The sequence below is a fragment of the Panicum virgatum genome, chromosome 1K (genome assembly GCF_016808335.1).
Source record: "Panicum virgatum strain AP13 chromosome 1K, P.virgatum_v5, whole genome shotgun sequence".
Classification (NCBI taxonomy): domain Eukaryota; kingdom Viridiplantae; phylum Streptophyta; class Magnoliopsida; order Poales; family Poaceae; genus Panicum; species Panicum virgatum.
Window position 1 is genome coordinate 25,555,507 of NC_053136.1, and position 71,307 is coordinate 25,626,813.

At 45.4% G+C, this 71,307-nt stretch overlaps 4 protein-coding genes across 5 annotated transcripts; 2 read left to right on the plus strand and 2 right to left on the minus strand.

Moving 5' to 3' along the window:
- The first annotated feature begins 13,473 nt into the window (after positions 1–13,473).
- LOC120651840 (protein FAR1-RELATED SEQUENCE 5-like) lies at positions 13,474–15,229 on the plus strand. Its single transcript, XM_039929481.1, has 2 exons — positions 13,474–14,160; positions 14,269–15,229. Exons 1-2 carry the CDS (start codon positions 13,900–13,902, stop codon positions 14,773–14,775), a joined length of 768 nt encoding a protein of 255 aa, XP_039785415.1. The 5' UTR covers positions 13,474–13,899; the 3' UTR covers positions 14,776–15,229.
- Positions 15,230–18,073: 2,844 nt separating this feature from the next.
- Positions 18,074–19,802, minus strand: LOC120700097. 2 transcript variants are annotated; one of them, XM_039984277.1, is made up of 5 exons: positions 19,607–19,802; positions 19,347–19,530; positions 19,134–19,259; positions 18,519–18,896; positions 18,074–18,399 (listed from the first exon to the last, which is right to left on the minus strand). In XM_039984277.1, the coding sequence occupies exons 2-5, from the start codon at positions 19,518–19,520 to the stop codon at positions 18,280–18,282; spliced, it is 798 nt and encodes a 265-aa protein (XP_039840211.1). In that variant the 5' UTR covers positions 19,521–19,530; positions 19,607–19,802; the 3' UTR covers positions 18,074–18,279. The 2 variants fall into 2 exon arrangements, with proteins under 2 accessions (XP_039840211.1, XP_039840219.1); XM_039984285.1 differs by lacking the exon at positions 19,607–19,802 and having other exon boundaries at positions 19,347–19,592.
- Positions 19,803–19,860: 58 nt separating this feature from the next.
- Positions 19,861–22,430, minus strand: LOC120654042. The gene is made up of 8 exons (XM_039931647.1): positions 21,905–22,430; positions 21,583–21,738; positions 21,063–21,489; positions 20,582–20,722; positions 20,373–20,449; positions 20,145–20,276; positions 19,975–20,049; positions 19,861–19,914 (listed from the first exon to the last, which is right to left on the minus strand). Exons 1-8 carry the CDS (start codon positions 22,421–22,423, stop codon positions 19,861–19,863), a joined length of 1,581 nt encoding a protein of 526 aa, XP_039787581.1. The 5' UTR covers positions 22,424–22,430.
- Positions 22,431–52,227: 29,797 nt separating this feature from the next.
- Positions 52,228–55,848, plus strand: LOC120700110. Its single transcript, XM_039984298.1, has one exon. It carries the CDS (start codon positions 53,117–53,119, stop codon positions 55,544–55,546), a length of 2,430 nt encoding a protein of 809 aa, XP_039840232.1. The 5' UTR covers positions 52,228–53,116; the 3' UTR covers positions 55,547–55,848.
- Positions 55,849–71,307: the final 15,459 nt, after the last annotated feature.

Sequence of the window (71,307 nt, forward strand, 5' to 3'; positions counted from 1 at the left end):
TGAATTTGCCTATGAAGCAATTGACCCAAGTCTTGAGAACTTTGTCAATGAAACTATTGAAAAGGTCAATGTTTCTACTTCATGTGATGGCCTACTCATTGATGCAAGTGCTACTAATATTGTGCCCGAGCTTGCTCCTTCTATGGAAAAGGAATTGATGGATCAATTGGCAAGCCTCAAGAGTAGTGTGGAGAAGCTCTCAAGAGGAGAATACATCCACAAGGAAATTCTCTTCAACAATGCTCGTGACTATGGCAAAAGAGGTCTTGGATCATTTCTGGAGCCAAATCAAGGCACCACTCCTTCTCCGGAGATCAAGACTAGCTTCATCAAGGAAGTTGGTTCATATTGCCAACATTGCCAAGTCACCGGGCACCACACTAGGGAGTGCACCTTACCATCACGCCCTCTTCCCACTTTACCAAAAAATTACTCATCAATATTTTAAAATAACCATTTTATTTTGAGTAAAGTGAAGGGCAAGGTGAAGGCCAAATTCATTGGCAAAATCACTAAGGAGTCAAAGAAGAAGCTCCCCAAGCAATTTTGGGTCCCAAAAGCTCTTGTCACACATGTGCAAGGTCCAAAGCTTGTTTGGGTTCCAAAAACTCAAAATTGATTCTCATGTGTGTAGGTAAACTACAAAGCCGGTGGAAAACATTGGGTACTTGATAGCGGTTGCTCTCAACACATGACCGGCAATGATAGCATGTTCACCTCTCTTGAAGACCCCGGCGATCATGAACATGTCACCTATGGTGATAACTCAAGGGGGAAAGTCTTAGGTTTGGGTAGAATAGCAATTTTTAAAGATTTATCTATTTCTAATGTCTTGTTTGTAGAAGCACTTAGTTTTAATCTTATTTCTATTGCTCAATTATGTAATCTTGGACTAACGTGTACCTTTGACAAGAATGGTGTTGTAGTAACTCTTGAAGAAGCCAAGTCATTGGTATTCACGGGGTTTAGGCATGGCAAAATTTACTTGGTGGATTTCTCTTCAAAGCAAACAAGCTCCATGACATGCCTCTTCGCCAAGTCGTCTCTTGGGTGGCTTTAGCATAGAAGAATTACTCATATTAGCATGAGCAACCTCAAGAAATTCCACAAGAGAGGGATGATCACCGGCTTGAGGGACGTCACATTTGACAAGAACAAATTATGTAAAACATGTCAAGCCGGAAAGCAAGTTGCAACACATCATCCCATCAAGACGATATTGTCTACCTCCAAGCCACTCGAGCTACTACACATGGATCTTTTTGGTCCATCTACATATAAGAGCATTGGTGGTAACCTCTATTGCCTAGTAATAGTTGATGAATTTTCACGTTATACTTGGGTCATGTTTCTAGGCGATAAGGGTGAAACTCCGGAAGTCTTCAAGACATTTGCAAGAAGAGCTCAAAGGGAGTACAACTCCCCAATTGTGAAGATCCGGAGTGACAACGGCACCGAGTTCAAGAATATGAAGATTGAAGAATGGTTCGATGAAGAAGGCATCAAGCATGAGTTCTCCGCCACCTACACGCCTCAACAAAATGGAGTGGTGGAAAGAAAGAACAAGACACTAATCACTCTAGCAAGAGCAATGTTGGATGATTATGGCACGTCCGAGAAGTTTTGGGCGGAAGCAATCAATACGGCTTGCCATGCATCCAACCGAGTGTATCCCCACCGACTCCTCAAGAAAACGCCATATGAGCTCATCACCGGGAAGAAACCAAATATATCCTACTTTTGAGTCTTTGGTTGCAAATGTTTCATTTACAAGAAGAAAAGGCTCGGTAAGTTTGAGAGTAGATGTGATGAAGGATTCTTTCTTGGTTATGCATCAAACTCCAAAGCATATAGAGTATTCAATCAAACCTCCGGGTTAGTTGAAGAAACATGTGATGTGGAGTTTGATGAATCTAATGTCTCCCAAGAAGAGGTTGTTGGCTATGACAATATAGGTGATGATGAGATTGATGAAGTTTTGAAGAACATGTCCATTGGGGATATCAAGCCGGAAGATGTGCATGAAGGCAATGAACAAGGGGGAGGACCTTCCTCGTCTACACCAAGCACCTCTATGGCACCCCAAGTGGATGAAGATCAAGAAAAAGATGATCCACAATCTTAAGAAAATGTGCCAACGCCAACACCCCAAGTTCAAGAACAAGAAGAGCAAAATATTTCACCACAAGCACAAGTCACCCATGATCCACCCAACAAACATCCACGCATGTACCGCTAGTGAAGCATGGTCGTATCTCCAAGGATCATCCAATTGGTCAAATCATTGGTAGTCCTTCCATGGGAGTAAGAACTCGCTCTATGCATGCTTCATTTTGCGAACATTACTCGTTTGTTTCTTATATTGAACCCACTAGCATAGAGGAAGCGCTTGAGGACTCGAATTGGGTGATGGCCATGCAAGAAGAATTGAACGACTTCACCCGCAATGAATTTTGGGTCCTCGAAGCTCCTCCGAAAGACAAGAACATCATCGGCACTAAGTGGGTCTTCCGAAACAAGCAAGATGAACATGGGGTGGTGGTACGCAATAAAGCAAGACTTGTGGCAAAAGGGTTCTCTCAAGTCGAAGGTTTGGATTTTGGTGAAACTTTTGCTCCGGTCGCAAGGCTTGAAGCTATCCGCATCCTTCTTGCTTACTCTTCACATCATAATATCAAGTAATATCAAATGGATGTGAAAAGTGCATTCTTAAATGGCGTTATTAACGAACTTGTTTATGTTGAGCAACCTCCCGGGTTTGAAGATCCGAGGAATCCTAACCATGTTTATAGGTTGCACAAGGCACTCTATGGGCTCAAACAAGCTCCAAGGCCTTGGTATGAGAGGCTTTGTGACTTCCTAATCATGCAATGCTTCAAGATCGGGAGGGTGGACACCACATTGTTAACAAAAGACGTCAACGGGGATCTTTTCATTTGTCAAATTTATGTTGACGATATTATCTTTGGCTCAACAAATGACTTACTAAGCCATGAGTTTGCTACCATGATGTCTAGGGAATTCGAGATGTCCATGATCGGCGAATTGACCTTCTTCCTTGGTTTTCAAGTCAAACAATTGAAGGAAGGGACATTCATCCATCAAGAAAAGTATACTAAAGATATCTTGAAGAAGTTCAAGATGGATGAATGCAAGCTGATCAAGACACCCATGGCAACCAATGGGCATCTCGACTTGGATGTGGACGGTAAACCGGTTGATCAATCCCTCTATCGTTCTATGATAGGGTCTTTGCTTTATCTTACCGCATCTAGGCCCGATATAATGTTTAGTGTGTGCTTGTGTGCCCGCTTTCAAGCAAACCCAAAGGAATCACACCTCTTGGCTGTGAATAGGATCCTTCGGTATATCAAGCACACCCCAACCATAGGCTTGTGGTACCCCAAAGGCGCTATCCTAGATCTCTTGGGATACTCGGATTCGGATTTTGCCGGAAGCCGTGTGGATCGCAAGAGTACCTCCGGGGGTTGCCACTTGCTTGGGCGTTCTCTAGTTTCTTGGTCAAGTAAGAAGCAAAATTCCGTGGCTTTGTCCACCGCGGAAGCAGAATATATAGCGGCTGGTGCATGTTGTGCCCAAATTCTATATATGAAGCAAACCCTTTTGGACTTTGGTGTGAAACTAGATAGGATACCACTCCTTTGTGACAATGAAAGTGCCGTAAAAATTGCCAAAAATCCAGTTCAACACTCTCGCACAAAGCACATTGATATTCGCCATCACTTCTTGCGTGATCACGAAGCTAAAGAAGATATATCTCTTCAAGGTGTGAGATCCGAGGAGCAATTGGCGGATATCTTCACAAAACCATTAGACGAGAGTACTTTTGTTAGGCTAAGGAATGAGCTTAATGTATTAGATGCGGCAAACGTCATGTAAGTTGTCATGTCATATAGAAAAATGCATACATATAGGACACTTATCTAACCATGGTAAGATAGTGATGAGCATGGGTTTAGCTAGAGGTGGTGGTCCACTTGTTTTCCTCTAGGCTTGTAGAAAGGCTCATCATGAAGAAGCTTCCCGTGGGTTCAAACTTGACAAGTAGAACTTAAATTCTTGTTATGTATTTTCTTGTCATATAGATATGCACTTCATATTTACTCTTCTTTTGCATGTGGTTTTAGCTTGCACCATCATTGCATGCGTAAGGGTCACAAAGGAGATCACTTGATGAAAATGAGACTTGTTTCATATGTAAGATCTTAATTCATGAAAAGTGAAAAGAGCAAAGTGTTAGGTGCGTTATTGCCTAGTGAGTCATGTCATGATGAGTTTGAAGCTCTCTATCTTCAATATTCCTATGACATGGCTCATACATTTGATTTGGCGCTTTGTCTCGCTTTGCGGCTTTTCCTTGTATTCGAAAAGAAAAAATTACTAAGCTCTATGCTATCCTAATTATTTTGAGGGGTAAAGTCGCCTATGCAAGTCCATTAACTTGTGTTTAGTTGAATTTTATAAGTTTATTGGACTTAGCATAGAAGAGTGAGCTGAGTGAAGGTTTTTCGGGTTCACCGGTTAAACCGACGCTTAAAGGTTTTAAACAATCGGTTTAACCGGCGTTACTAAGTTTCTGTCTCAGCTCAGTCAAATCCAGGCGTTCAACCGGCGTATGCAAATGTCACAGCATCGGATCAACAGGTGAACACAACTCAGTTCTGACCAAGCAATCAACCGGTGAAAGCAGTGTTCAACCGGTGTGTTCAAATTGCATATCGTCGGATCAACCGGCGTTCAGATGAATTTCTGCTGGGGTCTCAGGTGAACTGAACTGATGCAATCAACCGGCGTTCTAAACCTAGGCATCGGTTTAACCGGCGTTAAGGAAAATCGCGGGGCCCACATGTCATATATGTCTCTTGCGCACGTCGCCGGTTTCTCTTCCTCCTCTGTTTCACCCATTTCCTCCCATCTCGAGTCGCCGCCGCTCGCCCACGCAGACGCCGCCGTCGCCGTTCCACACCACCTGCACGTGCTCGCTCCACGCGCCGTCGCGCCTCGCAGCACCACGCTGTGCCGCCATCCGCTTCTCGCGTCGCCCGCGCACAGCCTCTCCACCGCCACCGCCCGCGCGCCACGCCCACTGCTTGCACGCCGTCGCCCACGCATCACTGCCACTCGTGTTGCCTGTGCTCCTCTCGCGCATTCACACCGCGCACGCCTTCTGCTCGACGTTTTGCCCGAGCCGCTTTTTGCACTACTTTCGCACTGCGTTCGCGTTCCCGCACTCCCGCACCACGACCTAGCCACCGCCAGTCGAGATGGGTAGCGAGAAGAGAAAGGGGAAGGAGGTTGTTGTCGAGAAGCCCGTCCGCAAGCGGACTCGCGTAGAGAGAGAGGCCAAGAGGGCCGAGATGGTGGCCAAGGCCGCCGAGGAGCAGGCGTCAGGCCGTGCTTGTCCGTTCGCGATTTGGGAGCAGCCGGCCAGGGGCAGAGGCAGAGGCCGAGGTATGGGCAGAGTCCGAGGTGCCAGGGCCACCAGGGCCACGACTGAGGTAGCAGCAGAGTCAGATCACTCAGATTCAAATGCAGTTTTAAATGCAGCGCAGTCAGAGCAGTCTCAGGGCAGAGTAGTCAGGGGTCACCGACTCCACGACGTTCTGGCCGCACTCGGCAGACGTCCCCAGTAGCAGAGACTTCGCCAGCGACCGAGCGTCGCACTAGACCGAGGACACGAGGAGGTCACCAGCCACAGGAGCCTCGCAGGTCCACAGCAGCAGCAGCAGTAGCTCGCAGAGCCGAGGCCCTAGAGGCCGAGCACGCAGTGTTCCGTATGGACACTGTTGTGCGTCTGGAGCCAGGTGTACTGCTCCAGAACTTGACCAAGGCCAATGCGGCGAAGGTCAAGAGGCTCAGGTGGAGTGTAGCAGAGGAGGACTGGTTCCCCGTGACCCGTGACAGCAGGGTCGACCGTAGATTCTGGACACTTCTTCAGGCCAGCTTCTACGAGACCTACCAGAGGCGAGGGCACAGGATCTTCCCACATAGAGTGCTAGACTGGGTCTCTCTGAGGACAGCAGCAGGGGGAGCAGACGTCAGAGAGCACTTTGCACACTTCAGAGGTCTGCCCAGGCAACTTCAGATGGAGCAGAACAGGTATATCGAGGACTGGGTCAGAGTGTTCTATGCCACAGCCTGGATCGCTCCCGAGCGCAGAGCCGTACACCTCGTGTTTGGAGGCCAGGTTTTTGGTCTGTCGAGGGCGACCATTGCAGGGATTCTCGGAGTCGACTTAGTCAATGTCTCCCTGCACGAGATGGTATACGGAGATGCAGATCCACCGCGCAGAGCGATGATTGGCTGGATTGCACCTTCTCACGAGGCAATCTCTCGGTGCTTCCGCCAGCCGTTTCCAGCCTCGTATGCCAGAGTCCCCAGCCTGCTGACCCAGAGGCATACGCAGTTCACATGGCCCTCCGGAGGACTTTGTTACCGAGGAGTGGCTACCCAGAGGGGTTCACAGGCCTGCAAGATTTTGCTACTACTTCACATCCTCACTCACGAGCCGTTTGATATAGTTGACTTTATTCTAGCTAAGATCGAGGATGTGATCACTAATGGGATGGGTGTTGTACGTCAGTTTCCTTATGCTCACTAGATCAGTTACATCTGTTCTATGATCGTGCCAGCTGAGTCACCCATCAGTGCAGTATATCGTCAGGATGAGGCTCCCCGGTTCCCAGTTTACCGTCCGACAGCTCCCCAGGACCGGAGGAGGGGCAGACAGGCCGAGAGAGCTGCTATGGCACAGCTATCACCTGAGGCGCAGGGCCGAGTAGCACAGGAGGACGAGGCACTACTAGCTGCCGAGGCACAGCTTCCCGGAGGAGATGATGAGATTCACTGGTCTGAACTTGAGTCAAACTCCTCCGAGGATGATGAGTACTTTCCTGCAGCGCCAATCAGTCACGACCACGAGGCAGGAGGGTCCAAAGAGCCAGCTCCCTCGTCACCCGCAGCTGCTACAGTCACAGTCCCAGGTGACTCAGCCGTCGGAGCTTACCTCTCTCCTTCAGCAGCTTGTCACTCAGCAGAGAGAGGATCGGATCGCACAGGAGTCCAGGAGAGCCCATGAGGCTCAGCTTGTAGCCATTCAGAGGGAGGCTGCCCGAGAGCATGCTGCAGTCGAGGAGCGTTTTGTCGGGCTCATTGACCAAGTTTCACAGAGGACAGATGCTCATTTTCAGCAGATGCAGCAGGGCATAATGGCGATGTTCGGGATGATCACACAGCTTTACACTCACACCGGACTCGCCCAACAGCAGCCAGGACTTCAGGGTGTTGGAGCACCTCAGCTTGCAGTCACTCCAGCTCCAGCCCCTACTGCAGCCCCAGCTACTTCAGCGACACCGGAGACCACGTTCTCGATGTCCGCACTCCTTGGGTCTACCGGTCGTCTGCTCTTCTCGCCACTGCCAGCGACTACGCTCTTTCAGGACTCACCATCAGCGGTTCAGTCAATCGCTCTCCCCGTCGTATCACAGGCACCACTTTCAGGGGGAGGAGGAGAGGAGTCTATAGTTCCTCAGTCGACGCAGCTGGCAGCTTCAGCATTCACGACTTCAGATGTCGACACGTCTTCTGCTGACCCGGTTACCACTTCTACGGACCCTCTTCTAGGCAGTGCCAGCACGAGAGCCTCCACAACAGCTACACCTCCAGTCAGCTCAGACCCTCAGCTCCCGTCCATCACCGAGGGCTCTCCGTCCGACGACGACGACGACGACGACCCGGACCGTTTCCTCGCAGTACCACGATAGCCGGACTCGTAGCTCGCCTTTTTGGTGCGTTGATGCCAAAGGGGGAGAGAGTTAGGGGGAGTTGGAGTCAGGGGGAGGGTAGAGCTAGAGAGAGCTCGTAGTTACAGGACTTGATGTTTTATATCTCATTTGATGTTAGTTCATGGATATGTACATTTGACTCTTGAGTATGATGTGTTTTGAGACATATCTATGAACTCCGTTTGAGCCGTCGAGCTCATTGGTTCTCTTTCGAGTTTCCTTGAGTTTCTATTGTATTATCTTTGTCGCTCTCTCGTTATTATTTATGTTTGTGTTGTCATCAATCACCAAAAAGAAGGAGATTGTAAGCATCTAGGCCCTCTAGGTATGTTTCAGTGATTAATGACAACCATTATTATGACTAATGAGTTTGTGCAGCTTAATGAACATTATTGCTCATTTGGTCATATATTAAAGAGGCCCCTCAATTTCATTACTCAAAAAGGCGATCACGGTATTCAACTCAAATATATATCATGACTAAGGATCTTTCTAGTCCTAAGTGTTGTAAGGTTGAGAAGGACACTTAGGTTAGTATAGGTTTTATAGTTTTGTAGAGGTCGCACTATTAAGAGGGGTTAAGGCTAAGTAACTTGAGCATGGACATGGTCAATCAAAAATGGATGCACACTATGGTCACTTAGGTTCTAAAGAAGTTCAAATAAGTGGTTTTCAACTTATATCTCAAGAATATTTGGATTTCATTCAAGACTCAAATCAGAAAAGGCAAAATCAGAAAAAGTCTATACACCGGTTTAACCGACGACTCCATTTTTCTATACGTTGGTTAAACGTAGTTAGCAGAGTCTGGACAAGTACTTACACCGGTTAAACCGACGATATGAAAATTAACATCGGTGCAGTTGTCCAGAACGTTGTTTTTTCAGGGTGTTTCAAGTTACTTTCATCGGTTAAACCGACGATGTTTGAAATTAACGTCGGTGCAATTGTCCAGTGAGTTGGTTTTTCCAAGGATTTCAGAAGTTATACTCACCGGTTAAACCGACGATGGATTTGAGCTAACATCGGTGCAGTTGTCTAGAGAGTTGGTTTTTCAGTTGATCAGTGGACAACTACACTCACCGGTTAAACCGATGATACGTCAGTTAATCTGCCCAAGTTGTAACGGCTAGTTTTCCAAATGGGCAGTTTACATTCATCGGTTAAACCGACGCTGGCTATTGGAGGTTCGTCGGATTAACCGGCGTTAAGTACTTTTCTGGCAGCTTTTCTCCAACGGCTCTATTCGTGTGAGCTGCCTATATATACCCCTCCAATGGGTCATTTTACTTTCTCTTGACACCAGGCAACATTCATACACTCATACTATTGTTGAGAGCCACCTTGAGCTTCATCTTCCACACATTTGTTCATTCAATTATTCAAGAAGCAAGACTAAGGACTTGAGTAGAGAGAAGCTTGTGTGCATCCGTTCTTGGTGATCGGTTCTTGCTCAAGTGAAGGCACTAGCTTGTTACTCTTGGTGATTGGCAGCACCTAGGCGATCTTGGTGATTCAAGGTGTTTCTTCCGGAGCTTGCCAAGGATTGTGGGAGCCCGAAGAAGTTTGTACGTGGTTTGAGCTCCACCACGCCGGGATGGTGAACGGAGACTCTTAGTGAGCGCCCACGTGTCGGTGACATGGGAGGTGACAAGACTCTTAGTGAGTGTCACAACGTAGATTAGGGGTGTGTGCCAACACATCGACACCACGGAAAAAAATCCGGTTGTCTCTTGTCATCTCTTTACTTTCAAGCACTTAGTTTCATGCAATTATTCATGTGCTTGACCTTAGAGATCATAACTTAGCTCTACCTTACTTAGTTCCATATCTTGTTGTTTCTTTGATAGCTTGTGTAGTTTGCTTAGTTAGCCTTTTGGTGAATTGAGCCTTACTAGTTTTGCATAGGTTAAGGTTGCTTTAATTTATTTTAGAAATTTGAAAAAAGGCCCAATTCACCCCCCTCTTGGTCCATCGATCCTTACACACATTATGAGCCACACGTACGTTATCCGAGTGCTGTTAGAATCTTAAAAATTGTAGAGTGGCCAAGTATTCCAAGTTAATATTCTGAAGACAGGAACTCTACCTTCTGTACAAAGAATTTTCACCTATATTCAGTAAGCTTTTTTTCCCTAATTTGTGTCCGACATATGTCTACTAGCTAATTTAATTTCTGACTGCAAGCGTTGTTGCATTGATATATGATACCTTTGGGTGGTGACAGATATAGCTCGATGCCTGAATCCCTGTAGACCTGTAGGGCAGCTGGAATCAGATGACAGGCCATATATATACCATGCATTGGGCAACAATCCGCTTGCTATTTTTGCCACGTATATTCTCCTGACATCAGCCTCTTCGCACAGTTCGATCAGCGATGCAATTTATCCACCATGATAAGCCAAGTAAAATGAAATACCATATCAACTGTTTCATGTTAATTTATTCCCACGCCCAGCTCAACTATTCTCTAACTGAATGCCTAAAAAGATTATTTGCTCAGCTGAAAATCAAATTCTAACGGCGTATATACATGTGTTTTAAGCGTGCCCCTGTGGTGATGCATGTCTCTTGCGTGTAATACATGTGTGTCGAGCTGATAGCCTGTCATCTTTTCAAGATCATGTCCGTCTTTCTAGAGTGTGGAAACCACAAAACCTAATTGAGCAATAAGAGAAACATAATGGAGGTCATCATGGACTATCTGCTGGTGTAGTACAATTTTATCCATTGATAGAGAAAGTGTTTGGATTAGTTCTGTACGTATACTTATCTATATTCAAAGGCCCTGTTTGGAGAAATAGCTATGAGTTATTTTGAGAGCTAATTTTTTAGCTCATACAAATAGCTCTCTAATAAAATAGCTCTTGAGTTGTTTGATCCAAGAGTTATTTGGTCTTTAATGCACTTTTTCCCAATGATTGGAGCCCCATTACCTCTCTTGAGGGGGATAGATTTTTGTGGTGGGTTATTTCTAAATAACTCTAAGATAACCCACATGTTTGTCTTTTATAGAGTTATTTGGGCTATTTGAGGAGTGAGATAAAATATAACTCTGGCATCCAAACAGACCCTTTGGGCTATGCCTGTGCGCAACTATATATAGCTACATACGTACTGTTGTGGGAATCCCGTTGCGTCGGGGAGACTACCAAAACAAGCCAAAGACTCCCATAGAAATGGGCTGATTAGAGAGGTCAAGGTTCTTTCAGACAGGAAAAGGAGGCAAATAAATTTCAAGAACCCGTAAAAAGATGTCACGTCTAATCCGAACTTTTGTTCGTAGCTTCATAAATAAGTTATAGCCAGATTCTTAACAGATAACGGCAGCGAGATGCCTTTTACATAGCTGTCCCTGCCTCGCATTGGGATAACTCGGTTGGTCTAGGGCAGTTGTGAATGTGATTATTCAATCAAATTAATTAACTTTTGCGTGGTTTACTTTAGGATCAAAATTAGTATACTGGGAAATCGATCTCTTCCTTGTTATTTATTACGAGGAGACGAGGCCGCTGCTAGTTCGGCTGGTAGCAGATTTTTTTCCATTAATGATGAATTGTTCCGACCTCAATTTCAAAGAGTGAATAGCTGTAGCCTAGTACTAGTACTGTTAGACCTTGTTTAGATGCAAAATTTAAAATTTCAAAACTATCTGTATGGAGTATTAAATCTAGACGACAAATCTAATGAACCTAATTATGTCATAATTAGACAATAAATTGCTACAGTAAATATACAGTAAACATGTGCTAATGACAGATTGATTAGTCTTAATAAATTCATCTCGTATTTTCAGATGAGTTCTGTAATTAGTCTATGTTTAATACTTCAAATGTACAAAAATTCTTTTTCAAAAACTTTACATAGCACATCTAAACGAAACCTTAGTACTCTCTCCATTCCAAAAAATAAGTCATCCTAGAAATTTTAGGACAGATTAACAAGAATGTAAAATGATCATGTTTGCTCCTATTTATTTTTCATATTCGGCACTAATTAATTCTTATATACACATGCACTTTTCAAATAGTGTATAGGATGATTTGTTTTTTGGACAAAATTGGAATTCAGAATGACTTTTTTTTTGACGGAGGGAGTACGTTTTTGCACCATTATTTTCCAATTAAATGCTGATCGAATGGAGTGGAGCAATAAAAAAAAACTTTGCCGATTCCTCACTTTGTGTCGGCGATTACGCTGACCGTGGCTACTATTCCCAACAGGCTATTTATTTTGAAAGAAAGCACGAGCACTGCTAATGCGTTCCCAATAGACTCGATCAGTGCTACTCCTGATAAGGTAGTAAAAATGTAAAATGGAATGGAATGCAAGGAGAAAAAAGCACACACACACAGAAAGAGAGAGAGGTGAAGTTACATTTCTCACCCACTGACCACTGTTATTGTTTCCTTGTTCGTTTCGGGCCATGTGGGTCGGTCGTCGACAGCAAAACCATTAATTATTTATTCCTAGAACATACCCAGACGCAGCATGCAGAGTTAGAGAGAGAGACGGACCCGAGGGGGCGGGCCATCAGGCCAAGCCATAGACATAGATGTAGCCCACCGTCAGTCCGCTAGACCACTACACGTACCATTAATGGCGACCCCGTAATCGTGTTTTAGGTCGTTATTCGCCTTTTCTCCCGGCCGCCCTCCTCGGGGAGAGGGGAGAGTGTGTGCTGTGGTATGTGGCAGATGATACGCGGACGTATGCCACGCATTAAAATATTCCCCCGCGGATTGCACGAATCATTCGATGTAAAAAAAGGTGATTGAAATGACCAAAAGGGATCATAATCACCATCCCCCCTGCCCGGCGATCAAATAATACTATATCTCGATCATCGCCTCCAAAATCGCTATGCCTACCGGCGCCAACACTTGCACTGCATGCACCACTCTCAAGAAACTAGCAGTACTGATCTTTCAAAAAAAAAAAACTAGCAGTCTCTCTCTCTCTCTATCTCTCTCTCTCTGGAAAGATAAAAAATCCGAAAAGGCATGCACCAGCGATTATCATATACTAAACATCAGCAAAATAAAGCGGGGTTTGTTAATCGTTAGATCAGACTCGTACTGTACTATTCTATTCTGTATCAACTAGTATATAGAAATAGCAGTGGTTGCTTATGCTGATTAATACGTACTAGTACTGACAGAGGAGACTCCTGTACGTTTTGTCTAGGGGCTTGCCTTTCCTTTCAGCACAGGCTGCTGCTGTTGCTGCCATCATCCGTGGCAATCAGTCTTTTCATCTTTTTTCCCTCCAGGAAAGGGGCAGGTCATGTCAAAATTGGAAGTTCTTCAGGGTGTAGCGAATTCAAGCTACATGCCGTGTACATAAAAAGGATAGCACCCAGCGAGCACAAAGCTACTTTCTTTTGTTCCTTAGGCAAATCTACTACTCCTATAGAGGGGTAGATCAGATGTGAGAGCCATACAATCTACCAGGATATTACCATGTTGGAAAATCATATCTGCACACACACACACACACATATATATATATATATATATATATATATATATATATATATATATATATATATATATATAGGACAGGCTTATTTGAAGCCCAGGGCTTCATTGAAGCCTGGACCGAGCGGGAGAACCGAGTAGAGCCAGGAGGACGGGCAGGGGGTCCGGCGATTGGCGGTCGGGCGCGCACGGGACGTTGCATGCCGAGCGGTTACTAAGGCGACGTGATCCGCTGCATCGATGACGAAAACGGAAGGAAGTCGTCCGTCTATCCCACAAAAATAGGATCTTGTATCCATAGACGCCGATTGCCTTTTACGACGTCACCGTCGTCCATCCGGCGTAGAAAGCTTTCACGGTCGTTCTTGCGGCCTGGAAGCTTGTTCCATTATAGATCCTTGGAGCCACTGGCGTTCGTCCGGCGTAGAAGCTTCCCCGGTCCTTCCTCTGGCGTAAAAGCTTGGAGCAACCGTGAATCCACGAAGCCAGGGAGAGGAGCCTCAGGATATGCAACCTCGGCGGCAGTACAAGGAGTAGGAGGAACGGCAGCAGGGGCCGGCTACAGAGAAGCCGCGTGCACCGTGCTTCTTGGAGCAGCGGCGGCGACGGTCATGGAGCCGACGGCGGGTATAGAATCTGGTGTACAGACACCAGCGGCGAGGTTAGGCAGTGTCGATTCATCGGTACATGAGACAAGGGCTACGTCGACGCCGACAGCCGGCCGTGGAGAAGTGACAGAAACCATGGTTACTCCACCGGCCGAACTACGAGCACCAGGAAACCAGCCTGCGTGCGCTGGTGTGGTTGGGGATGCAGCAACCAGGACAGTGTCAGAGGAGGAGATGGACACGCCTGAAATTTTCCAGAGACACGTAAGTTATACATTTTTTTCCGTGTGTTTTTATACAAGCGTGCAACTAGGCAGACTATAGGGTGTGGGGTATATATAGAAGCTGAAGTAGTGTTCTTTATGTATGCAGGCAGACAGCATAGAACCATCCTTGGTCCCACGTGTTGGGATGGAGTTTCGGTGCCTAGATGATTTCTATCTCGAGTACGCGAGGGTGGTTGGATTCAGTATCAAAAGGTACAGGTCCGATGGGAATATCAAGTGGCTTAATTGCAGAAGCGAGGGAACTAATCCAGGGAAGGCTAAAAAGGAAGATGCTAAGGGCAGGAAGACGGGGACTGTTATGACAGGCTGTAAAGCCGGTCTCAAATTACGTCAGATTGTTAATGAGAAAAAAGAGGTAGTTGCTGTTCATATAGTGCTTGCAAATCTTGATCATAACCACAAATTTTTGACGGAAAAAGAGGCTGCAAAACACTTCTATTCTCATAAGCAAGTAGAATCGCCATTGTTAGATTTTGTTGGTGCAATGCAAGATAGTAGGGTGCCTGAGCATTGCATAATTGACATTGTGTCAGACATGAATGGAGGCCCTGAAAACAATCCAATGACCAGACAAGATTTGAAAAACATGTAAGTGTATAATTGTTGAATTATATGCAGCAATGCGATGAAAATGTGTTCAGATTTTATGACTGTGACATACTATTGCAGGAGGGCGGCGAGGAGGCGTGAGGAGCAGGCAGATGACGTGGCTAAGCTGCTAGCTTTCTTCGCAAAGTGTAAAAAAGAAAATCCCCAATTTTACTCAGAAATTCAGATAGATAAGCAGGGTAAAATTAAGAGCATATTTTGGTCTCATGCAAGCATGCAAGGCGAATACGCTGATTTTGGGGATGCGGTAACATTTGACACGACGCACAAGACTAATATGTATCATAAACCTCTTGCAATGTTTGTCGGTGCTAATAACCATCTGCAATGCACCATATTCGGATTTGCTCTACTAGGAGATGAGACCGTAGAAACTTTTGAGTGGGTGTTCGGAGCATTTAAGAGATGCATGGGGGGAGAAGGGCCACGTTGCATACTTACAGGTAACTATAATATTTATTGCGGTGCTTCTTTCTAAATACATTTGTAGTAGTACAAATACCTAGCCGAAGTCAGTGAAGTAATGGGTGATAATTTTTTGCAGATCAAGACCCGGCGATGCCAGTTGCACTAAGGAGGGTCTTCCCAAAGACAATACAAAGGTTATGTCTGTGGCATATGCAAGACAGGTATATGACATACCTGAATGAGTTGTATACACGGTTCAAGAAGAGGAATTTCAAGGAAAAATTCCAGTCCGTCTTACATCATCCGCTCACACCCATAGAGTTTGAAAGAGCGTGGTCGATGATGCTAGACGAATTTGAGATAAACGAGAATCCAACACTACAGGCCATGTATGATCTGAGAAGCTCTTGGGTGCCATCCTTTTTTAAGAAGGACTATTGTGGTGTAATGCTCTCTACGCAGAGAAGTGAGAGCATGAACAATATTGTGAAGAGCTGCCATGTAGATGCGAACACACCACTGCATCGGTTTGCGAAGCAGATGGTAAAGTTTTTACATCGAAGACGGATGGCTGAAGCAGCTGAGAAATACGGTGAACAGGTAAGAAGTGATTAATTAAATTTTATGTTCGGTTGTGTTGGAATATACACAATTTCAGCACATGGATGTGTATACTACTGTACTGAACTGAAGGTCTTGGTTGTTTTCTGAAAATGATTGATATTAACTTGCAGAAACATATTCAGCCGGACACAAACTGGGAGTTTGTCGCCAGGGTTGCTCGTGGATATACGAAGACAGTTTTTAGAAGGTTTGAGGAATCAATGAAGCATGCGACAGCATATCGTATAGTGCAAGATGCTGAAGGAGGGAGTAATGATTGGCTTGTCCAGCATTCTAAACGTTCTAACCAAATAGTATGGGGACAACATCAATTCAAGGTGCATGCTGATAGCGAAAGAGGACATTACACCTGTGAGTGTAAGGAATGGGAACACACCGGTATGCGAACGCATTTGTAAAATATATACTTCGATTAAGTTTACATGCTTACACTGAGATTTTACGACCTTTTATACAAACTGTAGGTTTGTTGTGCGTGCATCTGCTAAGAACATTTATGCACATTCAAGTTGAAAGGATACCGGCGGAGTATATATTGGAGAGATACTCAAAAGATGCACATCAGGATGTCGTGTTTGAGAGGGCAGATTTTAAAATGAGGGGGAAGGATGGAGCCACCAAGGATATGAGACAAAGGTTGTTGTTATCAAGGGCGATGACATTGATCCGACATGCATGTATGTCAAATGCAGGATACGAAAGGGCAATGGAGTTAATGAAAGAGCTAATAGAGGTGTCGGTGCGCTTGGAGCCGGATATTGGTGTAGATGATGGCACTGTAGATATTGATGGGGAGGAAGAAGAGGTAATAATTATGTTGGATTCATATGTTAATTGTTCATTTGGATGGCACTTATATTAATTGAGTTTATTTGACACTGACAGGCTGTAAAAGATACAACAGAACCACAGGGGGGTGATAGAGGCAGATGTGGAGAAGGAGGCCCCGAGGATAACAATGAAGGACGCCGAGAAGAAGGGGAAGGGTTACAGTTGGTGGCTGCAGATGCAACGGACGCACGATGCAAAGCAGCAACATCCATCAGTAATAAAGTCATCATGGAAAACATATATGGGAGGGATGAAATAAGAACGTCAACCATGGCAGTGAGTAATGAGGTATAAAGGAAATATGTAAGGTATTTTGATGTAGAAAATATGCATTACTGAAGTATGATGTACATGACAGTAAGTATGTGTGATTCCAGCAGGTGCCGGTGGTGGGTGCAGCAACAAGGTGTATTGCAGCTGCAAGTGCAGAAATCAGCAGGGAAACGACAGACTGTGGAGATAAGAATGCAAAGAAGGTATGTGTAAATGCAGAAAAAGAGTTAAATCATTTTTTTGAAGATAAAAATTTGGTGTAAATACTAACAATGCAAAAAATTGTGTGAACCTGCAGAGGTTGGAGTTTGATTTTTCTAGAGTAAATCTGGAGAGGCCAGATCGTGCCAGGCCAAAGGGAAGGACGATCCCAGAGTCAGAGAAATATGTGTTGAAGCTTGGTGCCAAGGGAGAAAAGAAAATGACAAGGAAGTGTACAATCTGTGGCATTAAAGATGGTCACAACAGTAGGACATGTCTGTCAAAGGAAGAGAACAGAGAGCGCTTGGCAAGCCTTAGCAGACGTAAAAGAGGTCGTCCACCAGGGTCAAGGAATAGGTTTCAACATACAGCTCCGGAGTGGAAGGAGTCATCATCAAGGAAGCGACATGAGATTATTTCAGATGAAGAATCTGTAGGTGAAGAAAGTGACACTCAATCAGGTGAAGACGGATCCTCAGGAGAGCGCAAGGGGAGTCCACGGACGCTACGATCGAGGGTGAAATAGATGGTTCTACTTTTATATGAATTGTGAAATGAAACTTAATTTATTTTAGTGTACAAACCACATGGATGTAGCACGGATAAAGAACGGGCCATACGTAAAGGTGGTGATTTTTGGTGTTGATTATATGCATAGAACTGCTTAGAGAGATGGATCCAACATAATTTGTTGGAAGTGCAATGGATATGATAGATTTGGGTCTGTCTTGGGTAGAAACATTGTTGAGGGTGTGTGTAACATATGAACTATTGGAGTCTTAACGTTTACACTTAATATGGTGTAGAATCCTGCATTAAGTGGTGTAGGCCCTGTTCGGCTGTCCATTTATGGCTGGGCTGGAGCTGGGCTGTCCATTTAACAGTTGGGTGAATAAGTGGGGTGACATATTGGGGGGAGACATATGTGGGAGAGTAAAAGCATATGTGGGTTATTTTAAAAACTGAGCACAGTAAGTATATATAACATGGTACATGAGGATTATTTCAGTAGAAATTGACAAAGATTAATAGAAAGATTGTGCCAATTCTTGCAGTTACTCAATAAGGGTGCAGAGGCCCCATAAATCAGTCATGTTGAACGTGTACAAACCAAAGATACAAAACATTGCAGCACAGTTAATGCACTAAACTAAAGTCCTAGATTGCGACAGTTCATCTTGGCAACTTCAGGATGCAGGTTCTTCACTTCATTTGATTTGTGAAAGAGGAGGTGGTGGAGAAGTTCCGAATGTAGATGAGCTGACTGGGTCTGTGCAGGAAAATGCAGTAAGTGAGAATACATATAGTGCAATAGGAAAGTGAAGATGGTATTCTATGGAATTAGTGGAAATGTATATTGACAATGGATGAGTTGCATAGAAATCTTACAGGGTCCAGACGTAGAGTGACAGTACCATCGCTCGCATCGTATGATCTGAGAAAGATCATTGCGTAAAACCCGCTATCATTGGACCCGGGTGCCATGGTGGGGCAGTTGGTTTGGTAGTGGAACGGAAAGTTGGCAAAGTTTCGCAGCAATGCCTTTGGCCGCAGCTTTTGAATGGCGGTGGCTAGTCTAATGGCTGCAAGTTTACAAAAAGCGTATTTGCCACAGTCATTTTGAACCGTGTCTTTGTGGAAGTCCTGCCAAAGAGTGTGGGGGAGATCCGGCCCGTAGGGGTTTGGGTCCAAGATGTCGATACGTAGGAGAGCGAGGTTGATGGCGTAAACAGACCAATGGCGTTTGTGGAACATTGGGAGGAAAATCTGAAAAAGGGAATATGAATAAGTGAGTTTACAGTGTGCATGGGAATCTGAAATGCAAATGTAGTAGTTAGTAAACGGTGAAAGATTGAGGGTGACAGTTTGTTCTAGATACATATTAGTGTGTAAATGTGAAAGTTAGCTTTGTGTACATTTACTTAAGGTTAACCGTACGAACTTTTCAAAATGACGGTAAATAATCATGGGTGGAGTGGAAAAGGAAGTGATACGTCTACATACCGTGTTGCATGCTAGGAGTGCTTCCTCTGAAGGAAGCAGGCAGTCCAGGGCGCACAGAAGAGCGACATCATCAAAAGGTATATGCGTGCTGTCCCTGCGGTGTGTAGCTTCCCAGTCGAGAATGGCCTGGTTGAAATGAAGTGTGTAAAACATCATAAACAACAGTATAATAAGAGAAGATGGAACCAGGGTACGGTTGGCCTGAAAGTGTACCGATATGGTGGGAGTTAGAAAGATAGATCTCCGAGATTCAGTTGATCCCATGGATGCAACATCATCACGGAGGCATCTCATGTAAAATTCCATCAAGAAAGGCTGTAGCGGCTTCCCATCCATAAAAGAGTCGGCAACATCTGACCCATTTACAAATGTATCCCCGTGTTGCATAAGTTTGGTGCTGCAGTGTTAGGCAGTGGATTAAAATGATAGTTATGCAAGAAATATAAGATGGTGTAAATTGAGAAGTAAATTACCTAGGTAGAGCATGTTTGTCGGTGCAGAGCAGTTCGCGTAGTCTTAATACTGTGTGGTAGCATTGGCGCAGTGACGCTTCTGACTTGGAGTTGGAACAGGGTGTTCTGCCTTGTTCGGGACGAGGAGTGACATCGGGCTACATGCCAGGAACATAGTTAGTAAAACTGAATAGTTCGGGGAAAGGGTAAGTTCAAAGTGTGTTGGGGGGGTTACATCTGCTCTCGGTGTCTCGTCAAATTTTGGCCTAGAGCCATCAAGTCTTGGTGTTATGGGCTGAGGGAGAAAACCATGACACAAGGTGTTGAAACTGGTTCAGAGAACATAAATAATCATACAATGATGTGTGTTGGCTGGGAAACAGAATTACCGTGGTGTCAAAGCCTGGCTTTGGTGTATAACTCTTTGATGATGGCTCAACCTGTGTGGTCTGGTCTTGTAATCTCTGTGTGGAATGATGGTAACTAGTTAGTAAATTGTAATGTAGATTGGCATAAAGATAACAAGCAGACATAAAGTAACAACATTGGATATAAAAACCTTGTCTTGAGGAGTCTTATCAAACAGTGGCGGCGTATCGCACACGCGGGCTTTCTGGTGGATTGACTGCGATGTTTGTATGACGTCCGGTAGGTCAGTAATGCAGAAATTGGCATCAGGAACTGGATGCGGCTGAAAACAGAATTAAAAATAGGTGAAATAGTTTAACTAAGAATACCGTAAATGAGCAATGTGATGTTGGATTGGGAGGAAGCATATTTAACAGACCTGGGGAGGTGCAGTATGAGGGAAATTGGAGGTAGGTGGTTCAACGTGAACAGAATCAATGTTTGGCATATCCTTCCCTACATAAAGTGATGAGGACGGTTAAATGGTGCGTGACTGTGGGTTGTTCAAAATCTAATTCACACATGAAAAATGTAATAATTTGCAGAAGGAGATATCATAAAAATGATGGAATGTGTAAAAGAATAAACCTGTGTGTGGAGGGGATTTATGACTTTTATCGGGCATCTGCTGTTGCTGCATCCAATAAAATTTGTCATTGAAGTGTTTGGCTTGTGATTCAGTCAACTGGGAAGCGGGTGGGAGCTGTGTAGGGAGGGGCGAAAGGGATCCTGTGAACAAAGGTAAATTTGTGAGACAGTAAGATGACAATCCAGAATTGGTAAAATATGAAGCAAGATCTCAGGGTGAAGGTGCATAAAAAGGTTGAATAAAAGTGTACATGTTAAACTATGTGTACATATACATCTTACTGTTAGATTTGTCAAGAACTGTATGAAGCTGTCACATGGTGTGAAGAACAAGGCACATAACAAATATGTTGTAAGTGTAAAAAAAATGTTGTAAGTGTAAAAAAAAAAGAGGAATATATGTATGCAAGCCATCGTTTTATGTTGTGGGTGTTTGCTAGGTCTGTCGGTGTGCTCAGTAAAAGAGGGGGGGTCCTTCCACCTGTTGGTGAATCATCACCGGAGGAGCCTGTTCCATTGCCTTCATACTCTTCAGACTGGCTATATGCATGTGTTTGATGCTGACTGTCCATGTCATCCTCATCATTGCTGACTGGAGCATCTTCGTGTGACTCGTCAGGGGACTCAGCGCACAGGACGTCATCAATTAATTCAGCAAAGGTGGCAGCTAAATTGCGCTGCTCTTGTGCTAAGTTGTTGGTTGCTTTTTTGACAAACAGGCAGAACTTGTCTATCTCTTTGTCATGCTTCTCAAGAGCCTTGGTAAATTTGTTGCGGCGGCGGGCAGGGAGGAGTTCGATCTTCTCGGAGAGCAACGTGTCGAGGCGAGGTATGTGGACTGAGAAATCAGAGGAACCATTGGACTCTTTAGGACCATAAAAGTAGCAAGTATTGGTACAGCTGCGGAACTGCATGAATATATTATTTGAAGGATGAGTAAAAATCATTGTAAAGGAAAAACAAAAATTGAGCGAGGTGGAAAGGTTAGGTATGGAGCTCACATGGCAGTTGCCGTAAGTGGTGGGGCTGCCGCAATGCTTGTTTTTATCTGCCTTCGCAAGTTGAAATATAACCTCCCTGTGGAAATGCCTTATGCGAGGGACGCCGTGACGGTCGGTCGGACAGCTGCGGTGGTCGAGGTTGTCAAGATAATATATCTGCGTTGAGAGTTGTTTATGGAAGTACAAAACAATAAGAATTGATGTGTATGTCATAAATAATATAGGCAGTATGCATAAATGTCATATGATGCCATATATCCAGGTAAAAGGTGATGGCATAAAAGCATGTAAATTATTAATCATAGAGGTATAGAAACCTTACAAGGATGACGACGGAGCAACCATAGATGGTCCGGGTTGCAGCTTTGGGCTTCTCTTGGTGCCATTTCTGCACGGAGTCACAAAGGTGGTTGTAAACCAATTGGCACCAGTCGATTTGGGCCATGCGGTCCATATGCTCTGTCATCACAATGTCTGAGTTTGTGATGTTCCAGCTGGCAGAGGGGAACAGCAGCCGGTTCATGACGATAAGAAAAAAGCATCTCAACGTTAGTTGGTCTACACCACCGGCAGCAACCCGTTGGCGGAGGAACTCAACTTTGATGGGTCGATTGCCAATCCCAATGGAAGCTCGGAAGTTGGATGCTACTTGTTTACGTTGTGCCCATCCAAAGGTTGGAATGGACCCACCGGAACTGGGAATACCAAGTACGAGCTTCACCACCTCTTTTGTTATCTTCAGCTCTTTGCCGGGTCCTGCCCTGATAGTCATATCCCTCGGGTCTGTGTGGTCCATTAACCACCGTAGAAGACCGCAACACTCAACTGCGTCTAGTGCCATATCAACAAGAGTTGCAAACCTGTAGTTGGCAACCTCGGCAAGCTGATCGGTGTTCATAAGTTTGATGGTTTCCAACACATCAGCTGGAATACACCTAATATTCAGCTTCTTCGGTTGCTGCAAACAGCATCGAATTAGTGGTAACATATAAATTGATGCACAAAAACAGATATGATTAGTGTCAGACATGTAAATGGTAGTATGCAAAATTTTACGTCGGCAGCTGGTGGTGATGCTTCACGATCTGTATTACGCGTACAACGACGTTTCACGCCACGACGATCATCTTGTGAGGATTAGATGACAAAAAACGATGAATATAGGAATAGTATAAGTGTGAACATATGAGCATATAAAAACATAAACAGATGGTGGATGTTGAATATTCGACCATATTTGGTGCACCAGGGTTCAATAGACATGAAAAGTGAAAGAATGTATACCAGTTTCAATGTTGGTATTGTAAGATGAGTGAGAGTTTGTGGATGTACTTACGATATCAGGCTGTGGAGATGGTTCCCGGGCAGCACTATCCCTAACAGGCCATTTACCAACACGACGATTGGGCTGTATGGGAACAAAAGGAATACCATAGAATTTGGTATGAGATTAATTAAATAGCAAAGTATGATGTGTTGTGTGGACATCGTTCAAGAAACGGTAGCATAATTAAAGAGGTAACAATGACAAAACACCTATGATGGCATGGGAAATACTGCAAAATTCAAGGGCTGCTGGTTTCAAAAATTAATGCAGTTAATGATGAGAAAAAATAACTATTCATGTGATTTGCATAAAATGAATAGAAGGAACAGGCAACTAAGATGATCTAATCAAAGCTAATCTTCTTACGCAATAATGACACACAGAATACATTAGGAACCATACACGAAACCTAACACACTCAGCACGAACAAAAAAAAGCATAAAACATGTTCATGTAGGCATAAAAACAACGTAGATGTGGAATTTAAATTTGCTGGATCATGATTTTGGTGCAGCTTGTGTGCAGGACAAGTAAATGCATAAAACATGGACATATGTACGAAAAAACCAAGTAACTATGCAATAGAAAATTACTGGTTCGGGGTTTTCACGCCGCTTGGGGGCAGGGCAGGGTTTGCCTGATGGAAACGCAGCGGCACCTGAAGCTTGATGCTTTAGTCGTGGAGATGAACGGGTTGGCGGAGGAGGGGACCTCTGCCGAGGTCGCATCGGTGCCATGAAGACATCGTCGTCGGAGGAGGATGGTTCATCGGTACTGGGTAGGGGATTGCCGCGGGTAGCAACCATCTTGGTACTGAATCTGCGCCCAGGGGATGGTTCCCCGGACCTGATTGGGGGTTTGCCGCGGTTGGCAACCCGCTTGTAACAGAAACGGAGACCGCCGAGTGGAGGCGCCTGGGCTCGGAGTGGAGAGTCAGGCCTAGGGTCGGGCAGTGGCGGGTGGCCGTCCACTGGATCTGCGCGGCGACCGGCGGCCGGCGTAGGATCCATATGAAATATGGGGGGGCTGGTATAGAAATCAACGGATTGATAATAGAACGGGGAAGAACACAAGAGTAGAAACAGACCGATCGGAGCGAGTTACGAATGGGAATGCGGTGCCAGTTTGCCGCTGATCGACGATGAGGTGCATCGATATGCGGCGGTTCATCGATATGCGGCAGAGATAGCAGGGGTGGCCGATGGCGTACGGAGTGGAGACGGGGGCGACGGTTGAGGAATGTATGCTGAGTACAGAGAGAATCACGGGAAATGTTAGTGGGTTGGTTTCCTTTTTGATCTGATGTGGATAACGGGAAGGTGGGGACCGATCAGATCACACCAGGTAGGATTGGTGGCGCCGGTCGGACATAGAACGAGGAGGTCGGGCAGGGGGTCGGGCGCGCACAGGGCACTGCCTGCCGATCGGTTCAGGTCGGACCAGGTAGGTTGGGTCTATTTGGTCCAGGCTTCTATGAAGCCCAGGGCTTCTAATATACTTCCTATATATATATATATATATTCCACAACATCATGATACGAAATTTGTTTTTATGGAAAAAAGGAACCGGACGACAGCACTTTAAAAGTTGTATCGTACGTGGAGTGGGCAGCAGGGATTTTCAGTTCATTTGTGCCTCTCTACGTTTTATACTGGAGCAGATTTGCGGTAAGGACCAGGACTGGGCTATATGGACAATGTGGTAACCATTTGTGGCTGGGGAATATCTGGTGGGAGCCACGTGTTGATAGCCAAATTTGGCATCTGCTGAGGCCGACCGGTCTGACCGGTCGGGCCGACCGGTCAGACCGGTCTGGTCTGTATAGTCCGAGTAGAATTAGGGTTTTCGTAAAGAGTCCTCATGTAATCCTACTCGTGAAGGGGTACGTCTTCCCCGGCCTATAAATATAAAGGCTAAGGCCGATTGAGGTTATTCCCAATCAAATCAATCAAAATATCGCATTACTTTTATCTCTCAAACCCTAGTCTTTTCCAACCTTAGATTGCTTTCTTCCTTCGTCCCGGTGGCGTTTGAAGATGTTCTGAGTGGTCTGCCGACCTCAGGACAACCCTACGTTCACGAGCTCCGACGGGGTCCCTCCCGAGCTCGCTGTTCTAGGTCTTCGCGATTTCCCTGCCTGCACCGGTTAGACCGGTCGGTGAAACCGGTCAGACCGGTCCGCCCAGGGTTTTCGCTGTGTTGATTGTTTTGACGATCGTCGCGCGTTCTAGCTCATTCGAGTGTGTTGGCGTGATTCTGTGTCAACACACTTTTTGGCGACTCCGCTGGGGACAGATTAATCTGGTTTTAAAACCGATCTAATCTACTCCTTGAAGAAGATGGGCTCTTCAGAGATCGACAAGGAAAACATCATCATGGCCACGATGGAGGAGCTCACCGAAGAAGAGCGCAAGGCCTACCTTCTTGTGGAGGAGCACGTCAAGGCACAATTCTTGAAGGGCTTCAAGAAGGATCGTGGTGGCCTCATCAAGAGAGTGGAAGAGTTCATACTGTCGTCTCTCAAGCTTAGCAAGGATAAGGTTGAAGAGATCTCCAATGTAAGCCTCTCTCCCTCTGATATGTTTCATAGAATGTCATCCATGATGGATCAAAAGATTGTTGTTGCACAAGCCGCTACGGGTAATATTCTAATTAAATTGAGTAGTGATGTTGATGCGCTTAAAGGTAAACAACCCATGTCAGATCCTAACTCATCAGATCCGAGTTCGGCTACCCCTGAGTTCACATCTGAACCACACTATGGTATGCCGCCAAACTCATTCTCAGGGCAAACCCTGCCACCGTCGACCGTGCACACAGCACCAGTCGGACCGGTCAGACCGGTTACCCAACCGGTCAGACCGGTTACTCAGTACTGTCGCCAACGCCTCTCGAGACAATTCCAGGTTTGGCTGCCCCTAGCCGAACTAATGAATTGTCACTTTATACACCGTCCCGCACTACTGCTGTAGCGGGAGGATCACAAGGATCTGGACCTAATCAAGGACCGATCCCAACTTCGTTACAGACGATGACGCATGGAAATCCTAATGCACATCGGTTTTCTGAGTTCTATACCAGCCAGCACTATCAGGCCGATCTTCTTAAGTTCAAAGAGGATCTGGCAATTGCGATTAAGAGTAAGCTTGGGGTGGATATGGGTACTACACGTTTATATCAAAAACCTTACCCTGCTGAGTTTGATTTCACTCCTTTTCCTGCTGGTTGGCATATTCCTGAGTTTACTAAATTTAATGGTGATGATTCTCGTACAACTTGGGAACACGTTAGTCAATATGTATTGCAGTTAGGGGAAGCTGGCTTTAATGATGCTTTATGTGTGCGTTTATTTTCTTTATCTTTAACTGGAACAGCTTTCTCTTGGTTCTCTTCACTTGCTCCTAACTCTATTCGCAATTGGGCTCAATTGGAGCGTAAATTTCATGATCACTTCTTTAGTGGGGAAACCGAAGCGAAATTGTTAGATTTAACATCGATTAGGCAAGGACGTGATGAATCTTCTTCGGATTATTTCAAAAGATTTAAAGAAATTAAAAACCGGTGTTTTAGTTTGACGATTTCTGAAAAAGATTTGGCGGATTTGGCATTTAATGGTTTACGTTCTTATTTGAAAGAGAAACTTGAGCGCTTTGAATATCATACCGTGAATTTTTTGCAAGTCAAAGTCATGGGTTTAGAATTTAAACTTAAAAATGCCAAAGATACTTTCAAGCCTCATCGGTCCAACACACACATGCTTGATCATGATTCATATGGTTCGGACGATGATAGTAAGGAAGTATATGCCGCTGAATTTGTTTGGCCATCAAAGGCCAAACCCGGTTCGGTTCCGTCTCTCAAGCCGATTCAAAAGAATCGGCAGGAGGAGCCGAAGTTTACTTTTGATGTTTCTAAATTTGATCGGATTTTTGATGAATTGCTTAAGAATGGTAACATCCGATTATCGCATGCTATTCCATCTCCCGACGAGCTTAAACGACATGCATATTGTAAGTGGCATAACTCTACATCTCATGCTACTAATGATTGTAATGTTTTTCGTTGACAGGTACAATCAGCCATTAACGAAGGACGATTAGTACTTTCTAAGATGCAGATTGACAAAGCTCATTTCCCTGTTCATACGCTGGAATTGAACAATCCAAAGGTGCTCATTCGGCCGGAACAAGCCGAAGGAGCCAAGGGGAAGCATGTTGTCATCGGTGATCCAAGACCGATGAACACAAGTGACAAGATCCTTTCCCGAGAAGTTATCAAAGAGAAAACTAATGATGGCAAGAGTACTCTGAAGATCATTGTCAAGAATCCCAGACTCGGGGGGCAAGGGAGCTCTCCACCAGAAAATCGGTCTGCTGATCAGGCACGACCGGTCAGACCGGTGTCTCCGACCGGTCAGACCCGTCCGAACGGTCAGACCGGTTCTTCCAACCGGTCAGACCGCCCTGGTAACCGTCCTCGGACCTTCAAGCCAAAACGTCCGGAAGTGGGTACTTGGAAAACCAACGAAGTGAAGGTGCAGGGAAGAACTGCTAATCAGAAGCCCACCTTCAACCAGTTGTTGAACAAATACACAAAGGCCGTTCAAAACGATCGGCCGTTAAAAAAGAGACCGCGTTCACCACCGCGTCAAGATCGTCCAGCGTCCCCAAGGAGGGAATCCAGCAGGCACAGAGGTGATGTTGTTACGTTATATCCTCCTCAGAAGATGTATGCTACCATGCCGTGGATGCCACCGGCTTCAAATGCAACAAATCCGGCATGGGAGCATGGGGGGATATGGATGCAGTGTTTCCCGATGCCTTATCCTCCACATTATCAAGGGGAAAGCTCCAGGATACCAGTGCATGACCGATTGGGACCACGCCAATCCGGTCCAGTGCAGCAGGTTGCACCGGTCAGACCAGTACACACTAATCGGTCAGACCGGTCTCATCAGAGGCCGGGCCAAGCTTCTGTTCCAAGGTTCGAATATCGCATCAAGGAGAGGAAGGAGGAGCAGAAGTTTGTGGCCGACTCAGAGAAACTTAAAGCCGATTTTGTGGTTCAAATCGGTGAAATCGAAGTGCCCATAAGAGATACGGGCAAGAGACCGATGGATGTAGATACATTGGTTGATGTTCCTTCACAAAAGCCGGTCATGGCCAATGATCATGAGGCCGGTAGCAGCAAGGGTGCAGCGGATAAGTACCATCAGCCTAGATGGTGCCCTTCGGAATTAACTCATACGCAAAAAAGGAAATTGCAGCGCCTCCGCAACAAAGAAAAGAAGGAACAGGAGAAGGAGAAGATGAGGGATGAGGAATTCAATAGATACAAGCATATGTTCCCTCAAGGCAAGGTGTGGAAGGCTAAGACAGCTGACCAGCCAGCCAGACCGGTCAAACCGCCGCAACCGACCGGTCAGACCGGTCGAGCCCAGTACAGAGGCAACAGCCGAATCGGCGCCGCCTGTTTCGGTTTCTTCTGTTGATGAAGCCCCAGCAGTTCCTCCGACATCAGAAGATGAAGAGTTGGTAGACTACGAAGCGTCTCCAGAGCGTACCAATATGGAGATCAATGTGGTGCACTTATCTTCGGATTACTTCGTGGTTCCGGAGGAGGATTTGGCTCATCTTTAGTTCGGGCCCCGTGAAGCTGTGTTCCAGAAACCAAGCGAGAAGGACAATCATCTGAAGGCTCTTTATGTGAGGAGACACATCAACGGGAAGCCGGGGACTCGCATGCTAATAGATGGTGGGGCCATTGTAAATCTTATGCCCTACTCGCTGTACAAGAAGCTCGGTGGCCAAGACGAAGATTTGATCAAGACGAACATGATCGTCAGTGGTGTTGGAGGGAGCGAGCCCCTTAGCGCCAAAGGAGTTGCTTCCATGGAGCTCACCATTGGAAGTAAGACGCTTGCTACAGCTTTCTTCGTCGCGGAAGTGCAAGGTAACTACAATTTGATTCTTGGGAGGGATTGGATTCATGCAAATCAGTGTGTTCCTTCTACCTTGCATCAGTTTCTTGTTCAGTGGATCGGCCATGAGGTTGAGATTGTCCATGGGGACACTTCATCCTTTTTTGCTTTAGCCGATTCGGATTCCATTAGTGCACACGACAACGTCAAGTGTTTATCGGGCGTGGACCTGTCCGATTATGATTTGATCAGTTGCACTAAGGATGGTTTTGTTTCTGCTGTACTAAAGCCGATGGATAATCGGCTAAATCATTTAATGTAAATCAGATGAGTACAACAGACACTCCAGAGGAGACTGGTCAGACCGCCAGTGCCGACCGGTCAGACTGGTCCTGTTTTGTTCGGCGCACAGGGCCTACCGGTCAGACCGGACACCCCGACCGGTCAAACCGGTCCAACGCAGAATGGCTGCAGCAGAGGCTAGATCAATATCGGGCGCGTACAAACGATATGTGTGAAGCCATTGAAGATTCTGGTGATCTAGATAAGTTAGGCCAAGGGTTTACATCGGCTGATCCTTTAGAAAAGGTAGATATTGGTGATGGAACTATTCCTAGGCCGACTTTTGTAAACAAAAATTTATCGGCTGAATATAAAGCTGATTTGGTTAATTTATTGAAGGAATATGTTGATTGTTTTGCTTGGGAATATCATGAAATGCCTGGTTTGAGTAGTGATCTTGTTGAGCATCGTTTACCAATTAAAGCCGGTTTTAGACCTTATAAACAACCGGTTAGGCATTTCAATCCCATTATTTATGACCGAATTAAAACTGAAATTAATCGTTTACTTGATGCTGGATTTATTCGGTCTTGTCGTTATGCTGATTGGATCTCTAATATTGTGCCCGTTGAGAAAAAGGATTCGGGGAAAATTAGAGTATGCATTGATTTTAGAAATCTTAATAAAGCTACTCCCAAGGATGAATATCCTATGCCTATAGCCGATATGTTGATCAACGAAGCTTCCGGACATCGTGTCATTAGTTTTCTTGATGGTAACGCCGGTTACAATCAAATATTTATGGCCGAAGAAGATATATCTAAAACGGCCTTTAGATGTCCAGGATTTGTCGGTATGTTTGAGTGGGTGGTTATGACTTTCGGTTTGAAAAATGCAGGTGCTAATTATCAAAGAGCTATGAATTTAATCTTTCATGATTTGATTGGTGTCATCTTGGAAGTGTACATTGATGATATTGTCATTAAATCGGCCGGTTTAGATCATCATTTAGCCGATTTGAGACTTGCTCTTGAGAGGATGCGCCGGTATGGTTTAAAGATGAATCCGCTCAAATGTGCTTTTGGTGTATCGGTTGGAAAATTTCTTGGCTTCATTATTCATGAGAAAGGAATAGAGATTGATCCTAAGAGAGTTGAAGCCATGAAGAAGGTTGAAGCCCCTACATGCAAGAAGGATTTACAGAAGTTCTTGGGCAAGGTAAATTTCTTGAGAAGATTTATATCTAACTTATCCGGGAAGATCGATGCTTTTACTCCTATTCTTCGGTTAAAAGATGAAACCGAATTTACTTGGGGGGCAAAACAGCAAGAAGCATTTGAGAAGATCAAGATTTATTTGTCTTCACCACCCGTACTCAAAGCACCTAGGAGAGGAGTACCTTTCAGACTTTATGTGGCTGCTGAAGACAAGGTTATTGGGGCTGTTTTGACTCAAGAAACCGAAGGGAAGGAATATATTATTACATATTTAAGCCGGCGACTTATTGATGCGGAGACGAGGTATACATTTATTGAGAAGTTATGTTTGTCTCTTTATTATGCTTGTACCAAGTTGAGACATTATCTACTATCTAGTACTTGCATAGTAGTATGTCAAACCGATGTGATCAAACATATGTTACAGAAACCGATTTTGAGTGGTAGAATCGGTAAGTGGGCTTATGCTTTGGTTGAGTATGATTTGTCTTGTGAACCTTTAAAATCTATGAGAGGCCAAATTGTAGCGGATTTTATTGTTGAGCATCGGATTAATGACAATCATGATTTAGAAGTCGGCTATATTACTTGCACACCATGGAAGTTGTACTTTGATGGATCGGTTTGTGATGATGGTCAAGGGATTGGTGCTATTCTTATTTCTCCGAATGGTGCTGTTTTTGAATTTTCAAACCGATTGGAAGAAGAGTGCACAAATAACCAAGTTGAATATGAGGCTCTTCTATTTGGCTTGGAATTCTTGCAATCCATGGGCGTGAAACATGTTGAAGCCTTTGGAGATTCTCTTCTGGTGGTGCAGCAAGTATCTAAGGTATGCCAGTGTTATAATGGTTCTCTAAATGCATATCTTGATAAATGAATCGATATTATTTCCTCTTTCGATGAATTTATTATCAAGCATATTCCGAGGGAGGAGAAAGGAAAGGCAAATACTCTGGCGCAACAAGCATCTGGCTATAATGTTACGAAAAAATATTTCAACATTCGCAAGCCGATGAAAACAAAAGCCGAGTGTCTGGTTCTGGACGTACCGGTCCGACCGGTCAGCGCAACCGGTCTGACCGGTGATGCAGCTGTTAGTTCTGATTCGGCCAAAAAAGATGATTCAATCGTCTCGGCTGAAGCCCAGGATTGGAGGGTTCCTCTTATGTTGTATTTGAGATATCCTGGTCGTGGCGCAGAGAGAAATATTCGGCGTTTGGCTTTCAAGTATGTTTTAATTGACGATGAACTTTATCGTCGAACTGCCGAAGATTTGCTTCTCAAATGTTTAGACTCGGATCAGGCCCGGGTTGCTATGGGTGAGGTTCATGAAGGTATTTGTGGTACTCATCAATCGGCTCCTAAGATGAAATGGTTACTTAGAAGAGCTGGTTCTTATTGGCCCACCATGCTATCCGATTGTTTCAAGTATTATAAAGGATGTGAAGAATGTCAGCGGTTTGGTGATTTGCAATTGGTGCCTGCTGCGTTGATGCATCCTATTATTAAACCATGGCCGTTCCGAGGTTGGGGGTTGGATTTCATTGGACAAATTTATCCTCCATCTTCAAAGGGGCATCGCTTCGTGTTGGTTGCTACGGATTATTTCACTAAATGGACCGAAGCGGTTCCTTTGAAGAATATGACGCATAAAGAGGTAATTGAGTTTATTACTGATCATATTATTCATAGATTCGGCATTCCACAAACTTTGACAACAGATCAATGTACTTCATTTATATCAAAAGAGGTGCGTGCCTTTGCCGAATCTTACAAGATTAAATTGCTCAATTCATCTCCATACTATGCTCAGGCCAATAGGCAGGCCGAGTATAGTAATAAGATTTTGATCAAACTTGTCAAGAAGAAGATAGAAGAAAATCCTAGGAGGTGGCATGAAGTGTTATCCGAAGCATTATGGGCTCATCGTATATCTAGACATGGTGCTACTAAGGTTACTCCTTTTGAGCTTGTGTATGGTCAAGAGGCCGTTTTACCCGTTGAGGTGAATCTGGACGCATATAGATTAGCAAAACAAAATGACCTCTCCGCTGTTGATTATCATGATATGATGATGGATAATATTGACGAGATGACCGGCAAGCGTTTGAAGGCTTTGAAGGAAATTGAGAAGGACAAGCTTCGGGTGGCTAGAGCCTACAACAAGAAGGTAAAACTTAAGTCTTTTCAGGTTGGGGATCTAGTTTGAAAGACAATTTTGCCTCTTGGGATGAAAATCAACAAGTTTGGCAAATGATCCCCAAGTTGGGAGGGTCCATACAAGATCATCAAGGTTATCTCCGGTAATTCATATATGATGGAGACGGTGCAAGGTGAGCGTCTACCTAGAGCTATCAACGGGAGATACTTGAAGAAGTTTTATCCTAGCATATGGCAAAGTGCATGAAGACAAAGACGGCCGGTATTATATATCGCCCTTAGTTTTGTTTTTAAACTTGTATGCTCTGTGTAAAATAGGTACATCAGGATAGTTCTTGCTTTTTGGCTTGTGAAACTCACCAAAAAGCAGGGGGCATATGTTGACAGCCAAATTTAGCATCTGTTGAGGCCGACCGGTCAGACCGGTCTGGTCTGTATAGTCCGAGTAGAATTAGGGTTTTTGTAAAGAGTCCTCATGTAATTCTACTCGTGAAGGGGTACGTCTTCCCTGGCCTATAAATATAAAGGCTAAGGCCGATTGAGGTTATTCCCAATCGAATCAATCAAAATATCGCATTACTTTTATCTCTCAAACCCTAGCCTTTTCCAACCTTAGATTGCTTTCTTCCTTCATCCCGGTGGCGTTTGAAGACGTTCTGAGTGGCCTGCCGACCTCAGGACAACCCTACGTTCACGAGCTTCGACGGGGTCCCTCCCGAGCTCGCTGTTCTAGGTCTTCGCGAGTTCCCTGCCTGCACCGGTTAGACCGGTCGGTGAAACCGGTCAGACCGGTCCGCCCAGGGTTTTCGCTGTGTTGATCGTTTTGACGATCGTCGCGCGTTCTAGCGCATTTGAGTGTGTTGGCGCGATTCTGTGTCAACACCACGGTTGTTTTAAAAATATCAAAACTTTTCTAGTTATAGCACCAAACAGCGTGACAAGTTTTTTAGAAAAAGAAATTGAAGAAACGGTACGGTCTATGCCTCAATGTAGTATTGCGCCGCCCTTTAAATTATTTTTGAAGGCCATAGCTGGTGGCCCACACACTATGGGTGGGGTAGTAAAGAGATCATATATAAAAACTTGATTGCAATCGCTTCAACTCATACAAAAAGGACCATAGAAAACCTAAAATAAGCTAACTGATCTACGGTGGATAATTACTCTTTCAACGGTAGACGATGTACGTGCCTGTGGACACTAGGACATTATTTTATAGTGGCTTCTTAATAAACTCAAAAAAAATACTGGTCAAAATTTTCAGATACACTAGGACATTAATGTTTTCAAAAATAGGAAGGGCTTAAAAGAAATAACCTTTGGAAATTTTGTGGAAGATGAATAATATGCATTGCATAAGCTGTACTATTAGCAGAACTGCAGCGCTATTGCAAAAAATAGGTGGTGGAAATGGTGTCTAGAAGTCCTAAAAAATCCCAAGAAGTCAAAGTACGTAATTGACATAAGAAGGAATGCTGCAAAATCAAGATGAAACTTACTTTGATTAGGTAATTCTAGTTTTATTTATGAATGATGATTTTAATTAACTGGACATGTTACTATACATAAGAATGAAAATTTAATTATACTTTAGACTTACTATACATTTGTTACTAGCTAGTAACAAATGTATAGTAAATCTAAAGTATAATTAGCTATATTTAAATTATTGCATCATGGTTGTTTCATATAAGTTGACAATCAGTGTTGTTAACTACAAATAAAAAAAAAGATACAGTTTCTTCATTTGAAATGCATGCCATCCCATTTTGTTAGGGGAAATTGTAGAAACTCGTGTACAAGTTAGGTTGTTTCCATCTACAGTATCTCACTTCCTTATAGTCCAACATGTGCAATATTTTTATGTTTTCTAAAAAAACTCATATTGCTCATTGACCAACGAATTTATGTTAAATTACCTGTAATAAACATGCTCAAAAGTTTTATCATATTTTGGCATATTTTTCACCATTTAGGCTAGGCCTACTTTCCTCATGTTTGGGTGTCTTTAGGGATGAAAACGGTCGGAAATGATCGGCGAAAGACTCCACCACTTTCACTTTCATATTTTTTTCATCGGAAACGGAAACAATACGACATTATCGGAAATGAAAACGACATCAGTAATGCGGTAATTTTGGAAACAAAAATATGCGGTCGAGGACACGTCGAAAAAGATTGAAACCCATTGAAACGATATTTTGAAAAACGATAAATATGTCAAACCATAGATCACAACAATGACTATATGATTTGACATATTTCATACACAAGTACTAATGGTTAAGATATTAGTCCAAGTATCAGTCCATCCATGACATGTATCTCATTTCATAATACTAAAATTTTAGACATTAATCTCGTCATCCATGAAACTATACATAGTCCCATGAATTCACATCGCTACGTTGTGATTTAGGGTTAGGATAATGAGTCGTTACTCTTTAAAAATATAGATATGACATTCTAAAAATATAGATAGCAGGGTGTGCTGGCGTTGTACATTAATACAATATTTCTATCGGTAGAATACGGTAGAATACCACAAAAATATGATATTTATCGAAAACGGTCGGAAGATGCTCAAATCACTTTCATTTTTGTTTTCATATTTTTTACCATTTTTGTTTTCATTTTTTTATAATTATTTTCATTTTCATTTAGCCTTAAAAGTCGATAAAATCTCGAAAATGATCATCAGAAATCAGTAACTATCATTTTCATTTTCATCCCTAGGTGTCTTGCACTATCTTATCCGACTGATCCTCCGAAATAGGCAAGTTTTGGCACAATTATCCTCAAGTAGTGTTTGATGACATATATAAATGTAGAAGATATATCATATAGTAACACTATGTCTTGAATTTACTATATTTGATCGAGTTTTAGTTATTTACTTTGCATAGACCTGAGCAAATTCAAAATTTCCGTCAGCCTAAGCCCATTAGGCTAATCCAGTCTCATTGATTTGACACACTAGGGCTAAATAAGCGTGGTGTTATTTTTGCCGACCTGAAACAAAAACAAGTTAGCGCGGGCCTGGACATTTATTTTCTTTTATTCTTACACATGAAAATGGTGGGGAGGCTATGCCGAGAAATCCAACACGATAGTTCTCAAGTCTCGTGATTGTATTATTGGCCCAAAAAATGGAAAATTATTTGGCTTTTTGTTGCCCGGGTCCAAATTTTGATTAGGTATACATATGCACAATGTTAGACACAAATAAAATCAACAATCTGAATTTTGGTTACTGCTAAGAAAAAGAAATAGTTACTTTCTTACCAATATATACCACTATTTAAACTCCCGAGTTGCATGCAACCCCTCATAGGAAAACATAAATGGACAATAATACGTTTTGTTCATATATACTGATGCAAGGATATGGTATGAATATGATTATTCTCCATAGAGTTGCCTGCTTGTTTATCTCTTTTATCATATATATTTATACATGTAGTGGTATATACATCCTGAGTTAGTCAGCCTCCCATGTGGTGCAGTGAATTTGGGCGTGAATTTGGTATGATGGGTTACAGTTTTGTAACGTGTGCGGGAGGCTGGGGTAGTGGGGTACCCAAACTGTTCACGACTTCATGTTGCATATTTGACGATTATGTCAATGGGGTGCCGAAGTAGTATGATCCAGTGGATGCTAGATCGAAAAAAACCGAAGAAATGCAGAATGTCCCTGTGGTGCATTCATAGGCACCATTTATTCTGTCATTTACTAGTGTATCCCTTATCCATGACCCCCAATAATTTGTTAATTTCTCGAAATTACTAAAGACCGGCTGCGCGTGCAGAGTAAAATAAAATAATTCGGAATCTTCTTTGATACTGGACATATAAATATAAAATTCTAAAATAATTAGGTGTAAATTTCTTTTGTAAGAGCGAGTAAAATATAGGCGAATTAAGAAAAGCTGTGGCAATAAAGATTGTGCACGGTTTGCATGTGGGATCCGTAAATAATCCATGTACGGCTTGTTGTCTGTCCTGGAAACAAACCCGGGAAATTCGACAAACTTGGCGAGCTTTTTCAAACGTTTCCCATCAATGTGAATAGCTTTCTTTTCCAGGTGGGTGGCAATACGCGTACAGCGCAGCGCTAGCAGGGGCAGCACACACACCCCGGCCCAGAATTGGTACCCGTCTATGTTGGGTTGGGCAGGCCAGGCAATGAATCTCTCAATGGACAACACAGTGGAGACGGAGGGAGTAGCTCTTCCCTGGGCCATTAGGCTGTCCCCACTTGTCGTGCTCCAAATTCATCCTCTAAAACGAATATTTCATCTTAGTTATCGAGATTCTCTCCTTTACATTTAGATTCTCTGCACCCGTCGTTCTCTATATTCATTCTCTATACGAACTACCAGGATGTGGGTCCCACATGTCAGAATTCATTTTTTTTCTTTTTTTACCCCCCGCCCTCCCTCCCCTCTATCTCTCTCTGTCCCGCGGCCTCTCTCTCTCTCCCTGCTCCCTTCCCTGCGCCACCGCCATGGGCGCGCCCCTCCTCCCTCCTTCCACCGCGCGGCGGAGGGCCGCGCGAACGCCCTGCTCCGCCCCGCCGGCCGAATTTGCGGCGGGAGGACCAGGTACCGTCGAGTTCGACCCAGCGCGATGGGCAGCGGCGGCGGCTGCCGCCCGGTTCGAGCTCTGCCCCTCGCTCTCTAGTAGATTCGCCCCTGCTCGAGCTCAGCCCCCTGGTACGAGCTCCGGCGGCGGCTGGATCTCGGCGCTCCAAGCTCCGAGCTCCAAGATCTGCTCCTTCCTGCGCATGTCCGGCGGCGAGCAGGGGTGGCACGAGCTCCTTCCCTCGGCGTCTGCAGCGGCCAAGGTGGAGCAGAGCCTCAACTTCCTGACAGCGGCAGCAGCAACGACGGATGGGGATGGGGCACGAGAAGGACGAAAGGGGGCCCGCTCATGGTCGTGTACTGTCTTGTCCGTACCGTGCTGCATATGCTGTGTCAGAGGCCATTTGGGATAATACCGGACGCCTTTACAGCACCCGCTGCAGCAAAATGTTCTCTATATGGTACTGGAAGTTTGGGTTGTGGATGAGTTACCGCACCCAGTGCGGACAGCCATACAACGCAAGCCCTCCGATGTCATCTCCTTCATCAAATATCAAAAACAAAAAAATCTCCTTCATCAAATGGACGAGTTTTTCTACACTCGCCTGTAACTACTCCCATCATCAGTATACCACCATGCGTATGTTCTCATACTCATTTATCACTTTGAGTATGTTCACATACTAATTCTAAGATACATCAAAGGGATATATATGAAAATTTTAAAGAGCAGCCCTATTTCTTAAATATACTATGATTATATCTTAATACTAGTATATGAAAATATGTATGTCCACATACTTTATGTATGGTTACATACCTAATGTATATACCATCACAAATATTTAAGTATGATCACTTACTCTATGTACATACTCTTCGTTGGGTCAGATACGTCATATATGATGAGATACACATGTGGGAGTAGCTACAAGTGAGTGTAGAAACGAATTTTTCTACACACACACACTTGTATGTAGCTACTCTCATCATCAGTATACCATCGTGTGTATGTTCGCATACTCATTTATCACTTTGAGTATGTTCATATACTTATTCTAAGATACTTCAAAGGATATACATAAAAAATTTCTAAAGCAGTCCTATTTTTTAAATATACTATGATTATAACTTAGTATTAGTATATAAAATAAGTATATCCATATACCCTTTGTATGGTCACATACCCAACATATATATCATCATATATATTCTAGTATGAACACACACTTTACATACATACTCTTGGTTGGATCAGATCAGTCCTATATCATGAGATACACATGTAAGAGTAGCTACAAGCGAATGTAGAAAAGAATTTTCCTATATATATGCAAACTTCAATCTGGGTCACCAGATCAACATCCAAGGGCATGGGAAGATTGGTCAATTTTACAATTAACCGCCTACCTCTAATCACCCTTTTGCAAAATTTCCACTCTCATTCCCCCTGCGCACCCCCTTTGATATTGATCCAGTGACCCATGTTACTACAAAAATAGATTAACTGCGACCTTTGAAAACCACCTCGGAGGCAGGCATGATTTTTAACCTTCTCGGTTAATGCCTCAAATTAACCAAGGCAGTTGTTTTTTCATTAACCGAGTGAAAGCATCTAGGCCCCAAATTCGAGTTTTGGTAATTAATGACAACGGTTTGTGGATTAACGATTTCATTTGAGATGATGAGTATAGGTTGATTCACGGATGAAAGATATTTGGTTGTGAACGTATGGAGTTTTGGAGATGATGAGCAAAGCTCGGGCTCAAGGCAAAGGTATAAAATAGGGCTTTTGCATTTTACCGGTCACAGGACGTTTAGTGGATGAAAAGTGACCGGATTTGTTGGATAGTTAGCCGTACTATCAAGAGGGGTTGTGTACTCATGCTTGACGGGTCTTTAGTGCCATTTTGCTCAAAATGTCTAGTTGCATGCATGAGGGCTAACGGCGTTTTGAAAAGATTTGAAATAGACTAAGTTCGAGAGCTTACTGAGTAACGGCGGACAGTCCGCGCATGAGGGGCGGACAGTCTGCTCCCGTTCCAGAGAGCTTGCAAAGGCTCTGGTGGGCTAGCGGACAGTCCGGCCCAGAGGGGCGGACAGTCCGCAACCGTTCCAGAGAGCTTGCAGAGTCTCTGGTAGGCTTGCGGACGGTCCGGCCCAGGTGGGCGGACGGTCCGCCACTGTTTTTCAAATTTGTACCAGAGAGGATGTTTCTCTGGTCTGGGCTCAAAAGTTAAACTGCGGACGGTTCGCTCATGAGGCGCGGACGGTCCGCAGGCTAATCTCAAAATTGTTCCAGAGACGATGTTAGTCTCTGGTGGGTTGGAACTCTTAACTGCGTACAGTCCGCCACTGGGGCGCGGACGGTCCGCTAGGGCTTAACGGCTAGTTCTGACATGCATTTATTGCACTCTAACTCACTGGTTTATAACGGCGGACAGTCCGGTTTTTGAAATGCGGACGGTCCGCGACTTCGCAGAAAAGAGTGTAACGGCTAGTTTTTTGAGGGGTGTCTATATATACCCAATGCCCGGCCATTGGGAGGTTCTCTTGGCCATTTGGATAGCATTCTTGACACATTAGAGCTAAGGCATCCCTCTCTCACACACACTTGCTTAGAGATTGCTTTTTGAGAGTGTGAGAGCTTCCTAGTGCATTGCATCAAGAGTTTGAGCTTTGTGGCATTAGGGAAACTTCAAGCAAGCGTCATCAACTTGTTACTCTTGGGAGTTACCGCTCCCTAGACGGCTTGGAGAAGTGGATTTCGTGGAGCACCTCCAAGGAGATTGTTGAGGAGCCCCGATTTCGGTTGTGAGAGGTTTTGTGCTCACCTCACCGGAGTGGTGAAGAGCAACTCTAGTGGAATCGAGGTGTGGAGCGGTTCCTTGTTTCAAGCCGGCTCAAGATCAAGAGGTTCTTGATAGAGGAGCGGTTGATTCTTGGAATCCACCTCAACGTGGATTAGGGGTGACCGGCAAGTCATCGACACCACGGGATATATTCTTGTGTCAAGCTTGGTTACTTCTCTTGCTCACTTTTATTCTTGTCTTTACTTTGAGCAATTTACTTAGAGCTTGATTTGTGTCTTGTCACCCTAGGTTGCAAACCCATCTAGAGATAGTAATAGCATAACATAGGGCTTTCCTTTGTTACTAATTAAATTTCTCTAGTGTTATTGGTTTTAGATTTTAAACCGCCTATTCACCCCCCTCTAGTCGGTGTTCTTGATCCTACAAGTGGTACCAGAGCTAAGTACTCCTTTAATTGCGGATTTAACCATCTTGGAGTAGAACAATGACTAGTGATCATGGGATTCATGTTGGGAAGCCACCATTCTTTGATGGGAACAATTATGATTATTGGAAGACTAGGATGTCGGCTCATCTCAAAGCCATGAGTAGAAAGCTATGGAGAGTAGTAAATGATGGATATGTCATTTTGGACCCAAAGAGTTTGACACCCCTAGATGAGGAAAATGAGACACTAAATGATCAAGGGGTTAATGTGCTCTTTAGTGCTCTTGATGTAAATAAATTTAATAGAGTCAAGAGCCTCACAAATGCAAATGACATATGGAAGAAGCTCATGGAAATTCATGAGGGCACATCAACCGTGAAGGAGGCCAAGTTATATTTGCTCAAAGGGAATTTTAGTGAATTCACCATGAAGAAGGATGAGAGTATAGCCGAGATGTTCAACCGGCTAAATGACATTGTGAATGACCTCAAGGGACTTGGATTTGAGGTACCGGATGGGGATTTCAACCACAAGTTTCTTAGATGTCTTCCGGAAAGATATGACACAATTGTGACCTTACTTGTAAGGTCAAATGTGAAGACCGCAACTCCCACACAAATATTGGGAGAAATTCTCACCCATGACATGTTCAAGAAATCTCAAGATGAAGCTCATGGTGGAGAAATTGATGTGAAAAAGAAAAGTGTGGCATTCAAAGCTCAAGATAGCAAAAATGAAGAAGAAAGTGGGTGCCAAGAAGAAGAATCGGATGAGGAGATGGCTCTCTTTGTCAAGAGATTCAATAGAATGATGAGCAAGAAGAACTTTGGCAAGAGAGGTCAATCATCAAAAAAAAAATCTTTTTGTGGACAAGACTTGCTTCAATTGTGGTGAAGTAGGTCATATCATTGTAAATTGTCCAAACAAGAAAAAGGACAAGAAAAATGATGAAAAGAAGAAGAAGAAGTTCATCAAGAAGAAAAAGAATAGCCAAGCATATTTTGTTGAATGGGATTCCGATGCATGCTCCGATGATGATGATGATGATGATGATGATGACAAGCCATCCAAGGGAGTTGCCGGGATCGCCATCAAGGAGGCTCCATCACTCTTCTCTACACCACATTGTCTTATGGCAAAGGGTGGTGCAAAGGTACAACAAGATGGTGAACTTGATGAACTTTCATATGATGATCTTGTTGAAATGCTTAATGATGTCGATGAATTCATGACAAAAGAAAAGGCTAAGTTGAGGGACTTGAAGTTGAAGTTTACTTCTCTTCAAGATTCCTATGAGGAGCTAAAGACTTCTCATGAGAATCTCAAAGAAACTCATGAGAAGCTTGAGGAAGCTCACAATACCTTGCTTAGTCATGAAAGAAAAGCAACATTGAGCATTGGTGTTAGTTGTGATTTAATTGATGATAAATCTTGTGGCTCTAGCTCTACTAGTTCCTTGTGCACCAAAATAGATAACTCATCTTGCAATAAATCTCTCATTATGGAAAATGATTTGTTAAAGAAAGAGGTTACTTGCTTGACTAATGATTTGAGAAAATGCTATGATAGTAGAGCAAAATTTAATCATTGTTGGGCAAGCCAAAAGTTCAACTTGAACAAGCAAGGGTTTGGATATATTCCTAAGAAAGGGAAGAAGGCTTTTGTGCAAACCAAAACTACCTTTGTGAAGAGTAGTGGCAAGCCATATTGTGAAAAATGCAAGAAAGTTGGCCATGTTGAGAAGAATTGCACCAACAAGAAAGTCATATCCTTTGATTCAAGTTACATGCTTATGAAAAATTCAAATGGCAATGTTAGTGCAAAATTTGTTGGGATACCTATAAATGGTGCTAAAAAGAATGCCATTTGGGTGTCAAAAGTCTTGGTCACTAATGTGGTCACTAACGTTCAAGGACCCAAGAAAGTTTGGGTACCTAAAAGAGTTACTTCCTCTTTGTAGGTGAATTACAAGTCCGGAGGAAGACATTGGGTGCTTGATAGTGGATGCACTCAACATATGACCGGAGATCAAATAATGTTTTCCTCTCTAGATGAGAATGTGGGTGGCTATAGTGACATCATCTTTGGTGACAATAGCCGGGGCAAAGTCAAAGGAGTTGGTACAATTCCTATCTCAAGCAATCATTCTCTTTCAAATGTATTGTTGGTTGATTCTCTCAAGTTTAATCTCTTAGCGGTCACTCAACTTTGTGATTTTGGATATAAGTGTAGTTTCACTAAAGATGATGTTGTAGTGACTAGCTTGGATGGAAAAGATCACATCTTTACGTGATTTAGACATGAGGATGTATATCTTGTGGATTTTGCTACTAAAGAGGCAAACTTGTCCACTTGCTTATTCACTCAATCATCTTTGGGTTGGTTATGGCATAGAAGGCTTGGTCATGTTGGCATGAAGCAACTCAACCGACTTTTGAAGCATGATTTAGTAGTTGGCTTGAAGAATGTGAAGTTTGATAAAGATAAGCTTTGTAGTGCATGTCAAGCCGGAAAGCAAGTTGCAAATGCTCATCCCACTAAGAGTGTCATGTCAACCGAGAGACCATTGGAATTATTGCATATGGATTTATTTGGTCCTACAACATATAGAAGTATTGGTGGAAATTGCTATTGTCTTGTGGTAGTAGATGATTACTCAAGATATACATGGGTTTTCTTTCTTCATGACAAGGCCGATACATATGACACTTTCAAGAAATTCTTCACAAGGGCCGAAAATGAATTTGAGCTCAAGGTGAAGAAAGTGAGGAGTGACAATGGAAGTGAGTTTAGAAACACAAGAGTTGAGGAATGGTGTGATGTGAAAGGAATCAAGCATGAATTCTCAACCAAGTACACTCCGGAACAAAATGGTCTTGTTGAGAGGAAAAATAGAACCTTGATTGATATGGCAAGATCAATGCTCTCCGAGTACAATGTTTCGGATAGTTTTTGGGCCGAAGCAATCAACACGGCTTGTCATGCCTCAAATAGATTGTATTACCATAGATTTCATAACAAGACCCCATATGAGTTGCTCATTGGAAGGAAGCCAAATATATCATATTTTAGAGTGTTTGGTTGCAAATGCTATATTCTCAAGAAGGGAACTCGGTTATCAAAGTTTCAAAGCAAATGTGATGAGGGTTTTCTTCTTGGATATTCATCTAATAGCAAGGCTTATCGGGTCTATAACAAAACTCATGGCATTGTTGAAGAAGCATATGATGTTGAGTTTAATGAAACCAATGGTTCTCATAATGAACAAGAAAATCTTGATGATGTGAGAAGTGATGGTTTGAGAAATGCAATGAAAAATATGTCAATTGGTGATGTTAGACCAAGAGATGAAGATGAAGATGAAGATGGTCCTTCTATCTCTATTAGAGTTAATCCTTCAACTTCTATCTCAAATGATCAAGCACAACAAATTGTACAAGATTCAAGTGATGATGATTCTCAAGTACAAGATCAAGTTGGTTCATCTAGTGCACCTTCTTCATCAACTCAAGAACCCATTGTTCCTCAAAGAATTCATCATGTTCTTGCAAAGGATCATCCGGTGGATCAAATCATGGGTGATATTAGTAAGGGTGTCCAAACTCGATCTCGCATTGCTTCATTTTGTGAATATTATTCTTTTGTATCTTTTCTTGAACCTAACCGTGTAGATGAAGCATTGAGAGATCCGGATTGGGTGAATGCTATGCATGAAGAATTAAATAATTTCACCCGGAATCAAGTTTGGGATTTAGTTGAGAGGCCCAAGAATTATATTGTTATTGGCACAAAATGGGTTTTTAGAAACAAGCAAAATGAAGATGGAATGGTTGTGAGAAACAAGGCAAGATTGGTAGCTCAAGGCTTCACTCAAGTCGAAGGTTTGGATTTCGGTGAAACTTTTGCTCCCGTTGCTAGATTAGAAGCTATTAGAATTTTATTAGCTTATGCTTGCTCTCACAACATTAAACTCTTTCAAATGGATGTGAAAAGTGCTTTATTGAATGGCAAGATTAGTGAACTTGTTTTTGTTGAGCAACCTCCCGGTTTTGAAGATCCCAAGAAGCCAAATCATGTATACAAGCTCTCTAAAGCTCTTTATGGTCTTAAGCAAGCTCCACGAGCTTGGTATGAAAGATTGAGGGATTTTCTTATTTCTAAGGGCTTCAAAATTGGTAAGGTTGATACTACTTTGTTCACTAAAGATATTGGTAAAGACTTGTTTGTTTGTCAAATTTATGTTGATGATATTATCTTTGGTTCAACTAACCCAAGCTTTTGTGAGGAATTTGGTAAAATGATGTCTAGGGAATTTGAGATGTCCATGATTGGTGAATTGAGTTTCTTTCTTGGACTTCAAATCAAGCAACTCAAGGAAGGCACCTTTGTGTGTCAATCAAAATATGTGAAGGATATCTTGAAGAAATTTGGTATGGAAGATGCAAAACCAATCAAGACTCCTATGGCCACAAATGGGCATCTCGACCTAGATGAGGGAGGTAACCCGGTTGACCAAAATCTTTACCGTTCTATGATTGGTAGTTTGTTTTATTTGACCGCATCTAGGCCCGACATCATGTTTAGTGTTTGCATGTGTGCAAGATTTCAAGCCGCACCTAGAGAATGTCATTTGACCGCCGTCAAAAGGATCTTGAGATACTTGAAATATTCTCCTAATATTGGTTTGTGGTATCCCAAGGGTGCTCATTTTGATTTGGTTGGATTCTCGGATTCGGATTATGCGGGGTGCAAGGTTGATAGGAAAAGCACCTCCGGTGGTTGTCAATTTCTTGGAAGATCTCTTGTATCATGGTCATCAAAGAAGCAAAATTCCGTGGCTCTTTCAACCGCCGAAGCGGAATATATCTCGGCCGGAAGTTGTTGTGCACAATTGTTATGGATGAAGCAAACTCTTCTAGATTATGGTGTGAAATTTGATAAAATTCTCTTGTTGTGTGATAATGAAAGTGCCGTGAAGATTGCCTCTAATCCGGTTCAACATTCAAGAACCAAGCATATTGATATCCGCCATCATTTTCTTTGAGATCATGTGAACAAGGGTGATATCAAGATTGATGGTATTGGCATGGATGATCAATTAGCCGATATATTTACCAAGCCTTTGGATGAATCTCGGTTTTGCAAGTTGAGAAATGAGTTAAATATCATTGACTTCTCAAATGTGGCTTGAAAACTAGCACATATAGTATATGGTTCTTTCATGCTCTCCTTGTTTCATTTTTCTGAATTTTTGAGGTATTTTTGAGCCATTTATGAGATTTCATGATTCTACTCGATTTATTTTTGAATTCTTGTTGAAACTTGCTCATATGAGTCTTTTGAAGGTTTCTATGCAATATTTGAGATTTTTGGATTTTTATATGAGCAATGATCCCAAATCGGAGTTGGAATTGAGAAAATTGGCACAATTCTGGACAGTCTGAAATTTGGTACTGCGGACAGTCCGCGGGTAAGGGGCGGACAGTCCGCCAAAGGACCGCGGACGGTCCGCCTGTGCTGGGCAGTTTTTTTTCCAGAGGCAGTTTCAGTCGGTTGGCAGTGTAAAAAAATTCAACGGCGGACGGTCCGCCAGGATATCGCGGACAGTCCGCGACTGGACAGAAAGGTAGGGTCGGCCAGACTTGACTTATATTGGATGTCCCTCTCACTCTCCCCCACCAAACCGCACATATCCTCCAAAAGGCTCTCTCTTTCTCTCTCAAGCACGTGGGGGAGACAACAAGGTCAAGTCCTTTTGGAGTGGTTCCCGGACGGTCCGAGCACATCACTGGACTCTTCTCAAGATTGTGCATCATGTCCTCTCGGTATTTCGATGAATCCCTAACTCTTGTTCTTGGATTTCTTTATTGGAAAGAGTTAGGGTTAGATGCTCCGATCTATTTTTGGACCATGGATTCTTGAAAATACTTGGGGGATCTTATTCCTAGTGATGAGGAGATGCTATAGTTTAATTTTGGTTGGTGGATTTGAATCGAAACTCAAAATGTGGGTGAATCAAAGATGAGGGCGATTTTGTGTTCCTGCGCAGAACAGATGGGTCGCGGACAGTCCGCCTGCTGGACGCGGACGGTCCGCCGTGGTAGTTCATGAACCGCGGACGGTCCGCGTTAAGAAGTGCGGACGGTCCGCTAGTATCAGATTTTTCAGATCAGTGCTGAATTGAGTTATATCATTAAGGATTGATTCTATGACTTTAGTAATTGTTCTTATGGTTAAATCTTGATCTCAGGCCACCTCGGAAGATCATCAAGACCACTGCTTCAAAAATTAAGAAGGCAATGACTTCCAAGAGACAAAGAGACAGTGATGACTCGGATGATGTGGATTATGCTCCAAATGTCAGTGAGATGGCTGCTGCATCTTCAGTGGGAGATGTTGGTGATGAGTCTTCAGAGGAAGATACTAAGGGGGTTGACAATGATGTTACAGATTTGATGGGGCTGGATCTACCTAGTCGATAGTGGACTGCAGAAAGCTATGCAAATGCAAGAGCAGTGGATCAGTTCAGCTTGCCTCGTGACACCAACATTCTCTTCTTCAAAACCGAGGTACAAAAAGATGTTTACTTTGGTCATCTAATTAAGAAAAATGTATTCAAACATCAGACCATTGACATAGGCTACATGAGACAACAACAAGTCATGACTGATCTAGTAGATAGATTTCAGCAAATGGGGTTAGCCAATTTTCTGCAGCATAGGTGTGATTGGAATGAAACTATGATACACCAGTTCTATGCCACTCTAGAGATCAACATGGTTGAGGAAACTTTTAGGTGGACAACTGGGAAAAGAACCTATGGTGCTACATTTGCACAGTTTGCTGAGGCAAATGAATTGGATTATAATTTTATCACTAGTGAGCAAAGTATGAATATTGTGTTAGAAAACCCTCTAGATGAGAATGACTATCCCATGTTCTATGAGCCTGCATATTTTGGAATTGCTAGAACTTTTGGGGGCACTCAGGGTCTGAGGCATCATCCTGCAGTGATCAATAAGATTGCTAGAGTCACATTCATGCCTAAGAGTGGCAACAAGGACAAGATTAGAGGACACTATTGGAATGTGATATCTCATGTCATGAATGGAAATAGGATAAATGTCATTGCTCTTATCATGGATCAGCTTGCAGATTTGAGGCTTAACATGGAGATGAACTTGTATTTTGCTCCATACATTATGTCCATCATCAAAGTTAAGACTAGCTTCAGAGGGTTATGTGAAAGCAAGCACACTCCTTTCAGGCCATTTAAGAATGACAATGCTTTTCTTTTGAGGCCTCTGACTCCTTTCCCTGGAGATGATATGGATGATGAAGCACAGGGGCAAGATGATAGTGATGATGATGCTCATATGGGAGCAGCTGCACCTCAGCATGCCATGCCACCACCACATCATCCAGCACAGCAGCAGTGGGCTCCTCCAGCTGGCTATTTTGACCCATACTTTGCATCAATGCAGGAGAACATGTCCTCTCAGATTGCGGGGTTGGCTAGTCAAATGCAGAATCAGATGAACCTAAACTTTCAGAACATGCAGCAGCAGATGCTCCAGCCCATGATGGCTCAGATGCAAGGGTTTCATGAGAGTTTACACTCAGATATAGCAGCTCTTGACTCACGTTTTGAGGATTTGCCCTCTTCTGAGCAGTTTGAGCAGTTTGAGCAGAGACAGGAGCAGCTAGAGCAGCGCTTTGATGCCTTCAGCACAGCCTTCACTGGATTTTCGGATCACTTCTACTCGGTATTTCCGGCTCCAGTGCCGCCTCCAGAGTTCTACCCGCACCAGCCGTTCTACCCACCGCCACCTCCTCCACCAGCCGTTTGACTTTCTTGGCAATTGATGCCAAAGGGGGAGAAGGAGCTTTGGAGTGCTTGGATCTAGGGGGAGCTCATGGACTTCTTATGGAGATCATTCGTTTTCAGCTTCCGCTTGCCTCTCATGTTTTATTTGTATCTTGCATGATCTCTATTTAAGACTTGTATTTGGATTTGAACATTTGGTTTGTATTGTGTGATGAACTATGTGGTTTATGCTACTCTTATCTATTTATGTTTATCTTGTGGTTGTGAGGTTGTGCTAACCATGTTAAAGTTCATATCATATATATCTTGTATCTTGTATGCCTCGATTTCCACTTGTAGGGAAAACTCCGTCAAAAGATTCAAATATATATATGTGTACTTGGTATTCATGAAAATTTATATGCACATATCAAGGGGGAGTTCTCTCTACTTATCGAACTTGATGAATTTATTCATACCATATTCTGAAATTTTCAAGAAAATGAGTAAGTTCTTCCAAAGTTCAATTCCAAGTCCACCTTATGCCTAGTGTATAAAGTTGACTTGAACACTTTTATCACTCTAAAATTTAGTGTTGTCATCAATTACCAAAAAGGGGGAGATTGAAAGCATCTAGGCCCCTAATTCGAGTTTTGGTAATTAATGACAATGGTTTGTGGATTAACGATTTCATTTGAGATGATGAGTATAGGTTGATTCACGGATGAAAGATATTTGGTTGTGAACGTATGGAGTTTTGGAGATGATGAGCAAAGCTCGGGCTCAAGGCAAAGGTATAAAATAGGGCTTTTGCATTTTACCAGTCACAGGGCGTTTAGTGGATGAAAAGTGACCGGATTTGTTGGATAGTTAGCCGTACTATCAAGAGGGGTTGTGTACTCATGCTTGACGGGTCTTTAGTGCCATTTTGCTCAAAATGTCTAGTTGCATGCATGAGGGCTAACGGCGTTTTAAAAAGATTTGAAATAGACTAAGTTCGAGAGCTTACTGAGTAACGGCGGACAGTCCGCGCATGAGGGGCGGACAGTCCGCTCCCGTTCCAGAGAGCTTGCAAAGGCTCTGGTGGGCTAGCGGACAGTCCAGCCCAGAGGGGCGGACAGTCCGCGACCGTTCCAGAGAGCTTGTAGAGTCTCTGGTAGGCTTGCGGACGGTCCGGCCCAGGTGGGCGGACAGTCCGCCACTGTTTTTCAAATTTGTACCAGAGAGGATGTTTCTCTGGTCTGGGCTCAAAAGTTAAACTGCGGACGGTCCGCTCATGAGGCGCGGACGGTCCGCAGGCTAATCTCAAAATTGTTCCAGAGACGATGTTAGTCTCTGGTGGGTTGGAACTCTTAACTGCGGACGGTCCGCCACTGGGGCGCGGACGGTCCGCCAGGGCTTAACGGCTAGTTCTGACATGCATTTATTGCACTCTGACTCACTGGTTTATAACGGCGGACAGTCCGGTTTTTGAAACGCGGACGGTCCGCGACTTCGCAGAAAAGAGTGTAACGGCTAGTTTTTTGAGGGGTGTCTATATATACCCAATGCCCGGCCATTGGGAGGTTCTCTTGGCCATTTGGATAGCATTCTTGACACATTAGAGCTAAGGCATCTCTCTCTCACACACACTTGCTTAGAGATTGCTTTTTGAGAGTGTGAGAGCTTCCTAGTGCATTGCATCAAGAGTTTGAGCTTTGTGGCATTAGGGAAACTTCAAGCAATCGTCATCAACTTGTTACTCTTGGGAGTTGCCGCTCCCTAGACGGCTTGGAGAAGTGGATTTCGTGGAGCACCTCCAAGGAGATTGTTGAGGAGCCCCGATTTCGGTTGTGAGAGGTTTTGTGCTCACCTCACCGGAGTGGTGAAGAGCAATTCTAGTGGAATCGAGGTGTGGAGCGGTTCCTTGTTTCAAGCCGGCTCAAGATCAAGAGGTTCTTGATAGAGGAGCGGTTGATTCTTGGAATCCACCTCAACGTGGATTAGGGGTGACCGGCAAGTCATCGACACCACGGGATATATTCTTGTGTCAAGCTTGGTTACTTCTCTTGCTCACTTTTATTCTTGTCTTTACTTTGAGCAATTTACTTTACTAGAGCTTGATTTGTGTCTTGTCACCCTAGGTTGCAAACCCATCTAGAGATAGTAATAGCATAACATAGGGCTTTCCTTTTATTACTAATTAAATTTCTCTAGTGTTATTGGTTTTAGATTTTAAACCGCCTATTCACCCCCCTCTTTAGTCGGTGTTCTTGATCCTACACCGAGGCGGTTATAAAAAAACGTCTCGCAAAATTGATTAACCGAGTGGCGGACTCCTCAAAATGCCCACCTCAGATTATAATGGCCATCTTGGAGCCCAGACAGCCCATCTTAGCCCGGTATCACCCACTGAGTATATATACAATGACCTAGGGTTTCAGCTCTCTCACTTCTCTCCCTCACTCTCAACCCATCGCGTCGCCCTCCCTCCCTGAGTGCACCGCGCCCTCCCTCCCTCCCCGAGCGCGTCGACCCCTCCCTCTCCCCGAGCGTACCACCCCTCTCTGTCCCTGTCTCTCAGGCGCGGGTGGTGGCTCCTCCCCTCCCGCGGTCGGCAGCTTCCGCGAGCACTGGTGTGGTGGGGCCAGATCCGACGACGCCGGTGCCGAATCCGGCGGGTACGCGGCGGGATGTGGTCGGATCCGGTGCGACGCGGCGGGGGAGGTCGTGGAGAGCAAGGCCACGGTGGGCTACGATAGGCGGACTGCGCAGCGCCGGGTGGGCGGACACGACGGGCGGCGGCAGGATGGGCACGACAGACTTTTTTCTTTTTTTTCGCCTCGGTTAAAGCAATGATTAATCGTGATCTTCTCTCCAAGGTCATTGCAAAAACCGTCTCAGTTAATTATTTTTACCGCCTCCGTAAATATTTCTTGGCATATTAAAATTTGCACAGATTGCACAAAGGGGTTGGTTTGCACATACACACACATACAATTTGAGAGTTATTCATGATTTATATTTTTAAGGTTTGATTCAAATCTTGTTCTAAACAACTTCCATTACGAGTACGGAGGGACTGTTCAGATACATAGTAAAATGGATGTATCTCTACAAGTCAAAATGACTAAACCAGTGACCGACATGCGTGCCACAAAGAGAAAGAGCAAAACGAAAAAGGAAAGTTAGAAAAAAAAATCTGTGTCCCGGATCAGAGAGAAACCTATCCATGGCTAAATCATTAGCGCTCATTTGCACATCCTCCGCCCGCCAATATCATCATTCTACCGTGTAGCGTGCTCCCTTGGCTGCTGCTGCTACTTACGTACTCCTACTAAGTAGTAGGTGCCAGTAGAGTTGTCAAGTTGTTGAATGACACGTTACGAATTCAGCGCAGCATTTTGGGCTGCGACATCAGCTACCGCGAACGTATAGCAAAACATTGCTGCTAAAAATACCCGGGGAGGCACCGAACTGCACGGGGAAAAACGGCAGCGCCGGGTAAGAAACGGTCTGGACCTCTCGGGTGACAAGGAGAGCGTTTTTCTCTCACACTGAATCAGCACCAGCCACCAACCAGTCAACAGTAATTTTCTCTCACAATAAATCAACACTAGCCACCAGCCGCAGCAAGCAGAACAGATGGAATAAAGATCTCGTTTCGGGGTCTAAATGAACAGGGCGAGGAGTGGCAGACTCCCTTTCTCTCACCTCGCGGCGACTAGGGCCAAAAGAAAAAACTATTCTGCACAATAATTGTATTGGTACTGTATACTTACTAGTATATCTATATATATTTGTATTGTATAGTAGGGAGGGTGGCCATTGCATAGCCTATACCGGTAGAGAGCGAGGGCACAGCACACTTGTTCGCCTTCCTCTCTAGTCTCATGTGCTAGTATTTTTTTTTTTTACATTTAGGCCTTGCGAACCATAAACAACAGGGCAGCAGCGTTCTCCCAGAGCCAGAGGCAATTCCTCTTACGGTTACGGAGGCGGCCTGGACCCAGGTGTGGTGGACGTGGAGCGGTCAACCCTGCCCCCAGAGACCACAGAAAGAAAGAGAAAAAACAATTCGATGTAGAGAGAGGTTCCCTTTCCTTCTCCTTTAAATTCCTAGCTTGCCCTCCCCACTTCCCCCTCCTTCCCATCTCCATCCCCCCACCGTCATCATCCATCCATCACCTCCTCGTCTTCCCCCCGCCTACCAGCAGCAGCAGTGAACCAAACCAACCAGTGAGACCCAAAATCTCCCTCTACTCTCACCTCCCTCACAATCCACTACACTACCAAGGAGGAGAGGAGGGAGGAGCTTCTACTTGTAGTATCCTCCCAGCCATAAAACAACCACCAGGCAGAATTGCAAGCTGCCACAACAGATTGATTAGTAGATTTCCTTTGCCCATTATTTTTGGGCACCACCAAGGGCAGGGGAGGCTGCCTATAAGAAGAACGTCTGGAAAAAGAAAAATATTGTATTGGTATTCGGAGGAAGGACACAGGGCAGAAGAAGACTCTTCTCAATTCCTCCTCTTCCTCCTCGCCTCTCCCCCTTTTGTCCCTATCAACCCCTTTTTTGTGTCTCTCTCCCCTCTCCTCTTTCTTTCTACCCTCGCCTTGGCATTGTCTTCCTCCTCCCCCGGCGGCATCCCAAATCTTCCTTTCTAAACCCCCAAAAACCTCCACGAAATACCCCACCCAGCCCGGCCCCCGCGCGCCCATGGACGGCCCACCGCGGCCGCCGCCGCCCAATGCGCCGCGCCGATCGCCGGCCGCGTGCACCGCCGGCCGACGACTCCCGCATTAGTCGCGCCCCGCGGGGAATTCTACGCCGCCGCGGGATTCGATTGGCGGGTTGGTGACCGGAAAGGTAGAGACGGGGGGTGGTTCCCTTCCTTTTCCTTTTCCCTGCCGCCCGGCGCGATCGGCGCGCCGATCGCTGGTTCGTTCGTCCGTCCGCCCGTCCCTTCCCTCCTGGGCGGCGACCGGCGAGGCGATCGGTCCGGCCGCCATGTCCACAGCGTCCGCCAAGGAGGAGCAGGCGGCCGCCTCGGCGTCAGCGGCGCCCGCGCCCGCAATGGGCGCCGAGGAGGCCGCCGCGCGCGCCGCGCAGAAGCGCTATGAGGCCCTCCTCACCGTGCGGGCCAAGGCGGTCAAGGGCAAGGGCGCCTGGTACTGGGCGCACCTCGAGCCCGTCCTCGTCCCGCCCGCCGACACCGGCTTGCCGCCCAAGGCCGTCAAGCTCCGTTGCGCCCTCTGCTCCGCCGTCTTCTCCGCTTCCAACCCGTCCCGTACCGCCTCCGAGCATCTTAAGCGCGGCACCTGCCCCAACTTCGCCGCGCCGCCGCCGGGGCCCGCCGGCGCCACGGGCTCGCACCAGTCGCCCACGCCCACGCCCACGCTCACGCCAACGCAGCACCAGCAGCTCGCGCTGCCGTCCAACTCCACCGCCTCATCCCCTATCCCCATTTCCTACATTGCGCCCTCCTCGCCGCGCCACCAGCACCTCCACTCCAACCCGCATCACCACCACCACCACCCCCACTCCACCAGCCGCAAGCGCCACTCCATGCCTCCCGCCTACACACCCGCGGATCCCCGCCAGCACCTCGTCGTCGTCGACCCGTTGTCGGCCTACTCCCCCGCGCTGCCGGCGCTACCGGCGCCCCCGGCGCCGCACCAGTCGACGCGCGTGCTCTCCGGCGGCAAGGAGGATCTCGGCGCTCTCGCCATGCTCGAGGACAGCGTCAAGCGCCTCAAGTCACCCAAGGCGTCGCCGGCGGCAATGATGCCCAAGGCACAGGCCGACGCCGCGCTCTCCCTGCTTGCCGATTGGTTCCTCGAGTCCTCGGCCGCCGTGTCGCTCTCCGCGGCCAGCCATCCCAAGCTCGGGGCCTTCCTCCGCCACGTCGGCCTGCCGGACCTGCAGCGCGCCGACCTCGCCGGTCCGCGACTCGACGCCCGCTTCACCGAGGCCCGCGCCGACGCCGCCGCGCGGGTCCGCGACGCCCTTTTCTTTCAGCTCGCCGCCGACGGCTGGCGGGAGCAGGTGGTCACTCTCTCAGTCAACCTCCCCAATGGCACGTCCGTGTTCCACCGCGCTGTGCCGGTGCCCGCTGTGGCGCCCTCGGACTACGCTGAGGAGGTGATGCTCGATGCCGTGGCGTCCGTCTCTTCCTCTGGCTCCTCCAACGATCTCCACCGTTGCGCGGGCATCGTTTCTGACCGCTTCAAATCAAAGGCGCTGCGTGATCTTGAGAACAAGCACCAGTGGATGATAAACCTGTCTTGCCAAATCCATGGCTTCACCCGTTTGGTGCGGGACTTCGCGCGGGAGCTCCCGCTCTTCCGCTCTGCTGCAGCCAAGTCTGCCAAGCTTGCCGCCTACTTCAATACCAAGCAGACGGTGCGGTCCCTGCTGCACAAGTACCAAATCCAAGAGCTCGGGCATGCCTCGCTCCTCCGGGTCGCGCATGTGCCGTTTAACGGCAATGGCAGCGACTTCCGTGCGGCCTTTGAGATGCTAGAGGACATTTTGAATTCTGCACGCCCTCTCCATCGAGCTGTGCAGGAGGATTCCTACAAGCTGGTGTGCATCGACGACACAATTGCAAGGGAGATGGGGGAGATGGTGCACAGTGAGGCTTTCTGGATAGAGGTTGATGCTGTGCATTCGCTCGTGAAGCTGATCATGGACATGGTGAAGGAAATGGAGGCTGACCGGCCTCTTGTTGGGCAATGCTTACCACTCTGGGAGGAATTACAGAGCAAGGTTAGAGATTGGTGTGAAAAATTTAACATTGATGAAGGCATTGCTCTGAGTGTTGTTGAGAAAAGGTTTAGAAAAAACTACCACCCAGCCTGGTCGGCAGCATTCATTTTGGATCCTCTCTACCTTGTCAAGGATGTCAGTGGGCGTTACCTTCCTCCATTCAAGTGCTTGACTCCTGATCAGGAGAAGGATGTGGACAGGCTGATCACCAGAATGGTGTCACAGGAAGAGGCGCACCTTGCTCTGATGGAGCTGATGAAATGGCGATCAGATGGGTTGGATCCGTTGTATGCGCAGGCTGTGCAGGTGAGGCAGCCTGACCCGTCCACAGGGAAGATGAAGGTTGCGAATAAGCAGAGTAGCAGACTTGTTTGGGAGACATGCCTGAGCGAGTTCAAGTCACTCGGCAAGGTAGCTGTGCGGCTCATCTTCCTCCATGCGACATCCAGGGGTTTCAGGTGCACACCGTCAATGGTGCGCTGGCTCTCTTCCTCGGGGAGCTTGGCAAGTGCCACTAATCGAGCACACCGGTTGGTTTTTGTTGCTGCAAATTCGAAGTTAGAGAGGAGGGACTTCTCTAACGATGAAGACAAGGATGCAGAGTTACTCGCTGAAGGGGCCGATGATGTGGCAAATGAACCTGGCAATGTGGAACCCTCAACAGTGTAACATCCCTGTTTAATTGTTTCTTCTTACTTTTGCTTGGCTTCTAGAATTTCGTCCTTGTGCCCATATTGTTAATTCTTGCTTCCTCGCTCTAGATTTTGGTGGGGTGAGGAGTTGGGCATGAGATGGAGATATGCCTTGTCCTTTGATCATCAAGTTTGGTTATCGAATGACTGTCTCTTTGCCATATATGATTCTATGGGGCCATTGAGGTTGCAGAGATTAATGAAGTGTTTTGTTGTCTATATGTTCGGCAATGCTTTGGAATGAGGAAGAGTGTATAACCATTTTGGTTCTTATGAAAATAATGTTTTTTTAAAGGAAAATAATGTTGACATGCAGCAGTTCAGTGGAATCTTGTTTCCCCCACTCTTCCTGTTCTTTGTTTCTTTTAATTTGATTTTTGACTGCTACCTCATTCTTATACCCTGCTCTTCAAATAATCAAATTGTGCTGCATTGCTCTGCTCATCAGTTAGCTGGCAAGGCCAAAGGTAATTTATTTTCCGTCTATGGTGTAGATTGATAGACATAGCAATTCTCCTTGTAACACTTGACAGAGAAATTGCTCCCTTTCAACGTTAATGAGTGCTTGCATTCCTGTTTTCGGTCCGTTCAAACTTGAAACAAACGTGCCTTTTCTCTCTGGAGGTTTTGTGCATCATTGGAGCATGGCTCTTCTTGGGACCAATCAATTCGTTCATTCATTCATGGCCGTCCTCTCCTTGCTTTACTACTGCGCTGGCCACGGAGGTACTTCATGCATGTTCTCCAAGGTTCTTCTGCTTGACTAATCCATGCATAGCTTGGCCACTTTTGAGCGAGGATACGGCCTGCAGCTTCCATTCTTCGGCCGGCGATCAAGGTGAGAGGCAACCCCCTACGATAAATCAACCTTTCACTCGCCTGTTACTTGTCTGTGAATCCTACCAATACCATTTAGTGTCTTCACCAGACTAGGTTGAGCAGGACGGGAGCCATCATGTGAGCTGATGATGGTGATCGCCGTCGTCCTCGCCGTCACCTCCTCTGCGTCCGTCTGCCCGGCGCTGCTGCGCCGCCCATGATTGCACGGGGCGGAGGACGGAAGAAAAATGGGGGCGCAGACATGGGCAGTGTTTAGATCCTTGAAAAAATCACATCGCACACTGTAGCATATTGTAGTATTTTTTATTTGTTTGTGGTAAATATTGTCCTACCATGACCTAACTAGGTTCAAAAGATTTGTCTCGCAACATACATTAAAACTATACAATTAGTTTTTTTATTTATTTATATTTAATACTCCATGCATGAGTCATTTGTTATATTTAATATTTCGATGTGATGGAGATACGATGGAAAGTTTGGATTTTGAAGAGGTTTTTGGTGCATCTAAACACACCCATGGTAGGCTTTCCTTTCTTCCCCCCATCCCCATGCCGCCCGTCACCGTCAGGCCCTTTGACAATCATTCTCAGACGCCTCTGGTGACACCGAAAACATGGCCTTCAATTGCAGGTGTACACAGGCGCACGAAACCGTAGCCCCCGTAGGAACTACTTCTAGGCAGAGCCGAGAGCCGCTCGTCTTGGCTGCACTGCGAGCCTCTTAATCATTCATTTGCTCAATGCAAAGCTCGGAGGAAAAAGGACGGGCTCAAGCTCCATTAGGGGTGAGGGACTGGATAGCTGGGCCGTGTTTAGTTCCTCTTAAAATCCCAAAAAATTCCAACGCTACAGTAATTTCGAACATTTGATTACTAATTAGAAGTGTGGATAACTTATTAAACCCATTCCATAACCCTCGAGTGTAATTTCGAGACAAATTTTTTAAGCCTAATTAAGTCATGATTGAACAACGTCGCGCTACAGTAAATAATCTCGCTACAGTAAATAATCTCTAATAGTGGATTATTTAGGCTTGTTAGATTCATCTCGCGATTTAGAACCCATCTGTGTAAAAAATTTATAAATAGATTTCATTTAGTATTTCTAAATGCCAACATTTCGTTTCCAAAATTTTTGAAAAACGAAACTAAACACAGACCTGGAGGAGAAGCGAAAAAGCCTGCGGCGTACAGACTCCATTAGGGAGGGAGGGAGGACTGCAGCTGGAGGGGAGGGAGGAGCGAGAAAGCCTGCGGCGTACAGGCTGTCTTACATGGGGCGTGGCCCGTATCATTTGATGATCCCCTCCCTTGCCCTCTGAATCTCTCTTCTCGGGCACGTGTTTACCTGACGGATCATTACCATTTGAACTTTATTAGGCGGCGGCGTAGGGGCGCGGAGGAGGTAATTATTGGGGGTAATGCGCCGCGGGCGGTCAGTAAAGCGGTCGTGCTGACTGCTGCTGAGAGTGTGCATGGCGTCTCGTCCTTGCTGTTTTCTTTGCTTCTTTTTTGCTGCAGTGTCAGTCAGCCGTCCGGTACTGCACTGCACTACTGCTTGCTGGAGGCTAGAGAGAGAGGGAGAGAGAGCGCTGCTGCTGCGTGTGAAGTGTATAGTAGGAGTTGTCAAAGTGGTAGCGGTACGACGGCTGGTGCAGGAATAGGTGTATTGTGCCTTTTTCCCCGGTGGCTTTTTGCAACTTGGCATACTATATTTTGTACACATGTTGTGTAGTAGTTGGGAATATGATGCTTTGGGAGTCCTTGAGACAGGCAGATAAAGCTCTGCCCGCTTGGTATTCCTCTCTCCTTGGGTCCTACTTAGGAGCCGCTTTTTTCCTCATCTTGGACTAATGATCCGAGCTCTTGTTTGCTTTGCAAACTTTTCCCTCCCCGGTCAATACGCGAATGAGTACTGGGATGGGTTGGACCCTCCCAAGTGTTGACAATCAGCAAGTAGAATCTCTGTCCACGAAAGAGACCTACCCGCGGTGGTACAGGGGAAGAAAGTATGCGTGCTGCCTATTATGTGCAGCAAGGATTTGAAAGATCAGAGCGCCCCACCATCCCCTGTTCCGTTTTTAGGTGTTCGTAGGAAGTTGGGATGTTGGCCAAAGCTGGAGGAGAAAGGCCACGTCAATAACACAAGTTCTTCGTCTGGTTGTTAGTGCAAAGTAAGATTCTGACAGCTGATAAGTTATTGGGTTGTTAGTGCAAAGCAAGATTCTGACAGCCGACAAGTTATTGGCCAAGCAATGGCCCTGCAATCCGATCTGCTCACTGTGTAATCAGGAGCAAGGACACAGCAGCACACTTAATCCTACACTGCAATTTCGCTCAGCAAGTCTGGAGTCAAATGGAAGGGTGGACAGGGAACCTAGTTCGATAGCAAGCACAAGGAATTCAGATCACCGAATGGAATGGTGGGAGAAGGAGCTAGCTCAATTGCCAAAGAAGACAAGGAAATTAAAAGCAGCCTTGATGATTTATGCCGCATGGAATATTTGGAAAGAGAGGAATCGCCGGGTGTTTAATCAGAAGTATGGCACACCACAGGAGGTCTTGCAGGAAGTAAAAGCGCGAAGTCAATGATAGGAAGCAAGCCTGCGGGGGGCAGAGTTATCGGTCTCGTTTAATGTTTAAGTTTGTTTTCCTAGAGTTTGAGTTCATCTCATTTTATGTAATATCGAATTTGTAGGAACTCGAATTTGCTTCTCCTATAGTGCTACTGCAAATTTTCAAAAAAAAAAAGGCCATGTCAATGCAAAGCCAGGATCGCGACCTTCCCTGTGCCAGCCAGATCGTAATCGGATGGAACAATGCAAGCCGCGACGTGGATGGTGCCATGTTGTTTGCTCCTAAACAAGCTCCGCCGAGCTGCTTTTTGTTGCAGGTGGGCTGCGTGTTTTGTGTGCGTGGTCGAGGAGGCCGGCTCGTCTCGTTCTTGCCGAGAAAGGGGGAAACACCTGAGGGGGGATGGATACCGATGCCTCGGCTCGTCTTTCTTTCTTTCTCTCTCTCGCACGCAGGGATCCGAGCTGAGAGCTTTGCTGTAGGTTTCTTTCGCTCTCTCCTAGGGGAGAGGGCCGAGGGGAGAGGAGACGGACGGTGGGCTCGCTAGACCCCATCGCAACCCAACCGTCTTTCTCTGCGAAAGCACAGTGCTGTTGAGGTGAAGGCGAGGCGGCCCCAGTGCGTGCAGTGGATGTCAACCTCAGTCCCCTAGCCTTGTCTACTAGACGTTACCTCGAAGCCACCCTCCCTCTCCTAGTCTCCTACTCTCCTGTCGATCCGGAATTGTACATATACATACTGCATACATACATTTATATATGTTTATATATTGTCTTACTTATTAAGCCCGTTGCGATTGTCCTGGCTAATGAACGAAGCCAGCTTCCTCTGATGCCTTCTCATCTCCGGTCAGTCGGCGACGTCGGTGCGGCGGCGAGACGGGCGGGCGGGCGTACGCGTGCACGATGGGGGTGCGTACGTCGGCGGTGGAGCCGAGGGCGCCACGGCTGTCGGGGCAGATGCTCACGACACGCGCTAGAGTACAACCGCGCTAATCACCTAGCGTCTACTAGTTTAATGGGTACTTGTAGACGTAGACCACTTTTTAAATTGATACATACGTACGGTAGCAGACTAGCAGCACTGGGAGCAGTGGCCCGCAGAGGAGAGCAGAGAGAGAGCATCTTGCTGACAATAATGGAGGTGGTCATGTACAGTTCGCAGCAAATGGCCTCTTCATATATATTTGCAAAGACTAAATTGCACTTCAGGTTCCTAAATTTGTTTCAAAATTTTATCGAGGTCTTGTCGTGGTGTCGATGTGTTGGCACACACCCCTAATCCACGTTGTGACACTCACTAAGAGTCTTGTCACCTCCCAAGTCGCCGAGACGAGGGTGCTCACCAAGAGTCACCGTTCACCATCCCGGCGTGGTAGAGCTCAAGCCACGTACAATCTTCTTCGGGCTCCCACAATCAACTTGGCAAGCTCCGCAAGAAGCACCTCAATCACCAAGATCGCCTAGGTGATGCCAATCACCAAGAGTAACAAGCTAGGGCCTTCACTTGAGCAAGAATCGATCACCAAGAATGGATGCACACAAGCTTCTCTCTACTCAAGTCCTTAGCCTTGCTTCATGGATGATTGAAAGATCAAATGAGTGAAATGTGAAGCTAAAGGTGGCTCTCAACAATAGAATGAGTGTATGAGTGTTGCATGGTGTCGAGAGACTTCAAAATGACTCATTGGAGGGGTATATATAGGCAGCTCACGCGGATAGAGCCGTTGGAGAAAAACTGCCAGAAAAGTACGCAACGCCGGTTAATCCGACGGCCCTCCAAAAGTAATCGTCGGTTTAACCGATGAATGTAAACTGCCCATTTCAAAAACTAGCCGTTACAGCTCGAGCAAATTAACCGACGTATCATCGGTTTAACCGGTGAGTGTAGTTGTCCACTGATCAACTGAAAAACCAACTCTCTGGACAACTGCACCGACGCTAACTCAAATCCATCGTCGGTTTAACCGGTGAGTAAAAGCTTAGGAATCCCTGAAAAACCAACATTCTGGACAACTGCATCGACGTTAATTTTAAATATCGTCGGTTTAACCGGTGTACTCAGTGTCCATGCTTCAGTGACAGTGTTTAACCGACGTATAGAAAATTGATGTCGTCGGTTAAACCGGTGATAAGACTTTTTTCCTGATTTTATTTTTGTTTTGATTTGAGTCTTGAATGAAATCCAAATATTCTTGAGATATGAGTTGAATAGCACTTGTTTGAGCTTCCAAGAACCTGAGTGACCAATGTGTGCATCCATTTTTTTGATTGACCATGTCCATGCTCAAGTTACTTGGCCTTAACCCCTCTTAATAGTGCGATCTCTATAAAACTATAAAACCTATACTAACCTAAGTGTCCTCTCAACCTTGCGACACTTAGGACTAGAAAGATCCTTAGTCTTGTTATATACTTGAGTTGAATACCAAGATCGCCTTTTTGAATGATGAAATTTAGGGGCCTCTTTAACATATGATCCAATGAGCGATAAGATTTCATTAAGCTACACAAACTCATTAGTCACAATAATGGTTGTCATTAATCACCGAAACATACCTAGAGGCCTAGATGCTTTCAATCTCCCCTTTTTTGGTGATTGATGACAACACAAACAATAACTTAAACGAGTAAAGCAAGAAAGATTAACGCGCGAGATGAAATGCACAAAGATCACGAAGACTCGAATAGAGTCCATAGATATGTCATAAAAGAGCAACACGCACAAGAGTCAAATATACATGTCCATGAACTAGAAGCCAACAAAGATACAACAATCAAGTCCTGGCATCTACGATCACTCTGCTAGCTCTACCCTCCTCCTGACTCCAACTCCTCTGTGACTCCCCCTAACTCTCTCCCCCTTTGGCATCAAAGCACCAAAAAAGCGAGCTACGGGTCCTGCTGTCGCGGCACGGCGAGGAAGTGGTTCAGGTCGTCATCGTCGTCGTCGGACGGAGAACCCTCGGTGACGAACGGGAGCTGCGGGTCCGAGCTGACTGGAGGTGTAGCTGTCGTGGAGGCTCTCGTGCTGGCACTGCCTGGGAGAGGATCCGTAGAAGTCATAATCGGGTCAGCAGAAGAGGTGTCAGCATCTGAAGTCGTGACTGCTGAGGTTGCTGGTTGCGTCAACTGCGGTGGTAGGGACTTCTCTCCTGCTCCTCCCCCTGAAAGTGGTGCCTGTGGTACGATGGGGAGGGCGACTGACTGAACTGCTGACAGTGAGTCCTGAAAGAGCGTAGTCGCTGGCAGTGGCGAGAAGATATGACGAATGGTAGACCCAAGAAGTGCAGACAACGAGAATGTGGTCTCTGGTGTCGTCGAAGAAGCTGGAGCTGTTGTAGAGGTTGGAGCTGGAGTGACTGTAAGTGTAGGTGCTCCCATACCCTGAAGACCTGGCTGCTGCGGGGCTAGTCCAGAGTGAGAGTATAGCTGTGTGATCATGCCGAACATAGCCATCATGCCCTGCTGCATCTGCTGAAACTGAGCGTCTATCCTCTGAGTGACTCTGTCAAGTAGGCCGACAAACCGCTCCTCAGATGCAGCACGCTCTAGAGCAGCCTGCCTCTGGATGGCAGTGAGCCGGGCCTCTATCGTGAGCCGGTCCTCTCTCTGCTGACTGACTAGCTGCTGAAGTAGAGAGTTGAGCTCGGACGGCTGAGTCACCTGAGACTCGGAGACAGTAGTGACTGCTGGCTCTTTGGATCCTCCTGCCTCATGATCGTGAGCAGCTAGTGCAGGAGGGAAGTACTCGTCGTCCTCAGAGGAGTCGGTCTCGATGTCTTACCAGTGGATCTCGTCGTCTCCTCCGGGAAGCTGTGCCTCTACCTCGAGTAGTGCCTCGTCCTCCTCGGCCACTCGGGCCCGAACCTCTGCCGATAGCTGTGCCATGGCAGCTCTCTCGGCCTGTCTTCCCCTCCTCCGGTCCTGTGGAGCAGTGGGATGGTAGACTGGGAATCGGGGAGCCTCATCCTGGCGGTAGACAGCACTGATCAGCGAGTCAGCGGGCACGATCACAGAACAAATATAACTGATCCAGTGTGCATAAGGAAACTGCCACACGGCCCCCATCCCGTCTGTGATCACATCCTCGATCTCAGCCAAAATAAAGTCAACAATGTCGAAAGGCTCATGAGTGAGGATGTGGAGTAGTAGTAGCTGCTGCAGTCCTGTGAACCCCTCTGGTTAGCCACTCCTCATTAACAAGGTCCTCCGGAGGGCCATGTGAACTGTGTACGTCTCTGGGGTCAGCAAGCTGGGGACTCTGGCATATGAGGCTGGGAAAGGCTGGTGGAAGCACCGAGAGATCGCCTCGTGAGAGGGTGCTATCCCACCAATCAACGCTCTGCGAGGTGGATCTGCGTCCCCGTATACTCTCTCGTGCAGGGAGACATCGACCAAGTCGACTCCAAGGATTCCTGCAATCATCACCCTCGACAAACCAAAGACCTGGCCTCCAAACATGAAATGCACGGCTCTGCGCTCGGGAGCAATCCAGGCTGTGGCATAGAACACTCGGACTCAGTCCTCAATGTACCTGTTCTGCTCCATCTCAAGTAGCCTGAGCAGACCTCTGAAGTGTGCAAAGTGCTCTCTAATGTCCGCTCCCCCTGTGGCTGTCCTTAGTGAAACCCAGTCAAGCACTCCGTGTGGGAAGATCCTGTGGCCTCGCCTCTGGTAGGTCTCGTAGAAGCTGGCCTGAAGAAGTGTCCAGAACCGGCGGTCCACTCTGCCGTCTCGTCTCACTGGGAACCAATCCTCCTCTACCACGCTCCACCTGAGCCTCTTGACCTTCGCCGCATTGGCCTTGGTCAAGTTCTGGAGCAGCACACCTGGCTCCAGACGCACAACAGTGTCCATACCGAACACTGTGCGCTCGGCCGCTAGGGCCTCAGCTCTACGGGCTGCTGCTGTCATGCGAGGCACCTGTGGCTGGTGACCACCTCGCGTCCTGGGCCCGGTGCGACGCTCGGTCACTGGTGGAGACTCTACTGCTGGGGCCGTTTGCCGAGTGCGGCCAGAATGTCGTGGAGTCGGTGACCCCTGAGTACTCTGCCCTTGAGACTGCTCTAACTGCGCTGCATCTGAATCTGCATCTGAATCTGAGCTATCTGACTCTGCAGCTGCCTCAGACGTGGCCCTGATGGCCCTGCCTCCTCTGACTCTGCCCCTGCCTCTTCCTCTGGCTGGTTGCTCCCGGATCCCGAACGGACGAGCACGGCCTGACGCCTGCTCCTCGGCGGCCTTGGCCACCATCTCGGCCCTCTCGGCCTCCCTCTCTGCACGGGTCCGCTTGCGGACCGGCTTCTCGACAACGATCTCCATGCCCTTCCTTTTCTCGCGACCCATCTCGGTTCAGGCAATTTGTCAAACACCTTGCGAGCACTGTGTGAGTGTGTGGGCTGCAGCTGCGTGGTGTGCAGGGCGCTGCTGCGTGGCTCTGTGCGCGTGGCGGCGGCGCACGCGGTGGCTCTGTGCGCGTGGCGGCGGCACACGCGGGAGGCAGTGGCGCAGGCTGCGTGTGAGTGGAGCAGCGCGGCAGATGGCGGCGCGCAGGCACACGACGGCGTGGATGGCGCGCGGTAGTGCATGGCGCGGTGGAGCGGCGCGGCAGATGGCGGCGTGCAGGCGGGCGCGGGTGCAAAGCGAGCGGCGGCGGCAGCGAAAAGCTGGGAAACGAATGATGAAGAGAGGCCGGCGGCGCGAGCAAGAGACATATATGACATGTGAGCCCCGCGATTTTTCTTAACGCCGGTTGATCCGATGCTTAGATTTAGAACGCCGGTTAAATGCATCGGTTCAGTTCACCCGAGACTTCAGCAAATCTGCATCTGAACACCGGTTGAACCGATGATGTGAAGTTTGAACTCATCGGTTGAACACTGAAATCATCAGTTGATTGCTAGGTCAGAACTGTGTTATGTTCACCGGTTGATCCGATGCTATGACATTTGCATACGCCGGTTGAATGCCCGAATTTGACTGAGCTGAGATAGAACTTAGTAACGCCGGTTAAACTGATGGTGTAGATCCATTAAACGCCAGTTTAACCGGTGAACCCGAAAAACCTTCGCTCAGCTCACTCTTCTATGCTAAGTCCAATAAACTTATAAAATTCAACTAAACTCAGGTTAATGGACTTGCATAGGCGACTTTACCCCTCAAAATATTTAGGATAGCATACTAGCTTAATAGTTTTCTTATCAAACACAAGGAAAAGCCACAAAGCGAGATAAAGCGCCAAATAAAATGTATGAGCCATGTCATAGGAATATTGAAGATAGAGAGCTTCAAACTCATCATGACATGACTCACTAGACAATAACGCACCTAACACTTTGCTCTATTCACTTCTCATGAATTGAGATCTTGCATATGAAACAAGTCTCATTTTCATCAATTGATCTCCTTTGTGACCCTTACACATGCAATGATGGTGTAAGCTATAACCACATGCGAGAGAAGGGTAAACATTAAGTGCACATCTATATGACAAGAAATGCATAATAAGAATTTAAGTTTTACTTGTCAAGTTTGAACCCATAGGAAGCTTCTTCATGATGAGCCTTTCTACAAGCCTAGAGGAAAACAAGTGGACCACCACCTCTAGCTAAACCCATACTCATCACTATCTTACCATGGTTAGACAAGTGTCCTATATGTATGCATTTTTCTATATGACAAGGCAACTTACATGACGTTTGCCGCATCTAATACATTAAGCTCATTCCTTATCCTAACAAATGTACTCTCGTCTAAAGGTTTTGTGAAAATATCCGCCAATTGCTCCTCGGATCTCACACCTTGAAGAGAAATGTCTCCTTTAGCTTCGTGATCATGCAAGAAGTGATGGCGAATATCAATGTGCTTTGTGCGAGAGTGTTGAACCGAATTTTTGGCAATTTTTACGGCACTTTCATTGTCACAAAGGAGTGGAATCCGATCTAGTTTCAGACCAAAGTCCAAAAGGGTTTGCTTCATATATAGGATTTGGGCACAACATGCACCAGCCGCTATATATTCCGCTCCCGCAGTGGACAAAGCCACGGAATTTTGCTTCTTACTTGACCAAGAAACTAGAGAACGCCCCAAGCAAGTGGCAACCCCCGGAGGTACTCTTGCGATCCACACGGCTTCCGGCAAAATCCGAGTCCGAGTATCCCAAGAGATCTAAGCTAGCGCCCTTGGGGTACCACAAGCCTATGGTTGGGGTGTGCTTGAGATACCGAAGGATCCTGTTCACAGCTGAGAGGTGTGACTCCTTTGGGTTTGCTTGAAAGCGGGCACACAAGCAGACACTAAACATTATATCGGGCCTAGATGCGGTAAGGTAAAGCAAAGACCCTATCATAGAACGATAGAGGGATTGATCAACCGGTTTACCGTCCACATCCAAGTCGAGATGCCCATTGGTTGCCATGGGTGTCTTGATCGGCTTGCATTCATCCATCTTGAACTTCTTCAAGATATCTTTAGTATATTTTTCTTGATGGATGAATGTCCCTTCCTTCAATTGTTTGACTTGAAAACCAAGGAAGAAGGTTAATTCGCCGATCATGGACATCTCGAATTCCCTAGACATCATGGTAGCAAACTCATGGCTTAGTAAATCATTAGTTGAGCCAAAGATAATGTCGTCAACATAGATTTGACAAATGAAAAGATCCCCGTTGACGTCTTTTGTGAACAATGTGGTGTCCACCCTCCCGATCTTGAAGCCTTGCATGATTAGGAAGTCACGAAGCCTCTCATACCAAGTCCTTGGAGCTTGTTTGAGCCCATAGAGTGCCTTGTGCAACCTATAAACATGGTTAGGATTCCTCGGATCTTGAAACCTGGGAGGTTGCTCAACATAAACAAGTTCGTTAATTAAGCCATTTAAGAATGCACTTTTCACATCCATTTGATATAATTTGATATTATGATGAGAAGAGTAAGCAAGAAGGATGCGGATAGCTTCAAGTCTTGCAACCGGAGCAAAAGTTTCACCAAAATCCAAACCTTCGACTTGAGAAAACCCTTTTGCCACAAGTCTTAATTTATTGCGTACCACCACCCCATATTCACCTTGCTTGTTTCGGAAGACCCACTTAGTGCCGATGATGTTCTTGTTTTTAGGAGGAGCTTCGAGGACCCAAACTTCATTGTGGGTGAAGTTGTTCAATTCTTCTTGCATGGCCATCACCCAATCCGAATCCTCAAGTGCTTCCTCTATGCTAGTGGGTTCAATACAAGAAACAAACGAGTAATGTTCGCAAAATGAAGCATGCTTAGAACGAGTTCTTACTCCATTGGAAGGACTACCAATGATTTGATCAATTGGATGATTCTTGGATATACGACCATGCTTCACTAGCGGTACATACATGGATGTTTGTTGAGGTGGATCATGGATGACTTGTGCTTGTGGTGGAACATTTTGCTCTTCTTGTTCTTGCACTTGGGGTTTTGGCGTTGGAACACTTTTTTGAGATTGTGGATCATCTTTTTCTTTATCTTCATCCACTTGGGGTGCCATGGAGGTTCTTGGTGTAGTTGAGGAAGGTCCTCCCCCTTGATCATTGCCTTCATGCACCTCTTCCGACTTGATATCCCTAATGGACATCTTCTTCAAAGCTTCTTCAATCTCTTCATCACCTACATTGTCATTGCCAATAACCTCCTCTTGGGAGCCATTAGATTCATCAAACTCCACATCACATGGTTCTTCAACTAACCCAGAGGTTTGATTGAATACTTTATATGCTTTGGAGTTTGATGCATAACCAAGAAAGAATCCTTCATCACATCTACTCTCAAACTTACCGAGCCTTTTCTTCTTATAAATGAAGCATTTGCAACCAAAGACTCGAAAGTAAGAGATGTTTGGTTTCTTCCCGGTGATGAGTTCATATGGCGTTTTCTTAAGGAGTCGGTGGGGATACACCCGGTTGGATGCATGGCAAGCCGTATTGATTGCTTCCGCCCAAAACCTCTCGGACGTGCCATAATCATCCAACATTGCTCTTGCTAGAGTGATTAGTGTTTTGTTCTTTCTTTTCACCACTCCATTTTGTTGAGGCGTGTAGGTGGCGGAAAACTCATGCTTGATACCCTCTTCATTGCACCATTCTTCAATCTTCATATTCTTGAACTCGGTGCTGTTGTCACTCCGGATCTTCACAATTGGAGAGTTGTACTCCCTTTGAGCTCTTCTTGCAAATGTCTTGAAGACTTCCGGAGTTTCACTCTTATCGCCTAGAAACATGACCCAAGTATAACGTGAAAAATCATTAACGATTACTAGGCAAAAGAGGTTACCACAAATGCTCTTGTATGTGATTGGACCAAAAAGATTCATGTGAAGTAGCTCGAGCGGCTTGGAGGTAGACAACATCGTCTTGATAGGATGATGTGTTGCAACTTGCTTTCCGGCTTGACATGCACTACATAGTTTGTTCTTGTCAAAGGTGACATCCTTCAAGCCGGTGATCATCCCTCTCTTGTGGCTTCCTTGAGGTTGCTCATGCCAATATGAGCAATTCTTTTATGCCAAAGCCACCCAAGAGACGACTTGGTGAAGAGGCATGTCATGGAGCTTGTTTGCTTTGAAGAGAAATCCTACCAAGTAAATGTTGCCATGCCTAAACCCCGTGAATACCAATGACTTATCTTCTTCAAAGGTTACTACAACATCATTCTTGCCAAAGGTACACGTTAGTCCAAGATCACATAATTGAGCAATTGAAATAAGATTAAAACTAAGTGATTCTACAAGCAAGACATTAGAAATGGATAAATCTTTAGAAATTGCTATTCTACCCAAACCTAAAACTTTCCCCCTTGAGTTATCACCATAAGTGACATGTTCATGATCGCCGGGGTCTTCAAGAGAGGTGAACATGCTATCATTGCCGGTCATGTGTTGAGAGCAACCGCTATCAAGTACCCAATGTTTTCCACCGGCTTTGTAGTTCACCTACACAAATGAGAATCATTTTTGAGTTTTTGGAACCCAAACAAGCTTTGGGTCTTGCACATGTGTGACAAGAGCTTTGGGGACCCAAAGTTGCTTGTGGAGCTTCTTCTTTGCTTCTTTTGTGATCTTGCCAATGAATTTGGCCTTCACCTTGCCCTTTATCTAATCAAAAGAAAATGGTTATTTTCATGCATAGATGAGTAATTTTTAGGTAAAGTAGGGAAATGACGTGATGGCAAGGGACACTCCCTAGTGTGGTGCCCGGTGACTTGGCAATGTTGACAATATGATCCAACTTCTTTAATGAAGCTAGTCTTGATCTCCGGAGAAGGAGTAGTGCCTTGGTTTGGCTCCTGGAAATGAACCAAGACCTTTCTTGCCATAGTCACGAGCATTGTTGAAGAGAATTTCCTTGTGGATGTATTCTCCTCGTGAGAGCTTCTCCACACTACTCTTGAGGCTTGCCACTTGATCCATTAATTCCTTTTCCCTAGAGGGAGCAAGCTCAGGCAAAACATTAGTAGCATTTGCATCATTGAGTAGGTCATCACATGAAGTAGAAGCATTGACCTTTTCAATATTTTCATTGATAGAGTTCTCAAGACTCGGGTCAATTGTTTCATAGGCAAACTCAAACTCTTGATATTTGTGAGCTAACTCCCTATGCTCTTGCTTGAGCTTTTTGTGATTCTCTTCAACTTGCTTCGCAAGTGCAAGTGACTCATGGTGCTTTTTGATCAAGTCATTGTACTTGCCAAGCAAATCGGAGTGAGCTAGCTCTAGCTTGGCATGAGTGCTCTCAAGAAGCTTGACCTTGCCCTTTTCCCTCTTGATGACAGATGTATACTCATTGATGAGGTTAGCAAATTCATTAGGATCAAACTCATCATCACTATCACTATCACTATCCTCCTCACATACCTTTGTGTTACCTTTTGCCATGAGGCACATAGGAGGTGGAGGTAGCAATGGTTCTTCATTGGTGAGAGCAATGGTGACGATGTCCTCTTCATCACTTGATTCTTCACTTGATGAGACATCGGTCACCCATTCTTGTTTTTCCACCAAGAAGCTTCTCTTGGTGTTACCTTTCTTCTTTCGGAAGAGCTTGGTCTTCTTGTCACGGCTCTTCTTCTTCCCAAGTTTCTTGTTTTTGTTCTTCTTTTCATCGTCATCATCATCGCTTGAATCATGGCGATGGTTGCTCTTGTTATCCTTCTTTTTTTTTGTCCGGCTTGGGGCAACTGGAGAGATGTAACCTTTTTCTCCACAATTGTAGCATGTTTTGTTCTTGACATCTTCCCTTGGCCGGAACATTCTTCTTTTAGGGTCAAAGTTGTAACCCTTCTTATTGATCTTGTCACTCAAGCATGTGAACTTTCTCATCATGAGAGCAAGTTCTCCATCATCATCATCATCGGATGATCTTTCATGACGATCATCTTCTTCATTGCTTGAGATTGATTCTTGCTTGATCATCTTGAGCTTGCGGTGCTTGTTGACCTTGGTTTTGAGAGCAATTGATTTGCTTGAAGTTGGCTCTTCAGACATACCAAGAGTACCCATTTCATCAGCGCGAATTTTGCCCACAAGCTCTCCCACTTCCATCGTATCAAGATTCTCCTTTTGAAGCATAGCATTGATGATGTTGTACTTGGGCTTCGGAAGGAGCATGAGTATCTTGCGGTTGATGGAGCCACTGTCAATTTTAGATATTTCAAGTGCATTAATGTCCTTGACAATGACATTCAAGCGAGAATACATATCATTGTACTTTTATGAGCTAGCATTTTAAAAGAATCATACTTAGCTCTAAACAAATGATATTTTTACTCACGAACTTTGGTGGAGCCTTCATGAATTTCAATGAGCTCCTTCCAAATATCACTTGCCAAGTCCATGCCATTAACTCTAGCAAAGACTTCCTCACTAATGGCTTTGAAAATTGTATTTCTAGCCTTAGCATTCCACTTGAGTTGTTCCGGGGTGGGAGTTCCGGTGAACCCGGTCTTTGTTGCAAACCACACTTCGGGGGCAATCGCATCAAGATATGCGGCCATGCGAACTTTCCAATAAGCAAAGTTCTTGCTCTCGAAGTGAGGAGGCGATCCACCCATCTTGGCCATAGCTCTAGGCGGTGAAGCCTAATCATCCAAATGAGCAACGAGGCTCTGATACCAATTATAAGCATCGATGGACCAAGAGGGGGGTGAATTGGACCTTTTTAAAATTTCTAAAATAAAATAAAGCAACCTTAACCTATGCAATACTAGTAAGGCTCAATTCACCAACCGGCTAACTAAGCAACCTACACAAGCTATAAAGGATACAACAAAGTATAAAGCTATGAAAGGTAGAGCTAAGTT

Excerpts from the sequence above, each read along its gene's own strand:
- LOC120700097 (XM_039984277.1), bottom strand. The coding sequence starts at position 19,520 with ATGCAACACGGGGATACATTTGTAAATGGGTCAGATGTTGCCGACTCT. Across the intron at positions 19,260-19,346 it reads TTCTAACTCCCACCATATCG|GCCATTCTCGACTGGGAAGC; the intron begins GTACACTTTCAG and ends CATTTCAACCAG. Across the intron at positions 18,400-18,518 it reads TCACTCTACGTCTGGACCCT|ACCCAGTCAGCTCATCTACA; the intron begins GTAAGATTTCTA and ends TTTCCTGCACAG.
- LOC120700110 (XM_039984298.1), top strand. The coding sequence starts at position 53,117 with ATGTCCACAGCGTCCGCCAAGGAGGAGCAGGCGGCCGCCTCGGCGTCA.
- LOC120651840 (XM_039929481.1), top strand. The coding sequence starts at position 13,900 with ATGGAGCCGACGGCGGGTATAGAATCTGGTGTACAGACACCAGCGGCG. Across the intron at positions 14,161-14,268 it reads CTGAAATTTTCCAGAGACAC|GCAGACAGCATAGAACCATC; the intron begins GTAAGTTATACA and ends TTATGTATGCAG.
- LOC120654042 (XM_039931647.1), bottom strand. The coding sequence starts at position 22,423 with ATGGCACTAGACGCAGTTGAGTGTTGCGGTCTTCTACGGTGGTTAATG. Across the intron at positions 20,450-20,581 it reads TAAATCCCCTCCACACACAG|GGAAGGATATGCCAAACATT; the intron begins GTTTATTCTTTT and ends CACTTTATGTAG. Across the intron at positions 20,277-20,372 it reads CTCATACTGCACCTCCCCAG|CCGCATCCAGTTCCTGATGC; the intron begins GTCTGTTAAATA and ends TTCTGTTTTCAG.